Source organism: Carex rostrata, chromosome 31 (genome assembly GCF_964058835.1).
Source record: "Carex rostrata chromosome 31, lpCarRost1.2, whole genome shotgun sequence".
NCBI lineage: Eukaryota > Viridiplantae > Streptophyta > Magnoliopsida > Poales > Cyperaceae > Carex > Carex rostrata.
Genome location: NC_135948.1, coordinates 109,293 through 181,381, shown reverse-complemented (window position 1 = coordinate 181,381; position 72,089 = coordinate 109,293). Strand labels below are relative to the sequence as shown.

At 36.3% G+C, this 72,089-nt stretch overlaps 3 protein-coding genes and 1 long non-coding RNA gene across 7 annotated transcripts in view; 1 reads left to right on the top strand and 3 right to left on the bottom strand.

Annotated features, from left to right (window-relative positions):
- LOC144547490 (digalactosyldiacylglycerol synthase 2, chloroplastic-like) overlaps positions 1 to 600 on the bottom strand; it is a 4,708-nt gene extending 4,108 nt beyond the window's left edge. The window contains exon 1 of the mRNA XM_078296158.1: positions 124 to 600. Coding sequence (XP_078152284.1) covers positions 124 to 411 — 288 coding nt within the window. The 5' untranslated portion in view covers positions 412 to 600. The remainder of the gene's footprint in view (positions 1 to 123) is intronic.
- Positions 601 to 18,447: 17,847 nt separating this feature from the next.
- Positions 18,448 to 21,910, top strand: LOC144547491 (uncharacterized). 2 transcript variants are annotated; one of them, XM_078296159.1, is made up of 9 exons: positions 18,448 to 18,669; positions 18,892 to 19,050; positions 19,275 to 19,398; positions 19,491 to 19,670; positions 19,846 to 19,926; positions 20,022 to 20,185; positions 20,421 to 20,557; positions 20,942 to 21,057; positions 21,496 to 21,910. In XM_078296159.1, exons 2-9 carry the CDS (start codon positions 18,923 to 18,925, stop codon positions 21,733 to 21,735), a joined length of 1,170 nt encoding a protein of 389 aa, XP_078152285.1. In that variant the 5' UTR covers positions 18,448 to 18,669; positions 18,892 to 18,922; the 3' UTR covers positions 21,736 to 21,910. The 2 variants fall into 2 exon arrangements, with proteins under 2 accessions (XP_078152285.1, XP_078152286.1); XM_078296160.1 differs by lacking the exon at positions 19,491 to 19,670 and having other exon boundaries at positions 18,515 to 18,669.
- Positions 21,911 to 24,719: 2,809 nt separating this feature from the next.
- LOC144547492 (uncharacterized) lies at positions 24,720 to 25,289 on the bottom strand. The gene is made up of 2 exons (XR_013509089.1): positions 25,115 to 25,289; positions 24,720 to 24,799 (listed from the first exon to the last, which is right to left on the bottom strand). It is a non-coding gene; the product is annotated as an uncharacterized LOC144547492 (long non-coding RNA).
- Positions 25,290 to 27,467: 2,178 nt separating this feature from the next.
- LOC144547489 (ARM repeat superfamily protein) lies at positions 27,468 to 49,585 on the bottom strand. Of its 3 annotated transcripts, XM_078296157.1 has the most exons (36): positions 49,276 to 49,416; positions 49,054 to 49,151; positions 48,685 to 48,852; positions 47,873 to 47,962; positions 47,648 to 47,781; positions 47,166 to 47,256; positions 46,566 to 46,648; positions 46,368 to 46,474; positions 45,751 to 45,903; positions 45,418 to 45,482; positions 44,684 to 44,771; positions 44,047 to 44,125; positions 43,121 to 43,229; positions 42,811 to 42,870; positions 42,608 to 42,726; positions 41,616 to 41,991; positions 40,830 to 41,014; positions 40,668 to 40,740; positions 39,922 to 40,072; positions 39,139 to 39,308; positions 38,004 to 38,348; positions 37,412 to 37,579; positions 36,621 to 36,914; positions 35,166 to 35,342; positions 34,432 to 34,695; positions 33,801 to 33,899; positions 33,298 to 33,482; positions 32,366 to 32,701; positions 31,914 to 32,067; positions 31,364 to 31,474; positions 30,522 to 30,689; positions 29,918 to 30,044; positions 29,330 to 29,482; positions 28,609 to 28,715; positions 28,415 to 28,474; positions 27,468 to 27,861 (listed from the first exon to the last, which is right to left on the bottom strand). In XM_078296157.1, exons 3-36 carry the CDS (start codon positions 48,847 to 48,849, stop codon positions 27,685 to 27,687), a joined length of 5,223 nt encoding a protein of 1,740 aa, XP_078152283.1. In that variant the 5' UTR covers positions 48,850 to 48,852; positions 49,054 to 49,151; positions 49,276 to 49,416; the 3' UTR covers positions 27,468 to 27,684. The 3 variants fall into 3 exon arrangements, with proteins under 3 accessions (XP_078152283.1, XP_078152282.1, XP_078152281.1); XM_078296156.1 differs by lacking the exon at positions 49,054 to 49,151 and having other exon boundaries at positions 49,276 to 49,585; XM_078296155.1 differs by lacking the exon at positions 49,054 to 49,151 and having other exon boundaries at positions 42,608 to 42,870; positions 49,276 to 49,585.
- Between the last annotated feature and the right edge of the window lie 22,504 nt (positions 49,586 to 72,089).

Genomic DNA, 72,089 nt, shown 5'->3' with positions numbered 1-72,089 from the left:
AACCATGCCACTGCAAGCACCCATAACAATACAAACTGCCAAGGAATTAAACCTTAGGCTTACTAAATTGATCGAAGTTAGTGAATTAAAAGAATCTTGCATGAATAGATAGTAATAATTTACCTTGGCCGGATAGAACTTGATCTGGAATTCAGGTCTGAAATTGACCCGTTCCTCGATCCAACGCCTCACAAAGCTCTCTTGCTCTGACGGCGAGCTGAAGGTAACGCCGTTAGGGTAAACCAGTACCTGGTCGCTCAGCGAGAGCCAAGGAATCACGAGCGTCACCTCTCTCTCTCTGTCACCGTGGCCGTCTCCAGCGAGGTACGCTGCGCGAAACAAAGGGTTGACGGCTGTTCCAGTCATCCATGGCAGGCTGGCGGTGGTGAAGATGGCGACGTGCTGCCTCATTCGTGTTTGGGAATAAGAAGCAAGAGAATAAGGAATGAATTAGGGGAGAAGAGAAGAATTGCGGGGCGTGGCGTGGCGTGGCGTGGTGGAATTAGAATTACAATTAGAATTAGAATTAGAATTAGGGGAGAAAGAATGTCGGATTGAGTCGCCTTGTTTCTTGTTGCTTTGTCTTTGTCTTTGACGGGATGGTATTCCAACTGCAGGTCTATGACAAAACACTACTCAACTGAACAGACGTAACGGTCACAAATTTTTATCTGTAGAAATTAATTAATATAAAATATTTTTTTTTATTATTATTTTTTTTAAAAAGGCAAAAATTGCCCATTTCATTGCTGAAATATAATAATTACAAAGACCAGTTTTTATCTATTTAGCCTAATGAGTTCATTATCACTCTTTACAAAACAAAATGAGTAACATGCAATAAAACCACCAAAGCTTGCTATTAGCAAGGCAACAAAAATATGCTAAATTTGCTAAAAACTAAGTCACAAAATATTTGGGCTAAGGCTAAGTATAACTAGACGACAAAATTGGTGAAGCATCTTTAGTTTCCACTACGGTAACACGTTGGCAGCAGCAAAACCTTGCTGGCTAAAGACCTCTACATCCGAAAGGAAAGGTACTAGCTCTAGTGGCATGTACTGGTTCAAAGGAATGACATCTTCTATGATCGGGATCCACTCTCCAACAACATTCTTGACTTTCTTGCTCATGTTTCCTGCCCAATAAGAACAAAGAGATTTAATTAGTAAAATCAGATGTCTAGCACTTTTAATAGCATAATCATTGAAACAAACCTCATTCCTATGTTTCCACAAACTCCAACTAACTGCACTAAGGATAATTAAGAAACCTGTTCTATCTATGACATCGAGAGAATAAGCAAATGCAAGTATACTATCCCAAGTTGTCCATGATTGCATTATCAATTGAGTTTTTCCTAACCAAAACCAAATTTGTTGAGCTAATGTACAAGTGATAAAGAGATGGTCAATCGATTCATTGTGTAAACAAAACTGACATTTGGGATCTCCAACCCACCTTTTAATGGCTAAATTATCTTTGGTTAAGATGGTATTATGCGAAACTAGCCACATGAATACTCTGATTTTTGGTGGTACCGGCAAGTTCCACCATATCATGGCATTTTTTGGTTGATATCCACCAAAGTTAAGAATTTTATAAATCGAATGAGTTGAAAACTTCCCTGAGACTTCCCATTTCCACTCAATTTTGTCGTGTGAGTAAGTGAAGGAAGTGGAGCTGATTAGATGTAGTAATTCTGTCCATTCCTGAAAATCTATTCCTACTAAAGGATCTAACCTGGTGCACAGCATCACAGCAGACAACACAGTAAACAATACGACAGATCCAATCTGAATCTAGAGTAGAACTAGGGTGCTCTTAAGCTCACTAAAGTTTTGGTGAGCTTAACTCTAAAACTTATCAAATCGATTTCAAATGACGAATCCGAACCGTTGAAACCCGCCTACCTTACGTGTGATGCATCTACATGTGAAATTTTTAAACATTCGAATTAATTTAGTACAAAGTCAAGCGGTCAAAAAATGTTCAAAAATGAATGCACTAAAATTAATTTATTAACCTTCTAATTTTGACCGCTTGACTTTATACTAAATTAATTCGAATGTTTAAAAATTTCATATGTAGATGCATCACACGTAAGGTAAGCGGATTTCAATGGTTCGGATTTGTCATTTGAAATTGATTTTATGAGTTTTAGAGTTAAGCTCACCAAAACTTTGGTGAGCTTAAGAGCACCCTAGTTCTACTCCTAAATCTAATATGCTTTTGAAATGTATTTAAAATCTTTTCTGCAAGAGAGGGAGAGCACAGCGGTGTTAAAAATTCGTAATTCAAATATAATTTAAGAATGATTTGATATAATAAATAAGTATAATTTTTTTTTGGTGTTTTTACCGGGTTCACGTTTTACTTGTGAATAAAACGTATTATACGTTTTTTTGTGTTTTATTCAAAGTTCAGTTCGGAAACGTAAAAAGAAACGAATAAAACGTGAATTATTCGCGTATATTGTTACTATGAAGGAGAGGATTGGAAAGTACAATCTGTGAATCCTCTGCGGTCAACTCAAAGCAATAAGTGTGATGTCCGTTAACAGTCATGGATCTGAAATTTTTTCAACTCCAAAGTTCAAATTCAATATTTTTTAATATGTTTATGCATCTATAACCTCAAGCACTCATTCTAATATTCTATATTGATTTATAATCTTTTCTATAAATAAAAATTTTTCGTACCTGTTTAGTAGTGTCAACGATAAAAAATCTATGTACTGTAAATGGGACTGACTTGACAGAGAATTGTTGTGTGGAAAGTGGCCCCGGAGTTCCTAGTAGGCAACAAGAATGGATTGATTCTCTGCGGCGTAATTAATGCAATGACTTATGCGGCATCCTGAAGGGAATTTGTCACTATATCGCATCAGTGGGCCAATCTCTCAAGAAGAATAGAACAATCGTATGATATACCACCTCATCAAATATGGAATGAAATCACCACTCATACGGATCTCGCGACGTTGCTGGAATTAGGAGAGAGAGGTGTCATCTAGCGATGTACCAACACTTTGGCGAAGTGGTACTAGCAATTCCGTAAGTTTATCAAGAAAAGTATCTAAGGGTAATCGTGGCACACACATTAGTCCGAACAGATACAACACAGAGTTTGATTGTGGATAAGATATACTCAAAACTGGCAGGGTGGAAAATTCCCATGTTATCATTTGTTAGGAGACTGGCTTTGTTAAAATCCATACTAATCTCAATCCTCGTATACTAAATGACTATTGCGACATTACCACCAACTACAGTCAGAGAGATAAATGCGGTATTAAGAAGGTTCTTATGGGAAAAAATAGATAGATAGTGGTACGTACTGCTAATTGCATGGTTAAAGATATGTATGGAGGTGGAGAACGAGGGCCTAGGAGTGCGAGATGTGAGCCTATTCAACCAGGCTCTGTTACTCAAAGTGGTTTGGCAAGTGGCAACAAATGAAAAAAAAATTTGGGTTCAAGTGGTACAAGCAAAGTATTTCCTTAGGAGCGGTTTTCGGGTAATAAAAAACACCAGGGACGCAAGCTCTCTTTGGAGAACTATACAACGCCTTAAACTTTTTTTCAAGGATGACCTGAGATGGCAGATAGGGGATGGTGAAATGATTTAGGCAGTAAACCAACCTTGGCATGAAAATTGGGAGTTGCAGCATATTCTCTCAAATGAACAAGTTAATGTCAGAATAGCGCAACTGTTCGATCAAGCAACAAAAACATGGAGGAGCGAACAGATCAGAGACCTGATGAGCACCCAAGCCATACACTTAATTATCCGATTAGCCAGGCCTCCAAAACCAGATTTGTTGGGAAACAGTTGTCACACCCCGAGACAACCCGCCACGTGTTTCTACGTAAGGCGTGTGCACATCACATACATTATCAATAACAACATAATAAAGCCACATTTTATTCCATAAACAAAAGAGTTAAACAAATGATCATGGCAGACATGACTAGTAACATAGACACTGCCATGCCTGCTCAATGTATCAATATAGAATTATGGAAACAAAAACTAAACAACATGTGGCAATCTATCAAAAATATGTCTTCCCCTTAGTCTCACTCTTGTCATTGCTCGAATCCTTCCTCTTCATTACCTGGAACCCACATAAAAGTGGAACGGGTGAGAGATCGAACCTTCTCTCAGTGCGGGATTTAGTTCCAGCCCAGAGCTTATAAAACCTTTACTTATATTCACAAATATGATAATTAATAAAATGCATATGTGTTTCCTAATGCAATGCATCTATTGCTATTACGTTTACTTTCATAATCTTTTAACTTTCCGCAATTAACCATTTACTTGCCAGACCAATGGGAAGTCCAACCAACATTGGAAAGGCCGCCAACCCGCTGGGAAGTCCAACCAACAGCAGGAGGCTGTCTCACTAACCGCGGAACTCCCGCCAGACGCTAGATCTTGACCCGTGACAGGACCGCTTTCGCCTACAGTCACGTTAACGAGGGGTCCAGTCCAACACTAGACCCAATGTATACATCCCGATATGCAAGCATATCGGCCCCTGTTCACTTTAATTTTCCGTTCATTTCACATATATTCATTCAATCATACAATCCATGCCATGCTTAACACATCCTATCATGCAAGTTCATCGGTTAACATATGAATCCTATCGTTTCATGCAATTCATTTGTGTACTACTCAAGTCATACGAATGGTTCGAAAACAACATGCATAAATCCAACTAATGCGATAATAATAAACAATTGAATGACAATAGGAAAGTAAAATAGTTTTATAAAGTCTAGGAAACCCGCACATGTGGTAGTAGGGAAGTCGTTAGACGTTTCAAGATCTTCTATGATTCCAGAGTTTGGACCTAAACGACATATATACGTTACTCCTAAGTTAATACTTCCCATTAACCATTTCACGGTTCTTTGATTTTTTTTTCCAATTAAGGTATCTAAAATTCTTAGAGTCTAGGTTACGTGATTAAGTTATTAAAAAGAAGGTCATGAATTAAAGTTGAAAAGGTAAATAGATATTCCAACCAAAATAAATACTCATGAAAATCCGTAGCAGCGAATAGAGGAACAAGAAAGAAACTATTAGAATTCAAAAAGTCGAACAAACAAATCAGAGTAATAACAAATAAGCTAGTCACTAAATCTAATCAAAGTATTAACAAATAAGCTAGTCACGAAATCTTCTACCCGATACATGCATGTAAGCAACATTTCATATAAAATAGAAAAGAAAAAGGCTTACTCAATTTAGGAGACTTATTTTATTAATTAAATGAATAAATAACACAAATTAATTTCGGTTGAGATCAGAAACAATTGTAGTTAATATATAATATTTAAATAGTTAAATAATGCTTATTCAGTATATATATATGAGACCTAAATCTTTTTAACGAATTGTTAAATAAAGGAGTTATATTAAATTAAGTTTAGATAGTAAATGAAAGCTATAATATTTAACTAAATATTTAAAGTTCCAATAATTTTATAAGGATTCAATTCGGTTGGGAAGGAATAAAATAAATATCTATTAATATAAGGTAAGTGTCTAAGTAACGGGAATAATTTAACATATAAGGAATCTGAATTCTTATTTGAAAATAAATTATCTAATAATGGAAAGTATGATTTGTAAAGGAACTAAATTAACAGATAAGGAATTCGAATTTTATTTTGAAAACAAATCAACAAACAAGGAAAGTATTATTTGTGATGCATATATTTTCTCATTATTTGTTTATATTTACCTTTCAATATAATAAAGGCATTTCTAACTTCTATTATTGGTCGACATGTCACAGAACATTCAAATTTAATAGTAACGGAATTGAGAAATGGGATTTATAATCTCATCTAGGTGTAAATATAAAACTAATCATTTTTAATTACTAGAAGAAAGAATGGAATTACGAGAATAAGTAAATAAAATAAAATAAAATAAAAGATTAATTGAATCATTGTATGAGATTCAAAATTATTGTCACTTCAACCATGGGAACATCTAAGGTTCCTTTTGGGGTTATCATCGTAACATGACCCGTGTAGGTGTCTTGCACCGATTATAGGTCGAATTAAAAATAAAACAACAAGAAAATAAATAAAAAGATAAAAGAAGAAACAAGAATCAAACCAAGCCGTATAGATGTCATGCATCGTTTATGCTTTGGATTTCTTTTTATTATTATTTTTTTGTGTGTGAAGAAATAACCAGTGAAATAAGATGAATAAAAAGTAAAATAAGTACCACAAACAAGATGAATATACGTGTCCTTAAGCATTTATTCATTTGAGGGATTAATTCACTAAGTTAAGGATAATCATTTAATTAGTTTAAAAGGAAGTGAATGGTACCTGGGAGCCGAGGGGAGAGATGTGAAAGGGGTTCAACTTTGTTTATTCTATGTTTTTTTTCTTGGGAGAGGGTGTCGGCTGCGTGGGGGGGATTATGAGGGGTTTAAATAGTTGTTAATTAGGTTTAATTATTTAATTCGGGTGATGGGTTGGGACTCATGGGCTAGGTTAATTTATTTTTATTTTGGGCCACTTAATTAACTTAATTGTATTATGATTAATCTAATGGATTAAATTATGTTTGGGTTTCTTAACTAATTAAACATTTTAATTAAATGAGTTACCTAAATTCCGTGGTGTTACATCAGTCTAGGCTAGCAGGTACATTTCAAAAATTTCTCTAGCGACCTAAACTAGATTTTACCATAAACTAAGTAATCAATCACATGTAGTTCATGGATCATTCTACACACATGATCTAGCAAAGTGTTATAAGTAATACCCCTCCAAACTAGTGGAGCGTGAATCAGTTGCCTACGCCTTAGTCTCTCTTTATTGAGTTTCCAAAACAGGAAACCTTAAGCTTTGCACACCAAGGTAGTGTAAAGAACAGGAGGAGATTAATACTAGTTGCTCAGATCTTTAGCCATATTACTACAATGTTAAATGTAAAGATTTTAGCTTTGTTCATGTAATGCTTTATTCTAATAATAAAACTCCCACTGCAAATTTGTTCTATTCCCGTTTTGCAGTAGGACCAAGATCCCTATTTTCACTAACAACCAAGGCAGTGTATGCATATCATGGCTATCAGTTATCTTAGGTAAGCAAACTTGCTAATCACATCTCTTTATGATTCTTAGTTTCGTTAAAACATCACGTGTTTTTAACGAAGACTTTGCCCCGAGCCTAAAACTCTTTTAGAAATCATCGGTAAGTAACCTCACTCTATTTTGTTTTGTTATGTCTCACATAACCCTCGACCACCAAAGGTAAAAGGCGATGCCTACTGAGTAGGTTTCAATGATCAACCAATGAACAATGATGTGAGGAGGATAGAGTAGGAAGGACATAATACTTAATTAGTGGGTTGGTGTTTATGCTTAACAGTGCCAGCAATTTCTAAAGGGGTATGTCAGAAAGAACGACTACTGTGATTCTATTCGTATCTTTATAGCGACTTCTTTCATATGCTTCATTAAGCAATTATGGAAAGGAAGTCTTGAATACCGAATGTGATCTCCATTTCTTTTCTTAGCTTATGTCAGAAAGAACGACTAATGTGATTCTATTCGTATCTTTATAGTGACCTCTTTCATATGCTTCATTAAGCAGTCGTGGAAAGGAAGTCTAAAATATCGAATGCGATCCCCATTACTTTCTTTTCTTTAGCATATGTTTAGAACGACTAAATGTGATTCTATTCGTATCTTTATAACGACCTCTTTCATATGCTTCATTAAGCAGTCGTGGAAATGAAGTCTTTGAATACGAAATGTGATCTCCATTAGTTTTTGTTCTTATTAGTACCTCTTTGATACGCTTAGCTTTGTTAAGCAGTCAGTTCTTGTAACTGACTTTGGACATTTTTACGGACACGTGAAAGTCGTCTGCCAGAAAGACAACGGTGAGTTCCTTCACAAATCTTTCTCTGACATCACGTTCTTTCACGGTTCCTTGAAAGCGATAAATCTAATTTATTCATTTCATATCAAAGCAGTAAATCTAATTTACTTATATACAGGACCAAGTCGGGTATATAATTTATCAGTTCCTAATTCTTTATTTTGCAGCTATGCTCAATTCTTTATTCTATACCGTTTAAAGCATATAAACAGTTTACATGTTTTTAAAACAGATATTCTTTTCGGTCCATAAAGCAATTTGGTAACGTGACAAAGTTCCTTTTCGGCCAGCTATTAGGACATGTAAAAGGGGCTCCTAGGAAAGATCAGGGTCACAAGGACCGCTTAGACTCAATCTTTCCTAGACAGAACCATCTCTTTTACGGTGTGGAAATGACAGCTCTTACTAAGGTACTTTATTGCTTCATCACATTCTTCGATGAACTTTACTTATCCGAAGGTTTTCGAAAAAGGCAAAAAGTTACACTAAATTTTGCCATTTCAAAAGTGTTAAAGCAATTTGGTAACGTGACAAAGTCCCCTTTGGGCCAGCTATCAGGACACGTAAAAGAGGGTTAGACGAAAAACCGAAACTTTTCTTGTCATTAACCTTGTCTTTTACGGGTGGAGATTAACAGCTCTTACTCAGGTACTTTATTGCTTCATCACATTCTTAGATGAACTTTAACGCAATCAAAAGTTTTGAAAATGAAAACATAAAGAAAGCATAAAATCCTATTTTATCTTTCTCGGTCGGAAAACCGATCCAAGAAATGTAAACATTTACATTTCATAAGAAAGCATAAAGAAAGCATAAAGAAAGCGTAAATCTAATTTAACTTTCTTAGTCGGTAAAACCGAACCAAGAAAATCTCATTTCTAATCGGTTTTGGACTTGTGCTGCAAATGTAAGAATTTAAACCGATACGCGGTACATGCACCTTATTTGCATAAGTTATAACTTTAGAAAATCAATCAGCGGGAGAGCCTTGTGCTCTGATACCACTGTTGGGTTTTCGATGATTCAAACCCATTGATTTAGCTTAAGGTGCGGAAAGAGTAAAACAATTTTTTTTTACATCTACCTTAAGCTACGGATTAAATAAATCAAGAAGATCCATTTAATCATATTTACAGATCTACTCCATAATTGATTTTCTAAAGCTTTAAATCTATTTACCAATTAAATAGATTAATATAACAATTTATACCTTGTTTCCAAATCACAGTTGGAATGCAGACCGAGCGAGAAGAGCTACACCAGGGAAGGAATCGACTCAGAGTATCACACGTGTGATACCTCTATCGGTTATCCACCAGGACTAACCGGAGAGCGGTTTATTTCTTCTGCCAGAAATACCGTAAACCGCGGAATTCTGCAGAAACACTATTCACCGAAAAAGGGACAGATTAAATATATTTAAGACTCCAAGTTATTCCGTTTCACTTAAAAGGAAAAACAAGAAATACCGTAGAGTTTGCAAAAATATATTTTTCCGAATCTCGTAATAACCGAAACCGGGGAAGAGAGAAATTCCGATTAACGAATTAATCAGATTAACATGTGAATTAGTAAGTTTTCTCTCTACCCTCACCCCTCTATTTATAGTGTTTTGAGGAGGTTCGTAAAAGACCGAAATACCCCTCAAAACAAATCTATTTACCAAAAACCCTTGACACCTCATCCTTTAATATGTGAAAAAACCAAAATACCCCTTCCACACCCTTCCACACTCTTCTCCATGCTTCTACACCCTAAGGTGTCATGCAAGGTGGCATAGGTGTGAAATGACCATTTTGCTCTTGGCCCATTAAGGCATGAATAGTAAAATGCTTTGATTTTGGGCTTTGACTTTGGGCTTTTAATTTTAATTAAGGCTTTGATTATTTTGGACTTTTAAACCCATAATTCAAATCCATAATTAACAAATTAAAATCCAAATCAAATATATATAATTGTCATATACAATTATATTTCTTTTCGGTTGTTGTTCGGTAACTTTTATACAACGTAACGTGTACGTTTATAAATTAACCGTTGTTTCTGTTTGTCATTCTAAATGACATTTATAATTTAATTATATCACGTATAATTAATTATAACCATCTTAATATTAATTATAATCAATTTATAATTAATCAGTAAGATTCTCCGAGTAGCTCCTATATGGTGTGACCCAATAGGATCTGTGTTATGTTGGTAAACAGAGTTAAAACTGTTTTAACTTCTATAATCATGGGTGGCGTCTGGCAACACATCATGACCATCCAATTACACAGATGATGCTGTACTGTACATATCACGATCCAGTAAACTATTTACTTGTGTCTGTTCTTCTGTCTCATAGCTATCAGATCAGTTTCAAGGTAGATGTGTGTCATCCTTGTTAACTGTATCTTTTCTTGATCTTGAGTAGATTATCAAATATAATTACTCTTGTAATTATACCGCATGCAGATAATCTAACTCTATCAAGGGGCCCAGTGATGCTATAGCTCGTATAGAGATACGAGGGACAAATAGTACTGTTGGTAGACTATCACTTCCTCAGCTAAGCTATACATATGTGAATGCTACCGTTATGACTGCTTTTTACGGACAGCGGTAGATAGCAATCACACATACATATTTCTCAGTTGGAACGATAAATACCTCATATTTTAGAACGTGACACTGAATGAAAACATAAATGACACGAACACAATTCTATTTAATGTCTCATTCGGGGTCTGTCAAATACCATGTTCCTAGAACATGTATCTATGTGATTAAAATGACATCTCGTGTCAGGTGGTTTGTAAAACATAACCATCTTTTAATCCACATACTAACCTTATAGCGGTAATTAGTGTTCCTGCTAATTATCTTGGTCAGTGACCTTTTAAGAGTATATATCATCTATATTATGGAGTTTCACAATTTCAGTCATGAACTCGAAATGATCCATAAATGCAATAATACTCAAGGTAACAAAATGATATATAAATAAACATTCAATTCATGAACAAAGCTTTATGATAAATTTGTTGGGGTTTCGGGCTGCTAATCCAAAACCCCTTTTAGGCTTAAGGTGCGGAATGACCGTAGAACAAAAATTTCTACAGCCAACTTAAGCTCAGGATTAAACGGGGTATGTCAGGAAACTTTCCAAGGCGGTCCACCTTCAGTATTCCTTTGGCATCAAAACCCAATTTAATCCTTTTACAGATCTACTCCATGATTGATTTCTAAAACTTTAATCTACTTACCAATTAAATAGATTAATATAACATATTTATACCTTGTTTCCAAATCACAGTTGGAATGTAGACCGAGCGAGTAGAGCCTCACCAGGGAAGGAATCGACTCGGAGTATCACACGTGTGATACCTCTATCGGTTATCCACCAGGACTAACTAGAGAGCGGTTTGTTTCTTCTTCCAGAAATACCGTAAACCGCGAAATTCTGCAAAAACACTATTCACGGGGAAAAGACGAAAACCCGTAAACACGAATTTTCGGTTGCTCAGTTTCATCAATATGCAAAACTGACATACCGCTAAATTCGGTAAAACACTATTCATCGATCCCGTAAATATACTCCACAACAACCTGCAAGATTATACGTCAACTACGTATAACTTTCTTTTCTCAACTGAAACACTATTTGGGAGAGAAACCGAGAAAGAGAGAAAATACCGATCCGTTTCGACACGAAACCGGTATGAGTGAATTAGTGAATTTCTCTCTACCCCTCCACCCCTATTTATAGGGTTTAGGGTCGGTTGCAAAAGACCAAAATGCCCTCCAAGTTCGGCCTATTTACAAGGTATGCCATTGACACCTCATCCTTTTATATGTGAAATGACCAAAATACCCCTTCCACACCCTTCCACACTCTTCTCCATGTTTCTACAAATGCAAGGTGGCATAGGTGTGAAATGACCATTTTGCCCTTGTGGATAGGATTGATGACATGTCATCTGGATATGATCAATGACATGTCATGCGGATAAGGACGAATCTGAAAAGACCCGAATGCCCTCGGCCCGAACACAAATAATATTCGTATAATTATTCTGAACAATTATATATATATTTTTCTTGCGATTTGTTGTTTCGGTAATTTATACAACGTGTCCTGCATATTTATAAATTAACCGGTTAACTTTTATACAACGTGTCACACACATTTATAAATTAACCAATGTTTTTGCTTGTTATTTTTACATAACATTTATAATTTAATTATAACACGTATAATTAATTATAACCATCTTACTATTGATCATAACCAATTTATAATCAATCACAATAAGATTATCCGATTAACTCCTATATGGTGTGACCCAATATGATCTGTGTTATGTTGGTAAATAGAGTTAAAACTGTTTTAACTTCTATAATCATGGGTGGCATCTGGCAACACATCATGACCATCCAATTACACAGATGATGCTGTACTGTACAATATCACGATCCAGTAAACAATTTACTTGTGTCTGTTCTTCTGTCTCATAGCTATCAGATCAGTTTTAAGGTAGATGTGTGTCATCCTTGCTAACTAAATCTTTTCTTGATCTTGAGCAGATTATCAAATATAATTACTCTTGTAATTATACCGCTAGCAGATAATCTTACTCTATCAAGGGGCCCAGTGATGCTATAGCTCGTATAGAGATACGAGGGACAAATAGTATTCTTGGTAAACTATCACTTCCTCAGCTAAGCTATACATATGGAAAAGCTACCGTTATGACTGCTTTTTACGGACAGCGGTGGATAACAATCACACATACATATTTCTCAGTGGGAACGATAAATACCTCATACTGTAGAACGTGACACTGAATGAAAACATAAATGACACGAACACAATTCTATTTAATGTTTCATTCGGGGTCTGTCAAATACCATGTTTCTAAAACATGTATCTATGTGATTAAAATGACATCTCGTGTCAGGTGGTTTGTAAAACTTAACCATCTTTTAATCCACATACTAACCTTATCGCGGTAATTAGTGTTCCTGCTTATTACCTTGGTCAGTGACCTTTTAAGAGTATATATCATCTATATTATGGAGTTTCACAATTTCAGTCATGAACTCGAAATGATCTATAAATTCAATAATACTCGAGGCAACAAAATGCTATATAAATAAACATTCAATTCATGAACAAAGCTTTATGATAAATTATCGTATTATTGACTTCTAGATTATTACACTAACAAAATTATCGTATTATTGACTTCTAGATTATTACAAACTAACAATCTCCCACTTAAGCTAGGAGCCAATCATCGTAGGCCCTACTTATATACAAAACTCTATATTCTCTAATATCTCGCAGATCCTGAGAAAATCTCACAGCCAATATTCTATGTGTTCCAGACTCATAGAAGCATTAAGCATCTCGTGCCTGGCTTGAGGAAGAGATTTTGTGAGTGGATCAGCTGTGTTGCTGACTGTGTCAACTCTACATATCTTTACATCACCTTTATATTAATTATATCTTTTATAATTAAATTATAAACATCTTATTATGTTTACGATCTTAGGTGATAACGTCGTAAACAAGAAACATATCCTTAGTTCTCCTCAAGAACTGAAGGATATTATTTACAGTATTCCAGTGCTTTATGCCTGGATTAGTCTGATATCTACTCGTCACACTCAAAGCGTACGAGACATCAGGGCGAGTGCACAACATGGCGTTTATGATAGAGCCAATAGCCGAAGAGTATGGTACTCTACTCATATTGCTTCGCTCATCAGTTGTCGAAGGACACTGAGTCTTGCTTAGCTGAACACCATGAGACATTGGCAGGAATCCTCTTTTAGAATCCTGCATGTTGAACTGATTCAGCACTTTGTCAATGTAACCACTAATCACAAGCTCAGAATCACCACCATAGACGAGAAACATATCCTTAGTTCTTCTCAAGTACTTAAGGATATTCACATGTTAATCTGATTAATTCATTAATCGAAATTTCTCTCTTCCCCGGTTTCAGTTATTACGAGATTCGGAAAAATATATTTTTGCAAACTCTGCGGTATTTCTTGTTTTGCTTTTAAGTGAAACGGAATAACTTGGAGTCTTAAATATATTTAATCTGTCCCTATTTCGGTGAATAGTGTTTCTGCAGAATTCCGCGGTTTATAGTATTTATGGCAGAAGAAATAAACCGCTCTCCGGTTAGTTCTGGTGGATAACTGATAGAGGTATCACATGTGTGATACTCCGAGTCGATTCCTTCCCTGGTGTAGCTCTTCTCGCTCGGTCTGCATTCCAACTGTGATTTGGAAATAAGGTATAAACATGTTATATTAATCTATTTAATTGATAAATAGATTTAAAGCTTTAGAAAATCAATTCTGGAGTAGATCTGTAAATAGGATTAAATGGATCTTCCTGATTCATTTAATCCGTAGCTTAAGGTAGATGTAAAATTTTTTTTTTTTACTCTTTCCGCACCTTAAGCTAAATCAATGGGTTTGAACCGTCAAAACCCCAACAATTACTTCAAAGCACTTTGAATAGATCTCGCGTAGCACATCAACACGATCTCACACGCTTCTCAACAAATTCGAATCTCAACTCGAATCGAGGAGGTAAGGAGAGATCAAGATCTAGATCAATCTCGAAGAGAAGGAGAAAGAAAGATGCTCAAGTCCCTATACAATGAGAGGCCAGGGAGGCGGCGGTAGGCGGGTGCCCAACTGGGGGTGGGAGAGGAGGTTGAGCGATTTGGCTTGGTGTGGCGCGGTGGAGCAGCATCCTTGGCTCAGCGACGCAAGGTGCGAGTTCGGGTGGCGGACTTAGCAGCTCGACTCCAAGGCCGATCCGGTAGCGGAAAAGGGAGGCGACCGATGGTCTCGTGGTAGCGAGGGTCAAGAGGGAGGTGGCAGCTCGGTGGTGTGACCCTTGCTTGCTCAATGGAATAGAGAGAGAATAATGGAGAGAACTAGAAGTTTTTAGAACTAGTGAAATGATTTGTGTTGGAATGACATGACTAGATGGAGGGATCTCCCATTTAAATAGACTTTACATATTACTAAAATGCCCTCATAAATATCTTACTCAAAGTAGAATAGATGAGGCTCATTTAGTAATTACATATTTAATTGGTCCAATGGACCAATAGTCTATTCAAGAAAAAATAATTATATGAATCCCCCCACTTTCATCCCCCCATCTCTTAAACAGATTTCAGAGGTGAATTTTTTTTTTCTTTTTTCAACGTCGTCTATATTTCTCACGATCTATAAGGAATTTTGAGAATCTAAAACCACGAACGTATTCTACGCAATTTTATCTTTCAAATGAGATCCATGATGACATATTTTCGGGCTCATCGTCATACAAGTATTTATATCTCACCGTGTAAGTATTTATACCTATACTTGTAAGTATTTATCCTCAATCGTGGATCCCGCATCTCTGCATCTCCCCATTATCCCCCCATCTCTTAAACATATTTTAACTTCCATAAACTAACTCAACTAACTAGTTTAATTAAATTTATTCAAAACACTGTGGTCTTCCAAGTTTAATTAAATTCATAGGTATAAATACTTGGAAGATAATAAATTAATACTTGCAAACTAAGATATTAATACTTGCATGTCTAACTTGATATGACTAAATGGGGGGTCACTCAAACTACATGGGAAGAAGAATCATACACGTTTTTAGAGGTGGATTTTTTTTTTCAATGTCGTCCACATTTCTCACGATCTATGAGGAATTTTGCGAATCTAAAACTACGAACGTATTCTACGCAATTTTATCTTTCAAATGAGATCGATGATGACATACCTTCGGGCTGATCGTCACACAAGTATTTATACCTCATCGTACAAGTATTTATCCCCAATCGTAGACCCTGCATCTCTGCATCAACCTTCCCCAATCGTCCCTGTGTCAACATTTCTTTAACAAAAATAGTTGACCACATAGGTATAAATACTTCAGTGCATAGGTATAAATACTTGTAATACTTGATATTAATATTTTTAAATGTCAGCAATGTTATATGTGGAAAATACTAGGTATAAATACTTCAGTGCATAGGTATAAATACTTGTAATACTTGATATTAATATTTTTAAATGTCAGCAATGTTATATGTGGAAAATACTAGGTATAAATACTTAGATGATGAGATATAAATACTGGTGTGACGACGAGCTCGAAAGTATGTCATCATGGATCTCATTTGAAAGATAAAATTGCGTAAAAGACGTTCGTGGTTTTAGATTCGCAAAATTCCTTGTAGATCGTGAGAAATGTGAACGAGATTGAACAAATAAAATTGAGGGATAATGGGGGAATGAGAGTGGGGGGACAATTATCAGGGCCCTTCAAGAAATTAGCCAAACTTTGCTTAACCTTCAAGCAAGCTCCCTCCCTCACATTTAGTTGACCAAGTCAACATAAATGCCATCTCATCTGGTCAACCACGTTTGATCAGATTTGACCCGAGTTTGACTCGGTCAACATTCTCATCTCTTCACTAAAATGTGCATATCTTTTGAACCGTAAGTCCAAATCACGCATATCACATATCCACGCGCTCGTGTGATAATCCTTTATAACATGGTATCAACAAATCAATGAAAATAGCAGGATTAAAACATCTCACATAATCAAAACACCATTTGTACAACCAGTTACAAATTGCTTTGATTATGTCCTCATATCTCTCATAGTATTGAACTGTATAATAACTCGTATTATTTGATTCGCTGTGCATGTTGTTTCTAACATATCTATACAGTGTCATAGACTCGTATGACATCTCAACTAAGGGACCATGTAGGCGTGACCGGCTTGGATCTGTATTATGTTGGCAATCTGGAACATTCGGTTTCTAGTTGATCAAGGTTAGCGTCTAGCAACACGTCTTAACTATTCAATTATACATACGATATGTAACCTTACAGTATCATAGATCCAATATAGACAATGCATAATACTGCTTGTGTTGTTTCCAGTATCTTATGATGATTCAAAGATGAACGCGAGACATGATGTTTGTCAGTCCCGATGTATCATCGATTATGTTTCTTGACATGTGAGCATCATATTATAATACATGATTGCAATTGGTCAATCATGTTGTGCACATTTAATATAATCTCTATCAAGAGGCTCATGGATATTATAACTTACTCAGCATACACCAGGATGTGAATAAGAGATATTAGTCTTATGCATGAAACAAAGGCGGGCTGAGGCATTAGCAGTAGCACTACTGCTACTACTGGGCACGATACAAATTAAGATGTCAAGTAGGAAGCAACACGCGCACCAATTAAACAAAATCCACATGCATCTTCGATCACGGATTGTAAAATTAAATCTGATTAATTAAGATTGTGAATATATATATAACAAATTAAAAAAGCTAGCACAGGAATCTCCATCATGAAATTAACTTTGCTATGATACATCAATTAATTTGATATGATATGATATAGTGCAGTTCTTTTAACTTTGCCATGTAAGCACTAAGCAGGGACCGATTTAAAGAATGTCCGGCTCTATATTAATTAAAAAGATTGTAAATTTCATGTATAATTTTTATTATTTAATTAATAAAATTCTATAGTTTATCCTTCTCTTCACTCACGCTTGAAAGTCAACTAATTATAAAATGATTTATGTTCATTTCTTACCAACTTCGTTTGTTTTCTAACTTAATAATATTCTAACTCTAACTTAATGAAACGATACTCACCTTTTTAAAGCGACTTGAAGATTAAAAAAAAAATAATAATAATTTTGACTTTCAAATTGAAAACTGAAAATTAAAACCAGCTTGAAATTTATGTGGTCAATGTTATTATGTTAAAACAACCGCACATTTGGGGAAGCTACACAGCCACAGGCAACGTCTCGTCTTGAGATCACAGCCGTCGGTGTCGGATGTTGACCAATAATTCCAAGCACCGGATGGATGATGGATCCCCCAAGAAAACGGGGTGCGTGACCGACGTGTCCGGTGCCTATTCGGGGTGATGTAGGGGTCAGTATTATGTGTGCTTTGAGATTCGTGCATATAGTATTTAAACGGTTGGGATTTTCCAAAAAGTCACGCAAAATTTGAGATATCTCAGATGATACGAATTCTAGAAAACGTGTACCATAAAAAATTAAACAAAATGAATAGTATAATAAATGAAGAAAAATGTTGTGTGGTCGCCTACCTAACTGAAAACCACCAACTACCCTCTCCCCCCCTCTCCCTCTGGACACCACTAAAAAGATTTCCTTGAATTGGTCTAACTAGAACAACATAATAAAAGCAATTGGATTTCGTTCAAAGGGCTCTAGACCAAATTTTATTCAAATCATGATCTAAACTGTCCGATATGAATTAAGATTCGTGTCATACATTTAAAACTCATAAATTTGAAATCTAAATCGTCAGGAGAATGTTGAAGCCGATCGGACGGTTTATAATTGGCTTGGATGAACTTTGTCCAACGTCACTTGGACAGAAATCCTGATTTGAATAAAATAAACAAGGGAAGAGAAATCAAAGAGAGACGTTGCTAGCGGAGCTACCTTCCAGAGAGGAGAGAGGAGAGAGAAGAGACGCGTCTCTCTCTCACCTTCTCTTCTCCGACCTACCTGCTCTTAAATAACACCAAACTTTCTCTTTACTTTTAAGCAATACAAAAACCTTTATTAGAGGATCGCAATTTTCGCTTTAGCGTTGAATTCTCTCCGTCGCTTTTGGCCGAAGGTTAGGAATTCAGAAATTCTCCTTTCTTCTCCATGTGCGATGAATAATATTCATTTGGGGTTTCTTTTCTTTCTATGGGGGATCCTATTCCTAGGCATAATTTAATTGAATTGTAATTGGAACACAGTGGAATTTTGGCTATTATGCGTAATTGGATTGAATTGCAATTGGAAGACTGAGGATTGAAGTTTGATTTTTGACAGATTTTTTTTTTTTTTTCAGCTGACCTCTTTTTTTTTCGGTGAATTACAAAATGTCGAGCTTGGAAGAACCGCTTGGTCTGCAAAACCTACCGAAATTAAGTATTAACAATTTTAACTCAAATAGCTATATGCCAGTTCTAAGCCGAATGGAAATGGGTAGTTGCTACCTTGAAAGCAAGTGAGTATTTATGCTACTTCATTTGCAACCTCTATTGTGTAATTGTTTCAAATAGTCACGAACTGTATGAGAAAGGAGGATGAACTTTGAAAAAAGAGAAAATAATAATAACATGCGAGGAATGATAGTATGATACAACATTTTTAGTTTGAGTTCATAAAAAAAAATCATGAAAAATTGTTATTGTTGTCTTAAATTTTATGATTTTTATATGGTTCTTTCAGTGAGGAAAGTGCACTGAGGAGGAACCAAAGTGATGCATATAACAATTCATGCAATGGTAACACTAAGTCTCTTAACTCTTCGACACCTCGCAAGGAAGATGAATTTAGAAATCTTCCTTACAAGGTAACTTTATAAGTTTGGAAATAGTCTAATTTTCTTAATTTCACCTTTATTTTCTCAATTTTTTACTTGGTTTGATCTGCTTGCCTTTGCAGATTATAACTTGTTGGCCTAGGTTTGTAAAAGTAATTGAAGTGGGGGCTCGGGATGGGTTACAAAATGAGAAGGCAATAATACCAACATCTGTAAAGATTGAATTAATAAAGAAGCTTGTTTACTCTGGATTATTCTTTGTTGAAGCCACAAGTTTTGTCTCCCCAAAATGGATCCCACAGGTACAAACTGGTATATATAACTAATAAGTTTAACTGGACAATTTTTTTTAGGTATTAGTACGACTAGAAAATTAGAATTTTACCTTCGGTTATTGTCAGTACAAAACCTAACATTAGAAAATGACACTACATTGTACATATAATGACTTGTATTTATTCTTTTATTTTTTTGCAGTTGGCAGATGCAAAGGATGTTATGGAAGGGATTAAACACATCAACGACGCAAGGTTTCCTGTTTTAACTCCAAATATTAGGGTAGACTCTTCTCCATGAACATAAATTATCAATTTTGGATTTGACTCTTCTCCTCACCAAAAGATTCATAACCATGCAATAACAATATACTTCAGGGATTTAAGGATGCTATTGCAGCTGGAGCAAGAGAAATTGGGATTTTTGCCTCCGCTTCCGAATCATTTTCGAAGTTGAATATAAATTGCACTATTGAAGATAGTCTTTTCCGTTATCGTGAGGTTGCTCTTGCTGCAAAGAAGAATGGGACAACCATACGTGGGTAAGTTGGATTCTTCTTCATTTACACCAAAATTTACAATGAGGTAAACAGTGATAACTCAACCTAAATGAGAACGCAAGCTCAAAACACACAAAAATTGCATTGATTGTCAGGATATCAACTTGTCCCAGTTGACAGTAAAGTTAAAGCAACAGCCATTTGTTAAGAAATAACTTTATAGGTATTTGGACGTAAAGAAAGGGGCAATCGAATAATTAACAAAAAGTTGTTATAGGTACGTCTCATGTGTGGTTGGCTGTCCAGTTGAAGGAGCCATTTCACCATCAAAGGTGGCTTATGTGGCAAAAGCACTTTATGACATGGGTTGTTATGAGATCTCCCTTGGTGATACAATTGGAGTCGGTACTCCAGGTAAATATTTTCCTTCCAATTCTCTTTTGCTTTGCTGTTTTAGTATTTTGTCATTGGATGATTGACTGCTAAGTTTGGTTCATTCCTTGCATTGAAATAAAATAAGAAAGCTTAATTCATTATAAACAATGCTCCTGATAAGAATTCTGAAAAAGAACCCTAAAAAGGAAGTTATATTTTATAGTGGAAAAAAAGTTCATAGGGAACAAAGGGGGGGCACTCATTAAATGATCTGCTCTTCTTTCCAATACTACTGCTATCACCTTTTAAACTGCTACCACTAAAAATACAACTATTTGGAAAAGCATTATGATCTTTGCATTTAACTACTAATACAATTTTTGATTATCTGATAAAATTTCCACGTGGTCTTTATTACTACAGGAACGATCATTCCCATGCTTGTCGAGGTCATGTCGGTCGTTCCCCGTGAAAAAATAGCTGTCCACTTTCATGACACCTATGGCCAGGCTCTCTCCAATATCCTTGCTTCTCTTCAAGTAAGCAAAGTTACCGTGTAATAACCAAAAGTGTACCGCTGCTCTGGTTAATCTTAGGAAAATCACTATTAAATTTAGTTTATCAACTTTGATATGTTTTCTTTTTTTAATGAAATTTAATAGTACGTACTTGCCTACTTCAAAATAATAATAAAAAAAAGATTAGCATATCAACTTATCTCTTTAGATAATTTTTAACAAGATTTTTCTGAGTGGGTGCATAATTATCCCTTCAACAGCACCAAAAGACATTCTTCATTTCCTGAGATCTGTTGGGTTACCAGTTTGTTTTTCCAAAGATTTTTTTTCTTCTATTTTTATTTAAAAGTATCCTGAGACGAATGCATCTTAATCTGGAATTATAAAAATTGAAAGTTCAACCTAACTCACAGGAGATGCACAAGAGAGTTTGTATCTTATGTATTAAATTTTCAACAGATGGGTATCGCTGCAGTAGATTCGTCAGTGGCTGGGTTGGGAGGGTGCCCATATGCAAAGGGTGCATCAGGAAATGTTGCCACAGAGGATGTGCTTTACATGCTTAATGGTTTAGGCATAAAGACTAATGTTGACATTGACAAAGTCATGGATGCCGGCGATTACATATGCAAGCAATTGGGGCGGCCTTCTGGGTCAAAAGCAGCAGTTGCTCTTGCAAAAGTTAATGAAAAGATGTGATATAGATGCATACAGCATTTTTAATTGATAGGGTGAAATATTATTAATTAAAAGATGTTGAGTTACTCGGTCTCTCTTTCTGTAAAAGAAAAGCCAAGTGAACTTAGGAAGAGATGAGATTTGTAGCCTTATATGTAAGACCAATCGATCAATGTCCATGTGTAACCTTTTGTTCTTTCTTGTTTCTATTGCCATGTGTTTTTAAAGATTTTAGTCAAAAGTTACTTTATTGATTAATGATTTGAGCTTATATAGAGCTTTACAAAGCATTCTTACAAATAATTTCCTAAACTATTTCATAATGGCCTATTTACCGATAGGCCCCCAAAACTATTCTAATACAATAAACGATAAAGATATAAATATCTCAACACTCACTCTCAAGATGGGCAAAAGATATCTATCAAGCTCATCTTGTCACAAAACCTATCTAGATCTATTGAGCTAAGTCATTTGATGAGACAGTCAGTTACTTGATCTTCAGTAGCTACATGACTCAGCTCCAATAGTTCACTTTCTATCTTTTCCTTTATGAAGAACCTATCGATCTCCACATACTTGGTTTTGTCATGCTCAACAGGATTGTTGGCAATGCTGATCGCTGACTTGCTATCGCACCACAATTTCATTTGAGCTCCATGATTCACCTTGAGCTCTTCTAACAACCTCTTCAGCCACACCATCTCAGCAACTCCCAATGCCATAGCCCTGTACTCGGTTTCTGCTGTCGATCTTGAAACAACTGGCTGCTTTTTGCTCTTCCAAGAGACCAAGTTGCCCCCTACGAACATGCAGTAGCCAGATGTGGACCTCCTGTCATCTTGGCAACTGGCCCAGTCAGAGTCACAATAGTCCTCAATGTTCATGTGTCCATTCTGCCTGAAAACCAAGCCCTTCCCCGGTGCACTCTTCAGGTACCTCAGAATGTGATACACTGCGTCCATATGGTCCTTCCTAGGGTCATGCATGTAGCGGCTTACCACGCTCACTGCAAATGAGATATCGGGACAAGTATGTGTCAAATAGATCAATCTGCCTACCAGTCTCTGGTACCTCTCATGATCAACCTGTTCTCCTGCCTCTGCACTCATTTTGGCCTTCACATCAATTGGAGAAACTGCAGGCCTGCACCCCAACATGCCTGTCTCAGTGAGCAGGTCTAGCACATATTTCCTTTGGGACAGAACAATCCCATCGGGGGCACGGGCCACCTCAATGCCGAGAAAGTATCTAAGTCGCCCTAAGTCCTTTACCTCAAACTCTTTGCCCAATCTCACCTTCAGCTGAGCGATCTCACTCTCATCATCCCTAGTGATAATCATGTCATCTACATATACGGCAAGCATAGTGGTGTGAGCTCCTTGTTGCCTAAAAAACACTGTATGGTATGCATTGGTCTGCCGATACCCTATGCCTACCATAGCCTTCCTGAACCTGTCAAACCAAGCTCGAGGGGATTGCTTCAGTCCATAAAGATACTTCTTGAGCCTGCACACCTTACCCACTGTCCTTTTCGTGCCAAAACCTGGTGGTATCTCCATGTACACCTCCTCCAACAAGTCACCATGAAGAAAAACATTCTTCACGTCGAGTTGGTGTAACTTCCACCCCCCATTTGCGGCTAAAGAAACCAGTGTTCGTACTATGCTCATCTTCGCCAAGGGTGCAAAGGTCTCATCATAGTTTATACCATAGGTCTGACTGTACCCATTTGCCACCAATCGGGCCTTGTACCGCTCAACCTTCCCTTCCGGGCTTTGCTTCACTGTGAAGACCCATTTGCATCCAATGACCTTCTTGTTAGGTGGTAATGATACGAGCTCCCAGGTTTTGTTCTTGGCGAGGGCCTCAAGTTCCTCTAGCATGGCGGCTTCCCATTTTGGATCCTCCTTAGCACCTGCCAACACTTAGGAATAGAGACAATGTCCAAAGATGCAATGAATGCTCCATGTACATGTGATATGTGTGAGTAAGAGACAAATTTGGCAATGTCGTGTGGGAAACCATATCGGTCAGGAGGAATGCTTGCATTCTCGCGAGGAGTCCTCCTTACCGATAGGGGAGTGGGAGGAGTAGAGAGAGGAATCATATCACCTGTGTACTCTGAGTCTGCGATGGATGTGGAAGGTGTCTCAGGAGTCGAGGTAGGCAGGAACAAGGGACTTGGCACAAGCGGCACTGTAGGTACTGTTTTCTCATTCTCCTTTCGTCTCCTCGTGTACACTCTCAGCTCCCCTTGAGCCTGAGGTCCACCACCCTCGGGATCAGTCTCCCCCTGATTCGGCACAACGACCGGCTCTATAATCGGCACAACAGCCGACTCCACCACAACTGGACAAGGGATAGCCCCTACACTCACCATCTGCTGCATCTCACCACTACTACTACTCTCTCCCTCTCGCCTCGTACCTCCAGTATCGAGCGAGTCCTTAAAGGGTGAGGTAACCTCAGAAGTGTAGTATGGCTCAAGCTCTCGAAACGTGACATCCAAACTCACAAACAACCTCTTCTCAATGGGGCTCCAACACATATATCCATTTTGGGTGACCGAATATCCCACAAAGACACATTTGACCGCCATTGGGTCCAGTTTTCCCACATTGAGTCTTCTGTCCTGCACAAAACAGATACATCCAAAGGTCCTCAAAGGAAGGATATCCCCATTCTTACCTTGCCACACCTCAAACGGAGACTTTCATTCCAATACTCGTGAGGGCATCCTATTTATCAGTTGGGCAGCGATCTTAACTGCTTGCCCCCACAAGTACTTCGGTACATTCATGGCAAACATTATACTTCTAGCTACTTCCAGGAGATGCCTATTCTTTCGTTCTGCTACCCCATTCTGCTCAGGTGTGTATGGACAAGTGGTCTGATGCTTTATTCCCTGGGATGACAGTTACTCCCCAAAGGCCCTGTTGGTGTACTCCCCAAAGGCCCTGTTGGTGTACTCCCCAAAGGCCCTGTTGGTGTACTCCGTCCCATCTTGATCCATGTACCACAGTCCACTATGCCATGTACCAGTCCCGAGCCTCCTGCCCATCCTCTTCTCCTGGAAGATCACCTTAGGAATATCAAAAGTAACAACACAATTTAGTTGGAGGATAATTGCACTTATAGATAAGAGATTTATGGGAAAAGAATGAGCATGCATAAACATTGGACAAAGTCAAAGAGTTGGTACATTTTACTGCACCCTTACCAACCACAGGCCGGGATGTACCATCAGTTGTCTGGATGCTTTCTGGAGCTGCTAGGCGAGTATAGGAAGAAAACTCTCCAGCAGCACCCGTCACATGCCTAGACGCACCAGAATCAACTATCCACTCGGCTGATCTAGTGGTAGGATTAGAGGCAAGAGCGAGTGAATCATAAGTACCTGTGGTTGACTGAGCAAACAGAGCAAAGTTACCCTTTGATGAAGATGAGGTGGATGCACTATCTCCCACACTCACTGCCTTCTGCTTCCTCAGCATCTGAGAGAACCCATCCAAGAGTGCTTGATCCTCCTCGGTGAGATCCCAACCAGCTTTTTCTTCCTCCTCTGCAACCATCAGTTATACCCGGTTGCCTCCTCTTCCACCTCTTCGACCTCCACGGCCGCGACCACGACTCCTAAATTGCCCCCTCCCACCTGTGTCTTTCTTCTTGGGTGGCTTAGGGCAAGCTTGCTTCAGGTGACCTACCTCACCACAATTGTAGCACTGTCGAGTCTCGCCTCTGTACCCTGTGTTACCTGAGTTGGAGACTGCTTGAGCTGACTTCACCTGTGGAAGTCCTCCTGCCCCAGCCTGTAGTCCAATCCAGCTCTCCTCCTGTATCATAGCTGAGATTGCCTCATCAAGTGAGGGAATCTTCGGCTGAGCTAGTAGCATCGCACACCTTGGCTCAAATGCCGGGTTCAACCCCCTCATAAAGTGCATAGTCCTCCTCTGGACTCTATCATCTCCTTTCTTGCACTCGGGGTCCTTGCAGCACGCGGGTGGTGAGAAATGATCATAGTCTGCCCACAGTCGCTCCAGATCTGCGGCATACTCCTGGATCGATCTCTCTCTCTGTGTCACTGCCTCTATCTCCCGCTTGATCTGGAACACCCTCAAGTTGTTGTCGGCTCCTGCATAAATCCTCTGCAACTTCCCCCAGACATACTCACAGCCTCTATGCCATCCACCGTGACAGCGATAGACGCGACCATCGAATTCAGAAGCCATGTATGTAGCAGGTTATGAGTAGTCTTCCACTCACTGTGCTCAACCGAGTCCTTCACTGGTTCCCTATTCTCACCTGTCAGATACCCCTCCAGGTTCCTTCCTGATAGAGCCTTCTTAATCCGACGTAACCAGCTCAAATACGTGGCTGATCTATCAAGTTTCAGCTCCACATTCTGAAGATCTAGCTTGACCTGCACCGGAGCAGGTGCTGAGACCGCAGTCTTGGTCGAGGCACTAGCTCCCTGTATGAGCCCAACCAAGACCTTTAGAACCTCAGGATCGATCTTGCCCAGACACTCCAATCCCGTACCTCCCGTGCCATCTCTTGACATCCTCAAACACCTTCCTCCTCTTCCAAACCCGATTTTGCACCCTCAAGATCTAGATCTTACTTATCTCCCCCTCGCTTCCTTTTCTTGACCCGATCTTGATTTATCCACTCATCAAAGATCGAGATCCAAACCTGATCAACCCTCCTGCGGGTATCGTGGGGGTATAGGCCCCCCACCCCGGCCGACCTCAATCAAACAAACAAGCCTAGGTGGTGGCTGGCCTAAAGAAGAGAAGGAAGCAGCTAGAGAGAAGAGAAGGGAAACTAGTTGGAGAGAGAGAGGTGGCTGCTACAGTAGGGCGGTGCTATGGTAACACGGGTGCTACAGTGACAGCTAGGGTTTAGGCTCTGATACCATAAAGATTTCAGCTAAAAGTTACTTTATTGATTAATGATTTGGGCTTATATAGAGCCTTACAAAGCACTCTTACAAATAACCCCTAGACTATTTCATAATGGCTTATTTACCGATAGGCCCCCCAAAACTATTCTATTACAATAAACGATAAAGATACAAATGTCTCAATAATTTTTAGTCTATGTTGTGTGTTCATATATAGAGAAGCTAGAATGATATGGCGGATAATTTGGCAAAACAAGTGTTAATGGATGGGATTGTGTAGGTCACACCATCCCTTGCTCAATGTAATATGGTAAATTTTCAAGGGTTCTGGTAAAATTTCAGGGATTATGATAAATTTTCATGGGTTCTGGTAAAATTTCATGGGTTCTCGTATAATTTCAGGGCTTCTGGTAAATTAGCTTAATGCTTAGATATGTAACCCTGCTGTGTGTAAGACTACGGGCATTTGATAACAAAAAAAAGAAAACGAATTCAAATAGAATTATCCAAATTGAAATCGTATTACACGTTGAAGCAAGAAATATATTGCAACTCGTTTCTTAATATTAAAATCATTAACCTTCCTACTGAGATTGTAATGATCGATGATATAATCAGGCTAAATAAGAACATGATCACAAGAAACTAGACGACACCATCATTCGACCAACTTGCATATCTTAGTTTTCTAACAACACCCTGCTTGGTTCATATGAGGTGAAAGGCATGGTGAAGAGTAAGAGGCGAGAGAAGAAAATGAAAAAGGAGATTAACACAATTTTCATGTTCTTGTATGCGTCTAGTTTCTCTCCCATAAACTTCAATTTGTGGAGTGTAAAAGTATAAATTTTACGAGGCTAAAAGATTTAAAATAGTTTTAGACCAGATACGCTTTTACAACTATACTACTGTTGGGCAAGTGATATCCTACAATCATCTATACATTTATAAACATAGCTTGCTAGTGAAAAGTGTTACCAGCTGTAAATGAACTAATATATAAAAACAAATTATCCTAAGAATAAGAAATTGGGTAGAACCATCTACGTCACTCTAGGTTGAATTTACAAGATGAGGATTGAAATGCATTCACCAAGTAATGTCTTGGCTTGCTCGTTCTTCTCTGACTCGCATAGAAAAGTGAGATCATCCTTGAAAGAGACATCCATTTTGTGTTCCAAAGGAACATTTCTGTATAATTTACTCATCTCTAGTAGGCATTCAGAAGCAGCAATGTGTACCTGAAACAGGAAGGCATACAAACTCAGATACTAAAACTAACATAACAAGTAAATTAAAATTTGGACTTGGGTTATTGTGACCAAAATTTTCGGGAGTACTAGTAAACTAAAAAAACAGCTTTTTTACTCCCACCTGTGTCAGATTTCAACAAAATTTTGGGTCATTTGCAAATAAGACCTGACCCCACAAAAAACAAGGCTGAGTTAATTATGAAATGGTTACATCAACTCTACTGCTCAATTCAGATAACATACATCAACGCAAACGACAATATCAATTTTGACATTTACTTCAGTTTGATATTATTTAAATCTCAGCGGAAAAAAAGTGATGCTCATCATCTGAGGGTCTAATTTTATACATTTAATGGAGTTACTCTTACCATCACACAAATCTAATTGGATGGGCTTATTTGCAGAACTAAAATAATAATATCAGTATTATATCCGAATTTCAGAATTGTTGGTGTTTTCAGCAAACAAGGGTAAACAAGGATAAGTTCTAAAAAAATTTCAAGTTAAAGCTCCAAATCCATAAAACAGTAAGCCATACCTGAGCAATCTTCACAGAGCGTATGCAATCAAGGACCAGAGGTCCCACTGAATGAACAACCTGCACATAAAACAGTAATTTAATAGGAACAGACAAACTGACAAAAATTATGTAGATGACTTCTCAGCAGTTCCTTCCTTTCAGAGTCATGTAATATGAATGAATGAAAATAAAGTCATATTTTAGTATTATACCTTACAAACAAAGGTCAATTCATCATGAGAATAAGCACAGGAATCATCAGGTAGTGTAGAAAACTTTAAAGATAGTTCCTTAATTGATGAAAACGCCGACATTTTAACTGTACATGGATATATCAAATTAACATCAAATGATGAGTAATATTCAATCTTTTCAAACAAGCCTACTCTTTATCTTATTTGCAAAAAAGAGAACCCCCACTTCATGTATATGCAACCAACAATAGACATTCTTGAGACTTTTGCTACCAACAATCATCAACTTAGATTGATTGTTATAGGTATCTCAATTAAAAATACAATCTTACCCCACCTAAGCTCTTTCTCCCAGCAAAGCCCAACTTAAAACTTAACAACAAGCCGAGAAAATTTAAAAAATGGTCTCTAGTTGCATTAGGACCTTGTGACTCCTGTTGGGCTTCATTTCTAGACTACCCCAACTTGTTTGGGACTAAAGGCTTGGTTGTTGTTCTCTAGTTGCATTAGATCATGATAATAGGTTTATGTGAGCTAATATGATAGTGCAGGGTGATTTGGTTTTTTTTCTATTCTCACCTCAATTTTAGATGGCGAGGTGTTACTCAAAAAGTAAAATAATGGTGTTGCTACATGCAAAATTGGGAAAATATAGGGTGCAAACAAACAAATCTGTGCAAAAAGCCCTGTATCAATTACATAAAACATGAGGGGAAGTTTCGAGGAAAAGCTATCATACCTGGCCAATTATAGCTTGATGATAGAGCAATTGAAATAACTTCCAAGATCTGTTCCTTTTTATTAAGTAAATCACTGATTGACGAGACATGGATGCATGATGAAACACAATCAAGCACTTTATCCATAGGAGCAGAAGTGTCTTCAGCCTCATCTAGTTTTTACATTAACAAACCAATTTTGTATATTTAAAAAATTGCAACTCAAATAAATAGAACCAGGTCACTAGATCTTACAACTAATTTGGAAACAAGAGTACAAGGCCATTGTTTCAATGTTGTTGCGGATACAGTAAAATTGTACCATATATGGTATTGATAAACAAGATATATCAAGTGTTCCCTGAAAGTAAGAGGGAATATAACACAAGTCCCCAAAAGCATTAAAAATGTCCTTGGTTACCCTTGAAGCCCTATTAATTCAAATTATGCCCAAATTACCCTCTCATTCCTACCTGTTTTATCTCTAGAGAACAAAGATAATATGAGATATTTTGTACTTCAAATTCGGTATATTCAATATTTTTTTTCCTTTTTGGTATACTAAACTATTTAGAAGGATAAAAAAGAGCAGCAAAGTGATAACTCACCTGTCCCAGCATTAGAAGATATTACAGGTGAAGGAGAGAAATTTTTTGCACTGTCCTTCTTACAAATCTCATATAGCATTGGAAACACTGAATTAAGGAACTCTGGATTTTTAAATGCTGAAATCACCTGAAAAAATGCAAGCAAATATTTTGATCGAAATGATCTCACTACTAAAGTTGCTGTTTTAAGTGAAAAAAAAAATCAGATGATAACAGTTTTTTACATCAACCATCTCTCCACAATTAGCTTGTAGAAACTTGGATCCCGGTATCATATTCTCTATTCTTGATTTAGTTTGAAATAAATAAGGATCACCACCAGAAGCAGAATTGTTAATATTTCACATATCACCAATCATACTACCTTTAGAATTCTCCTTCTGTGTTTATATTTTTAAAAGATGTATGGTATCTATAGCTAAAACGACAAAACTATTGATGGTTGCTTGTAAGAAACATATAAGTTTTTTGGGCGTTTCTCAAAAGTCCATTTATGAGGGGCTCATATCCTCTCTTTAACTTCCTATCAGCTTTAATCAACTGAACACAAAAAGAACCTGAAGCTAGTTATGTCAAATCAAAGAATCAGAAATACAAATATTACTTGTTGTAAACAAGAGAAAGCTGCTTCCCGATAGGATTTCGCCTTTTTAGTGCATGCATTGGAAACAGCAGCCAGAACATTAGTTGGTGTGGTGGGGTCTGCTTCTGTTAAAGCATCATGACATGACGAACATACTGACGCTACTGCATGTAAGATAAGATCTTTTCCCTAAAAAAAGAAAAAACAAAAATGAATTAAAAAAAGGTTATGGCATAGACAGGGCCAAGAATGAATTTAAAAAGGAAAAACAAAAATATGACTGCTGTTTGGATATGGCATAGACTGTCTTTTGTAATTGAATTAATTCCTATTAAAATATTTGTTTTTCTTATTTTCTTTTTGCTTTCACTTTTATTCGTACTTTCTTACCATGTGAAGCAAAAAGCAATTATGCAAGTTCTTGAGACTTGTGAACTTGAAACGGAAGTTTTGATTTATTGACAAAGGGTGCAAATTTCAAGTGTACAACTGCAAAATTCCATTTGTATAGGTGATTTAATTAAATATATGCCATTGACACACGCATCTTTATTGGGCACACTATATTTTTGATATTCCAAGTGAAAATATGCCTGCTCAAACTATGAGTAATGCAATTTATAAAGGGATGTAAATAAAGACAAACAGATATTCCAGAAATGTGATTGAATTTGAGAAGTTTAACACCTAGAACTTCTAGCGATGCACTTGTTATAGCAGTCTAACATGTGACATCTTGCACATGTTATAGGAACTTATGAGATCATACTCTTGATTCACATGTCTGTACATTATGTTCTGATTTTCTGTTTGGTGTATGTGGAATTATATCTTGAAAAATAACATGTGTGCCGTTTAGATACCTCCCAGAGACGACCAGGGAGTTCCTTCAGAAGTGATGAAAGTAGCTTGTTTTGATGCGGCACAAGCATTTCTTTGAGAACTTCACTTAACTTCCTCATTGCCTTCGCTGACTGGAACAACAAAAGAACATCTCAATACCAGTGAGAAGAAAAAAGTAGATGTTCGCAACTAATACATTGATTGGGACTAACAATTTCATATAGCATCAGTTAATACTTCAATTTTTTTGGATTATTTGCATACAAACTTAGCTACTAATAAGTAAAACTGCCACAGATCATGCATGCCTCAAGAAAACCAAAACAGCCATACGTGGAAATAACTACCCCCTCATTATTTACCTTTAAACAAATGACAACAAGGGAGGGGTTAACAAGAGCAATTCATTGAAAGTTGAGAGGACAAATTTATTTCAGATTATGAATGTTTTTGAGAGGCATATGTGGTGTATCTCAACTTTGCAAGGATCTGGTGAATTTTGAAGGAGCAGTTCTGGCAGGCAAACATGAAATATATATAATTTAAGCAGTAACTAATACAGGAATGCACCTTTCTCTTAGCACCCCAAGAAGACGATGCCATACAATCACATAGAAGAGATACCACTTCTTCCAAGTATAATTGAAGTGTAATTCTTTCACCACTGGGGATTTCTTCCCACAATTCTTCAAATAAGGTGCTAATATCCTTGTCATCTTCAAATCTAAGAATAAAAACATAGTATGGATATTTTGTTTCATTCCAAGGCAGAAAAAGATCAATTAATTCAAACTATACCCCAAAATATCATTACTTAAACAAAAGAAATGAAAATATTAAAATTGATGAATTTGCCATACAAAACCTAACCAACAATCCTTGATGCATATTACCTTCTCTTCACTGATTTCTAAGATGTTGAAACTTAATAATATCGCCATTGCTGTGAACAATTTTTATATTAAAAAAAATAGCTTTATGCTATATGGATGAACATGTGGTTCATAACTCCTTCCACATACCTTGAAACAAAGGTGACAGGAATAATCACAGAATTATAGCCACTCAAAACCTCAGCCGCATTGTTGTAGTAAGCTCGCAAAAGAACTGCTCCAGAAACCTGAGCATTCTTTTCTCCCAAATGTAGAGCTGTGGTGTCTTCAATCAGCTTCTGAGCTTGCGCTTGGCTTGCGTACTTCAAAATTACCGCACAAGATGATGCAAATGCCCTTTTCACAGAGCTGCTTTTTTCATCCAACACGGCATGAAAAAGGGTCTTTAACAGGGTGTTAGTGAATGGCTTTATGTCAGCATTCACCTTTTGCGCTAACATGGTGATGAAGCTAGCCACCCCAACTCTGAAATTAGAAAACACAAGCTATTAATGGGAGTATATTATAAATCAATTAAATACACACTTGACTTATTTTTTTAAATATGTATGAGATAATATTGAAAGATGTATGACCCCATCAATAGAATGCATATTCTTTTGCCGCTAACACTTTGTTCGGTAGTTAGATGCACAGTCGAGGATTAATTGGGTCTAACTGAAACTTAAATTTGCATTGTCTTGCAGTCAATAACCCAATCTGACCGGACCCACTTAAGGCCAATACAATATATTTATTAGCCAAATTATTATCACACCTGTTAAGTGCTTCATTTTTAATCTTTTATAATGCAGAAGCCAATAGTTGCATAATTTACAAATCGATTCTTCAGTACCATGTAGGAAAAGATCTAAACCAAATATGCATCAGAAACAATCATGTTTAAATTTGTCAAGGTCGACCTATGGGGTCAAGCCTAGTAAGTCAACCTGGTAGTAATGGGTTAATTCTGGCAAGTCTCACCATGCTGGTACCAACTACGTAAGGATCCAATACCAGTATGTACCAGCACCAAAGAGTATAGTCATAACAATATAAAAGCCAATAAAATGAAAAGACACCTGGTGTTAAGGCCAACTCCAGACTTAACCATTTGTGCTAGCCGAGGAACTAACAGAGTCAAAGACTCAGTATCAACAACTTTTAGACAAACATCCAGAGTTTCCCACATTGGGCTGTCTTTGGCAACAGCAATTCGCAATCCTTCCAGTTTCTCAGCTTGGATTCCAACATTAGCAGCATGCAACTTTATGTAGTGATAAATGCCAAGAGAAAGAATTAATTTGCAGAACAATACAGCACGAAAGTTAAATCGCAGTGCAATCATTTGTTTCTACAAGAACTATATTTGCAACTATTTAACCTCGTCAGAAACTTCATTTGATTTTCTAATTATGGACATTTTTGCAATCATTGGGAATGAAGGGGATTCTGCAATTTCTTTATAACAAGGGATATTTTTTGCAAAGTCCCCGAAAAGTTCAAAAAGGGCACACAAGGTAAGAAAAACCAACTAAAGTTGAAAACAGAACGGCAAGGTATAGTTTTTTTTTTTATGATTTACCTCAACATAGTTTAACCTCTGGTCCTCAAGACTTGATAAGCACTCAAGCATACAACATACGAGATCAGGTAAGTGCGGTCTAAGTGTAATCCCCGCGCCCTGTAATCAACAAAAGCATGAATATACTAAAATTCTCAGATTTTGATATGTTTGACTATTCAGATTTTTGAATTTTTCAGCTTCCAATTTATGCTTCAATTTTCCAGATACATGTTACGAAATTTTTTATTTCAAATAATTTTCACTTTTTGAAAATATGTTTTTGACCTGGATACATGGATAATATCTGAGGTCACTGAACTTTATCCCATGTCACGATTTGTCAACCAGAGCCATTGAATTGTTTTGACCTAATCAGGCATTTCCCTGCCCTTCCATCACAAAACTGGACACTATGAACATTCTTCTGTATCTGGTCTCCCTCATAATTTCTTCATATTAGTTGGATTACTCAACAATATCCAAACAGTTGACAATAAAAATGTTAACAAAATAAGAAAGCAATGCACCTAATGGATTATGGATCCCATGCCCCTCCAAGAAAAGAACTTGAAGTATTACTTGACTATAAAAGCCAATATAAATGAATGCTGAAAGCCTGATACACCAAGATTACGGAACAAAAACACACCTTTGCGAGCTTCATGACTATACCAATGGAGGCCTTCTGCACACTAGAAACTTTACTGACGATGCCTTCAACAAGCAAGTACGGCAACACCATATCCATCGTATGGCGTGCATCAGAGGCCTCAGTCAAAGAGATGTCACACAGCCTGACAGTTAACGAGCTGACAGCACGGCACAAGCTGTCCCCTGTTTTTCGGACTGTTTCCTTAATGTCATCCATAGCTCGAAAGGCTGCAGTCCAAATTCTTTTCAAATGCTTACCAACCTTCAAAAAAAAGAAAACGACGAAACATTAAAGAAAATGTGACACAGTGGAAAATAAAAAAAAAAGATACTGATAAATTAGACCAATTAGTTTTTTTTAGAAAAGCCACTGTCTCATTTTGGCTCGCAAAAAATGACACCCACAAGCAGCACAACTAAGTTGTACATTTAAAGTAAAATGCTTTAATTCAGTTCATAATTGAAGCTAGAACCACAGTCTAGATCCAGTATGTGTAAGTAGTTAAATGTGGCACAAGTAGTTGAATGTGGGGTATTGTCAACAGTAAACAAGATGCATCTTTCTATTAATTTAATTAAACAGTACGACATTATTTACAATATCTCACAAAATAAAGCCGCATATTTTAAATATTAGAAACACTGGGTGTTTTCACAACTAAAGAAATAGCAATCATAATGTACAACAAACAACAGGTGGTTACTAAACATGAAATATAAGAACCAAATAACCTGACTAAATCTTCGGCCTTGAATTAGGTCAGCAATAGCAAGGCAAGAAGCTTCTCTTGAGCGCCAAAGTCTAGAACCACATTGCATTAATAAGTCGTCCATAATAATATCATAATATTCATCAATGGTCTTCTTAGAATCTGCCACGATAGATTTCCATATGTGTGCCATTGCATCCTAAACACAAGCATAAGACAGTTAGTACAATGTAGGTCTTTTGATCAATGGCTGAATGATCAGTAGAATCACAAAGTCCTTTTACCCTATTAAGTTGAGTGTGTGTGACTGTGTGGGAGTGGTCCACAAAGGTTCAAGTAAGAAAGGACAATTTGCTCCTAAATTAGAGAAGAAAATAGTTTAAACACTCATATGTATGCTCCCTCCCTTACCCTCTCTCCCATATGGAAAAGCAAGTATGTCATTCAATAGCAAAAGTTCTTCAATTTTTCACATATTAAACCCATTTCGAACATATCAGTCTGTCACGTGCATACAGAAGAATCATTGGTAAAATAGTGATATTAACAATAAGAAAAAAGAAACCAACTAAAAGATTCTGCAATACAACTATTGCAATCAGCTATGTTGCACGGATACAGATACGGTTATCATATTGGATCCGTATCCGATACGTATCGGATACGGTGATACGTCAATTTTCAAAAATCCTGGATACGATACGGCTACTATATATATTTTATTTTAATTATTTTATTAATATAACACTTGTATATAATTAAATATCAAAAATCAACTCGACTATAATTTAAATATTAAATCTAGTAGGTTAAAACAACAAAAGTCAGTAGTTCAGTGGGAAAGTCACATGTTACTTAATCAGTGGATCTCGGGTTCGATTCTTGGATGCTGCTAAAAAATATTTTTGCCTTGCGCGGTGCACAGGACCGTGTCCATGTGTGGTGCACTATGGTGTATCGGTCATTTCAGTCCGTATCGGAGCCGTATCAGCTCATTTCAATTCGTATCGTAGCTGTATCAGATGGTTAGGGATACGCCAGCTGGCGTATCCAGTATGTATCGGGTCTGTATCATACCAGTATCTGATACGCACCCAATATGGATACAGTGCCCAGTTTGAAGTATCCGAGTAACATAGGCAATCAGGATCATTCAAAAATCATAACAAAAAGAAGCATTAACAAAGAATAACAGAGTACCATATAAAGAACCCACTACCAAAGTACTAAATTAAACAATTAAACACAACTAAATTTTGGCCAATCCATCAGTTCAACACATCAGCTATAGTTTGGATTTCTAAAAATAATGCAGCTCTGTCAGTGCAGGTTGGGTTATATTTATTTTCTTTATTAATAAAAATAATCAAAGGATCCAAAGAGAAGTCATTGCAGACATACTACCTATGTAGATATGGCGGTTTAATAATACCTTAGAAAGGCAAAATCTACTCAAAGACAATATAAACATGCATACCTGAACATTTTTATCAGGGTCGTACTGATATCGAACGAGCCTGGGAATCAAAGACTTCAAATGTGGCTGCAGCGCCTCTCCAGCCTGCTTTGCAATCTTGGAGAATCCAAAGGCGGCACCCCTCTTGGAGTTCAGAGAGGCTTGGTAATTGGCAAGGTCCATGAACTTGTATATCAAGTCAGGCTGGCCCATCTCATTGGCAAGGCTGCACAGTTCTTTGTAAGTACTTAATTTTCCTCCGCCTAGATCTTTGCCAATACTACCTTCTTGGAACACTTCTGAATCTTCTGTAAGCTGAAAGTTAAAAGAATGATGATGGTGGTCATGATGGTACTGTAGATAAAGGGCTACATTCACGCATGTAGCTGCGACATTTTCACTTATTATGCATTATTCCAACAAATGCAGGATAACCATACTTGTGATAAAAACCTAAAGTATGCACTGTCTACCTCTACCAAATTTAGAAAGAGATATACTTTATATCTTTTGAAGGAACTATACACACCGGCGGTAGTTCTATGTTCTAGAGGACACATGTAATATTTTTCAATTTCAGTAGTTAAATAATATTGTGAATTGAGAAGAATTGGGTACTTTTGACGAAGGGTATGCAGGGTAGATGTTATATATATTGTGAAATTAAGAGTATTATTGTTATGCAGCAAAACAAAGGATATCTTTTTAGTTTCATAATGGTTAAGTAGGAAAAGGTTCCTCATTAAATCACAAAGAAACAAAAATTATAGCAAATAAATTCAGCTTGTTTGGATCAATGTAAAAAAACTTACCTTGATAGCTCTTTTCCTTTTCCCAGTACCAGTCAAAGTGCCAACAAGAGCATGGACCAGCTCTTGCTTCATGGATGCATCACCAAGCTCATAAACAATGCTCATTCCTTGAGAAGCCAAATCTTGAGTCAGATCATTCTGATCTCCAATAAGGTGTGAAAAGGCTTCCTGCAGAAGAAAAAGAATGTAAGATTAACGCCTTAAAATTCAAAATAAGAACCTAAACGACCGAACATTTTCATATGTACCCTTGCAGAACAACATGATATCATATGCATGTCCATTCTTCAAGCAAATTCTCAGAAGATATGGTATAAATCATATTTCTCTCCACAAAACCAAATAATGTGTTCTACTCACTCTTTGCTTAAAATAAAAATTTGCTGATACTACCCCCATTGTTTTCTTTCCAAGTAAACAGAGAAAAGAGAAGGATGGCTCAGGGCATTTTTGAAGATAATATGAAATATTCTTGTAGTTTGCAATTGGTGTACATTGCAAATTTCATTTCAGTTAATGGAATGTAATATCCAGATTAGTGGGGCCCAAATGAAATTTAACCTCAAGAAGAAAATTGATCTGAACAACAAACCTGGATTTCTGGAAGAAGCTCTTGGATTCTCTTGTGATGGCCACAATACATTGTAAGAGAAACCAGCCAGACAGTCCCTGCACACCTCTCTTCTTTCCTACTACTATAAAGGAGCGTTTCAAATAATTTCTTGATGATTACTTCCCTTGCCATAATATGGGACTCATCATCATTGACACTCCTGTCAGAGGTAGTTAGAGAGGAAATCTGCATTTCACTAGTCAGGTAGTTTGTTCTTTCAGAAAGAGAGCCGTAGTTGGTTTTCAGTACCATATCAGCTGTTACTGGCACATCACTCCATATGAAAGATAAAGCCTCACCAGCAGAAAACAGCACATCTTCGACCTGATGTTAGAATTTTTTAAGCTTGGCAGTCACAAAGAAACGCAGACCCAAGAATCCATATCAGACTATGGTGTTGCATTGATACCATGGCAGTTGCATACAGTTAGGGGTGGCAATAGATTGGATTGGCAGGGCCATAGGGCGCTTCTATTTTTATTAATAAGTGTAACCCCCACCACCACACTCCAATATATCATGACCTGGCCCATCAACCTATTGTCTCAGACAGATCATGTTCAACATGATAGGTGGGTATTGCCGTATTCTAAATTATATTCTTTTTGGATAAGATATCAAGTAATTTTTTTTCTTTTTTTTGTATGCTATTGATGAGGATCATTGAGCTATTAGGATTTCTGCCTTCTATTTTAACTAAATGTTATAATTGCAGAAACATCGGGATGGGCCCAAGACAGAACAAGCTGCAGGTCAAGAAACTCTGATCAAATACGACCCATTAACCTGACAGTTTCACCTAACCCAGATCAGGAATCAGGTTGAGCTGGATATATGGGTTAGATTTGGTTTAACATGTATTGTTAGGTCAACAGTAGCCAGCTTTATATAAGATACTAGCCTTTGTTTCATTAACTAGTTTTGTCTGAACTTGGTACCCGGAATCTTGCATGTAACACATATGGCTTTTGCAGAAAAAGCATGATAAATGAGGCAATTCTTATATTTACTACTACTCAATCCCAGGTTGATGTACCACACAAGCAGTACGCAGCATATTTTATAAAAGAAGTGTATAATTAGAAGGTGATAACCAAATTAAACTCTGACCAACCTTTGACCGTGATATGCCGAAAATCAAATCTAGCGCACTTTGGAGGTGGGGGAATGAAGTTTCATTAAAAGATATGTGCCCAAGAGAAACAAGAATCTTCTGCATGCATTTAATTTCATTTCCAGAGAGTAACTTGGCCAACCTTTCTTGAAGTATAATCAGAACACCAGCTACAGTAGAAACAATAGTTGAAATACTAAAAATGACACAAGAGAAAAAAAAAAAACTTAAGGCAAAGTCCATTACATAAATTATTTTTTCATTGGTCAAATCTATTTCTGAAATACAGAGTTCAGACACTTCTGTGGTAACTATATCCTAGATAGAGGAATAGCACAAAATCACAAAATCCAAGAAAGCACTGCTATCCGTTCCAAGCATTAACAGGCCAAGATAGTCAAATGAACTAATTCCACATATTAAGGACTACTTGGGGCAATTTGCAAAATTATTAGCATTAAATTGCAAAAGACATCCTTTAAGATGTTTGAAAAAGTCCCCTTGTTATCAGAGATACAAGTAGTAAGTCCCTCCTGTTAGTTGGATCCATAACATGCTTCCCTTTTCATTTCATGTGATTAAGAATAAAACAAGAGGCATCATGCAATAATTCTAACTCTTCCAATTCAGCTGTGGTAAAGTCGTTTTATTTGACTAAGGTCTTTCCACTGGATTAACTTCTTGCAGTATGTAGTTTAGTGTCAAAGGTCAACTCATCAACTCCTATACAACTAATGAAAGAAAGAGGATTCTCAGCAAAAGAAAAACATAAGAGTTTGCTACCTGTGATGGAATCGCGAGTTATCACAGGCAACATCGTCCGAAGGCCAATGTGGCCAAGGGCCTCCATTGCAGCAGAGGCCAGAGGTGCTGTTTCTGACTCAACAACCTTAACAAGAGCTTCTATGATGCTTCTGTACAGCTCTTCTGATATCTACAAAAAAGCACAACATGTGTAAGCAAAGCTTAATATTTTTTATCAGTCACAGTACTGGTATGACAGCCTAGATGGCTACCTCTTTTGGCCTTCTATTATTCTTCATTCTTTAACTCATGTCGAATTTAATATTTTGATTACAGAATTGCAGGGAAATTGGTGGATAACCAGAAAAATATTTCACAGAAAATCAATATTAATGCATCAAGCTAATATCAGTCAAGTTTGACAAATTGATCCACATGAACCTGATCCTGTGCTGGCATGAATAAAATTGGTGTTAGCCTTTTCTGTTAGTTTTCAATTCTCTCGCTTGCTTTGTTTGACATTTAATATATAGATTACATAAGTCAGAAGTTAATGCTGAATTGAACACTCTGGGATTAAGGTAAAAGTAGGTTAGCAAGACCCAATTGCACTGACCTCTAATTTCAGATAGAGTGCTATTTGAATAAAATTTCCGCACAACATCATAATACATAAAAAGGCCAATACTCCAGCACACCAAAAGAAGAAAAAGGCCAAAACTCCCAAGTTTTCTTGGAATTGAAATTAAATAACAAAGAAAGAAAGAAGAAAAAGAGAAACTTACAAAAGATGACTCCTTCATGCACTCTGCAGTCACAAATCCAATGGCACATATGGAACCATGAAAAGTTTCAAATCTGCAACATTTCCAGAAACAAAGCTGAGCAAAAATATAACCTACATTTACAAATAAACATAAAGATGATGTTAATATTCCCAAACAAACCTTATTTTCTGGTTCCTGCTGATCAATGAAAGAAACTCAGAAATAAGATCAGATGCAGCAACACTTGAAAGAAAAGCACAAGACAAGCCAATAACACGGGATGCAGCTTCTCTAGTATCAGAGTCAATATGACTAAGCAAAGACTTTAACCAGGACAAACGGAGTGAATAGCGCGATGCCACCAACTGAAAGGGGAAGGGAAAAATAAATAAATAAAATAAGGGTGTTTTTAGTAGAACTAGCACATCACTAAATATACTTTATGAGTGTTATACCAACAAGTCAATTGCCACATATTGCATACACCCATACAAGCTAATATGTGGATAAAACAGCCAATATGCACTAACAATTTCCTGACAATATTTGCCAATCTTGGTTTCTCTATAGAAAATGTGTTCTTAATTTTATTTTTTATTTTCAAAATAACACCAGACATCTTTCATTAAAGTTGCAAATACACCAAAAAGTTATCATATTTGCAGATAATCCAGAATTGTTGAGCTGCGTAACTTCGACACTGCCTCAAACAACCACCGTCTTGTCAAGTCCAACATACACTAAAATTAAGACATCTGGATGTAGATGTTGGCACTAGTCTTTGTAAGTTGGAAACAATGCAAGGTGTAAATCCTGGAGGTTTGTTGGCTTTAAATAGTCGGTTGCTAGTTGAAAAATATAAAATGTTAATGCTGGTAGTCTCTTCCATCTGCTATTTGCAACCCCTACTTGTGCTTAAACAGAAACCCCCACAAAAAAAAAAAAAACTAGTATATGCTGAAACACCTTGGGAAAATGAGAGCTAATGTCAACTAGTGCCCTTAAAGCAGTGGCATGCAATTCATTTGACCCTTCAACTCCCGTTGCTTTTTCAATCAGTATACCCATTTTCTCAATCAACGATACTTCTGACTCTTTTTCAAGAAGCTGCTTTCTCTGGCTTGCCTCAAAGCATTTCATCAAGAATTTAACCATTGCAAGGTAGGATTTTGATGGGAGGAGGAGCCTTCCCTCTCTCTGCGCTGTTGAATCTAACATCTCTGGTTGTTGAGTAGCAATAAAATCTAGCATCAATTTTAAATCAGGATAGTTTGCCCCAGTATTGGTCATAGATAGCTGTCTTTCGTCTTTTAAAAGGTTAAGGCCTTCAAGAGCCATTTCCCTGAGAACACAATAAGAACAATATACCAACATGTAAATAGAAAATAATGTTACAATGGCCAGAGAAGGTCAAGGATTTTTATTAAATGCAATAAAATATGCATTTTCAAAACATCTTCATCTACTTGCAAATCAAATTCTCCATGCTTCTGAATTTCGGAAATTTCATACACCCCAGTGAAAATTGTCGAAAGAAATCTTATGCAATGCCCACCCAATACATTGGCAATACATAGGAAAATCTTAAAAACAAAAAATTCCTCCAAACTCTCAGTACACAATCTACTCCAGAAGATGATCAAATTACCTACTCTCCTTATGTTTGCCTCAACATATGTGAGAAAAAAAAAAAAAAAAAGCCAGGTGTATAATTCAACAAACTAGAAGGGCAAAACGAATTTTTCAAAGGCACATATATGGAATCTGTAGGGCAAACATGCTATTTTTTAATCTCTGCAGGGGAACACATGAAATTACTTTTTAGATTTACTTAGGTTGTAACTGTACAATTTAGATTTCCAGCAAAGATGTCAGACAGTCATAAGTTATCAGCAACCAATTCTATAGTAGTTCAACAATGAGAGGACAAACATAAATAGTAAAATACGAATACAAACCTTATATCGAGCCTTGTATCAGAAGCGCCAAGCATGCAAATGTACCGACTGGGACAGTGATGTAAATCAAACAATGAAGTTGCCCAGCGAAGAGCACAAAACCGAACTTCAGTTTGTTCCTGCTTAAGCATACCGAGGGGAAAAAGGATTTTAGATTCTGCAAATATAAAGAATATTCCATAGTTAGTTGAGTAGGAGCTTACCGCTTGACAATTTTGCAACAGCAGTGCTTCAAGCTCCTTGAGTACTTCTTCGGGAGCACCCTATTATCATTATTGTTAAGTTAAAATAATTAAGAGATTGCAAGAGAAAAGGCCAAAAAACATCCTCAATTGAATTCAGTTCAGGAGGGCACAAGGGCTTCTGATAGCCTTATTGATACTTTGAAGGATGGACAAATTCAGACTACTTCGTGTAACGGAAACCATTTTTAGTTCATTCAACTATTTCGTTCAAAGGCTTTATTTGAGTGGAAGTCATCAGGAAAAATCAAATTTCCCAAAACTTTGATACCTTGTAAGCTGTTGCGAGTGAACTAGCTACTTCCTGAATAGCTAAGCGAAGAGATTGATCTTCCAATCTCAAGGCCATAAAAAGTCGAACTGCCATGTCAGATTTCTCTCTGTAACATAACAGAAGCATGTATAATTATAATAAGAAATACAGTATGATCTTGGTACCGAAAACGTAAGTCTCTTTAACAAGGCATACCAGGTGGGAAAAGCAGCTGTCACACTTATGAGAAGAAGTTGAAAGGCAATTCTACTCCTAAATTGATAAATGGGGGCACTACTTGCAAGTAAATCCTTTTGTGACAAGAACCTACCACCAAACTCTTAAGTATCTGTTGGAACAAAGATTGACACGCCCTTTGCAGTACAATGACTTGACTAAATTGGTTGGTCTTTGACTAAAAAATTGAATACAAGGGCTAACAAAACGGGTATTGCAAGAACACGCAGCTAGAGGTTGAACAAATCTGCATCTGCTTAGAAGTGAGGGCACAAAGTACCACAGTTTTTGTGCACTGTGTGATCAAATCAAAAGGCCCCATTACACCTTGATTTTTAGGGTAAGATATTCTTAATCTGGTCTACCAGGTATTGTACAATTCTTGATCAGACAAGCCCATGTGCAAATTGTTACACAATTGTGCCATCGCTTCCATAGCAACAGGTGTGAAGTCTACCGGGTATTGTACAATTCTGAATGATTTTCATTTAATCATTCCATGCCAATTTCATACTCACTTTTTGGCTGCTCTTTTTCATTCCGGGACACAATGATGCAATGAATATTACAAATTCTGGTGCAAAAGATTTGACAAATCTATGAAAGTAAAGCCCGCCTAAGGCATACTGGCATTTACTAAGTACAGTCTGGGACATTAATTGGACAAACAACCAATATAAGATTGGAAACATTAATGAAAAAGATACCTAAATAAATTGGGCACACGAGAAGCAAGCAGGCCTATGGCCTGGTAGGCAAACACTTTCAGATCTCTACCAGCAGTATCTATCAGAATTAAAATTTTCTGTCAGGCAAAAACAGCAAACATTTTAAAGTAAAAGCTCTCTTCTGCAATCTACACCCCCCCCCCCCCCCCCCCCCCCACCCCCCCACACCCAACCCCCCTTCCCGCCACAAACATCACTTCCTGCTTGCAATTTTTTGTGATCACTCCAAACACAATCTTCCACTTAGTACCACATTGAAACCCTTGTTTTTTTGTGGGATATGACTAAATTATAGCCAGCCTTTAGCTTATTCCAATTTTCAGTGTACTTTAATTAATTGGTGTATTTTCTTTCACTTTCTGAAAGCAACAAAAAGAGAATGTATAATTAGGATGAGATTTAATACAATCGTCATTTCCAAAAATAAAACCGTGAAATAACAACACTAAGAAATTGCAAATTCGTTGAATAACAACAACACCTAATTAAGTCACTTCCCACAAAGAAAGGTGTGCTATTTGCAAATTTGAGCTGAAGACAGTTTAGCTACTAATTGCATCTTTCCTAGAGACAAATGTTAAAATATTACAGAGAAACAGAAACCAAAATGCACAACCTGCTTGTAAGCCAGAGGAACCATCAAGAGATCTTAATACTCCACTCAAAATAACAGGCCCCATTAACTTCAGTTGATCAAGGGCTGCCTGAATGTAGTTGAAATCATAGAACTTAGAACTCAAGATTGCAAGAGAAAATAAATCTAAGTAACATCCTTCAGTGGAAAGGTAAAGAGAAATAAAATAGACGAGGTTCTGCAAGATAATAGGGAAAATTGCTAGACATCACAGGAATGTCTTCACAAAACATGCATCTAACATCTAAATTCTAAACATTTAATGTGTCTTCTTCCATTAAAGTGGTATTAAGATATGCAAGAATAATATATCCTGAGGCCTATGGTAATTACACAAACAAAATGTCAAATCATCATGTGTACACCCCAAATTGTCAATATAAAGCCTAAAACCTGCGAAACAAAAATATCATGAATACACATACAAAACACAGAAAGTAGTAAACAACCAGATGCCTACTACAAAATGTAAATTACATCCTATGCACCAATAGTTCCCATTTACTTCAAATAAACAGATTGTCGTAGACAAATGGAGAAGAAGGTCATTTAAACCTTCTACAGATAGTTTGGAAAGATTGATGTTTAAGATACTTTTCCATGTATAGAATAGCAACTAATAGATTTCACTTTTTACATATTAGTGATACATTTGCTTGGTCTTTTCCGCAGCACTTGTAAAATTATGCCTAGTGCTAAATACATCACAAACTTACATGCTTAAAAACCCAGACAGTGAATTCCATTCCTAATTGCTTCAATCGAGAAGTGGTCCCATCTCCTACAAAATTGAAATGAAATTAGCAAACATCAACAAGAAATAAGAAAGAGAGAAAATAACTTTACTGGGCCAATGTACTTTTTTGCTCCAGTACACCTTTTGTTCCTCTAATGTAAGTTTTCAATTTAAAATTTGAATACTTTTTCATGAAGTAACAACTTGAACTTGTGATATGCTGTTCAAACTTGTATAGATATGTCCTGCAGAGAACACAACCAGAATAAATGAAGAAATTGATCACATAGTACCGCTCGATAGGACTGTTTACCGTAAATACAGCCAAAAATGCATTGAAGTGAAAATGGGAAAGCATTGGCAGCTGCAATTGACTTGGTGAAAACAGACATGAGTCTGGCTCTCAGTGAAGTACTTGCTGGCGCGACCTTTGACTCATTAGCTACTTTTTCATCCTTTGGTGTACCTTCAGTTAAAAATTACATCCAATAATGTGATGCTATTAGAAATATGCTTATCCCTATTGAACTTTTGCACAAAACCAAAAGATATCAGCAAAAGATACCGGCAGAGTTCCATTATTAGCTCTTTAGAATCACACTTGCACATAAAATAGGAGGATCAGTTAATTTAGTTAAAAAAACTAATCACACTTGCACATAAATGCCATCAGTTCAAAGAACCTTACGATAACTCAAATGACACAATCAGCCATGAATTGGGTATCTTTATCATTTTCTCATAGCAACTCCATTGTTAAAATGAGCAATGATGATGTTTACTAACGTTTAGCTAAGAACAGAGATTTTATGTTCAATAAGTTAAATGATGGACTGCACAAAAAGCTTGACAAGGCCTTTCTGTAATTTCTTAATTAGAAACCTGCATCTTTGCAAATTTCACTCAAAAGTTTTTAAGTTTAGGACATACCATTAAATAGCATGAATAATCGTCTGATGAGATCAGAATCTTCTAAATTGACACCTGGAGCTCCACGCTTAAGCAAATCCTCTCCTCTCTTAACAACTGGCTCAAGACTTGAAAGAAAGAATAAAAAATGAATCAGAAAGAAATGAAGTGTGCTGTCTTCAGAAAATGCCTCCTAAAGAGAGATTGGGTTAAAACTACCTGTCAGAAGCAGCAGCCAAATAAATGGGATAAACTGCCTCTGGTCTTAACTTCATAACTTCAATAACATTTAAAATTCCAAGCTGCATACAGGAGGTAAGGAAATTACTAAATAGTTTTTATCTTTCAGAAAGTAAACAGCACCCCACATTAAAAAAAAAGCTCAGACTTATGCCTGTATATACATTTTAACTAATCATGTCATTGCATGACCACAATGACCAGTTCATTCAAAATTAGTAGATCAACTTTGTAGTTTGTTTAGCTCAGACTTCTTCGAATTTGCACAGCACAAACAATTAATCTTGTTAGGGTAAATTTGGCAACATTCTGTACTGTTTTGGTAGTACTCTGATCCAGTGCTGTTATCAGTGGCAAACAAGAAGGCATTTGGTACTATTTTCAATTTTACAAAACTATTAAGTCAGTTTGATATTATTCTGAAGGATCTCAAATATATATTCTGGTATGTCAGTACCAGATAAGTAGGCTAAAACCAGCAAAAAGCATTATTTAAGTGCCAAAATTCTGGAGTTTGGCGCAACAAAAAAAAACTACTAAAACTTGCAAATAATGATACCACAATCATCAGAGAGTCACCTTACTCATGGCAAGAGTCTCACTCTTAACTGGTTGCTTTCCACTCACCCGTTCAGCCTGAGAAATTGAAAGTCCTGGTGGGCTTCCCATGCTACATACACAACAAACAATGAAGTATGATTCTTCACAGCAAAATTCATGAAAAAGGCTAGTAGAAAAAAGCACGAGAAATTGATAACTGTATGCCCTACAAACATCAGTTATCATATATAGTTCATGTACAGTATTCCTCTCTAAATTCCTTAACATGTTAAACTTAACCCCTGCCTTTTGCTTTGGATAGAAAGTAAAAACAGGGAACTTGGGTAGACTTTCGAGTAAACAGATATGAAAGGTCACCTAAGATATGTTTCATTTTTCATATACTGCCCATGGCTTTTCATAATAAACAATTTTTTAAATCAACAAGTGATGCTATTAATCTGCAAAGGTATAGATGAAAATGCAATTGCCCCTTGGCAAATTAAGAAAGGTTAACTTACCCAGGAGATGGAGACTGATACAAAATTACATGAAGGCAGAACTCTACGAAAACATCTCCATCTCTAGAACCACTTGCGGCTTTATATTTTGAAGCAATGAATTCATCAATTTTACTCGAATGAAAACCAATTGCCTGAAAAGTAGATAATTAAAGCAGTTCATAAAAAGTCAACCATCACAAATATATTAAAGGAGAAAAAAAGAACAAGATCTCTTAAACAAACCTTAGAGATCATTCTCAGGATTATGCCTTGATGCTGTGAGGGAATAGTTGAAACATTGACTAAAAGTTCCGGTGAAATATGCATCTTTTTCTGCAATAAAGTGGCACCATTAGCTTGTCAACACACAAGGAAACAAACGAACAGAAATGGTTTCTTTTATAAAGCAATACAAAATACTTGATCTAATTGGCAAGGTACACTCAACAATTTTGCAAGACAAATTCTTATATATATATCTATAGATAAAACCAAACTATTAGGTTAATGCCATGGAAACATTTCATGAAATCATGGAGAAGACAGTCATTAGATGTTATTATGTTAACAATCCTGCTCAAACCTCAGACTAGTCTTTCTTTCCTCAAGCCCAAATTGAACTCAAAACTTAGATTGGTGTGAAGTGATGTAGTTGAGATTATAGGAAAAAACAATAATACAGTTTATCAATCATTGCTTTCGCTAGGCTATCAGTTGAAGAAAAAAGAAAATGATATAGCCACAAAAACTATAAGAAGCTAGTGAAGCTTGAGATTATATTATTTTATTTCGTGATAGCCTTGGCGAGCCATCGGTAAAAAATACAGTCTCTTTATGGAAATGAAACCCTCACGAATTGGGCAGGAGTAGTACTAGGATGGGTGACCTCCTGGGAAGTCCCTGATTCCGGTTGGGTTTCATTTCTAGCCTACCCCAACTTGTTTGGGAATAAAGGCTTTGAAGAAGAACAATAGGTAACCCAATACAATACAGCTGAATGTTCGGTTTAATTTGTAAAGGCAAAGAACGGAATGGAAAAGAGACATGTGAAGAACCTCATCAGGCAGCCGTTCAAAAGCCATCTCAAGATACACAGTGCAAAAATTTCTAACCATAGGAGAGGTGTTAGCTTCACAGTACAATTTCCACAATTCAAGCATTGGTAGGCCTATCTCCAGTCGGTGCTTGACCCGTCTGTTAACATGTGTGAGGATCTTCATAACCTGATAGTGACGCAAAAAAGGGAATAATCACTGTAAGTTTAATCTGACCTGTTTTGAGCTTATTTTCGAGTGCTTACATTGGTACACCATTGCATTTTTTGATAGAACATTTTAACAAGTCAAAATATTTCAACAAGTGGAAGTGTAATATGAAACAGAAAGAAAATATTTCTGAAGCATCTAGATTCCAGATAGGCATACCTGAGATTACAACCAGTACCTAGATGCACATTTGATACTAGACCACGGGATCATCAGAGCACAAGAGTGATTTTATATTGTAAACAGAAGCCAGATAACTGCAGATAATGTAATCCTAGGATCAACTATTCTTAAATATTTGCGAAATCGAAGTTCTGTTAACGAACTAAAAAACTAATTTTCACTTAAATCCAGCCCAATCAAGTAAGGAGAGAGTTATACCAGATCACGAACAGAAGGGGAGGAAGAGGAGAGAGAAGAGATGGTGTAAGGGAGGATGGAAGAGAGTAGAGGCTCCAGCCTGTCGTCGGCGGCCAAGGCCAAGCGCGTCAACATTCGATCCAGCGATTCTTCCTTCTCTGCATCCGATTGCGGCGGAGGTGGTGGCGGCGCCGCTGTAGGTGTGGCCTCCGACATTTCTACTCGGTTTCAGTTCGGTTTTGTTAGAGCTGCCTTGGGTCGCAAGAGAGCTGGAGTTACAAGGTGAGACTGGCGATTGCAGGGCTCGGTTATGGCTTTGTCTTTTGTCTTGGTGAAGACTGGACTACAGAGCGAAAGAGGAAAATGTGTGCTTTTTCCTCATTTTGGGCTTCAGCCCACTAACCCGAAGCTAGCTACCTTCAAAACTTATTTTATTGATTTCAAACCGTATTCCAACTGTTAACAACTTAACATCAATTTAGTATACTTCACTGATAATATATTTACATATTTACATGTTAAATTTATCAAATTTTATTTTAATTTAGTACATCAAAAAATAAATTAAATTAAATTAATTTATAAATTGTTTTTACATTTTAACTTTATACTAAATTTATTTCAAAAATTATAAATTTTGTATGTAAACACATCATTCCTTAATTAAGTTGATTTCAACGATTTCAATTTGTTATTTAATACGAATTTAATAGATTTTAAAATTAAACTCACAAAGTCTTTAGTAAGCTTAAGAACACCCTAAGTCTTTGATAAACTTAAGAACACCCTAGTTCTGCTCTGTATATGATATTAACAAGCTACAATAATGTGTGTAAATAACTCATCTTTATAAAAAAATTACTCACTTGATTTTGTTTGGTTAGATTCTTAAGTAAGATCAGTTCCTTCAGTCCCATTCAATTTGGGTTTTGGTCAAGGTCTAGTATAAAATTACAACAATTTGCCTATCTCATTTTAAAAAAAAAAATGCCTATTTGACGCAATCTCGGTCTCGAATCTCGACTCCGCTAGTGACGAATCTCAAACTCGGTTTAGTAGAACTAGAAACAAAAGTGCTAAATAGCAAAAACAAAAACAAGTCTCCCTCAGAAAATATATTGATATGCCAAAAGTTGTTTTTTCTCTTACATGAGCTCTCCTTTTATACGCCATAAGGAGGGATTAATTTGCAACATAGAAACAAACAAACATAAATGACTACTTAGGAAATGTAAACATAGAAAGAAACAAACAGTAAGAGCTATCTAGAAAATGTAAACAACCATTAATTTTTTTAGAAAATGTAAATGGTCAATCCTCAAAATATGGTCCATCTTTAATAGCAACTGCATACTTCTCAAGGCGAGTTTGATCCTAAATCCGAGTCCGACTCGGGTTGGTTCTCGTCATGCTCCCCGGGTTGAGGAAAGCTTGACCTCAAGCTTGAATTCTCATTTTGATACTTATAAAGATGTCACACGTTGAACACATTCGAGATATGTATGCCATAAGGCAGCTCGACATGGTATGCATTCTCGCCAAACTTCTATAGTATTATGTAGGGTCCAAACTTGCAATGTGTGAGCTTTTTGTAGTCACCTTTCGGGTAACGGTCCCTATTCAAATAGACCTATACTAGTTCTCTTATCTCGAAATTTATGTGGCGCTTTTTCTTATCCACATAGGTCTTCTATCTCTCATACGATTTCTCCAAATTTTGGTGAACTTGTTTGTGGATTTCCTGCAAATCGCCCGTACGAGTCTCGGCAGTTTTGGATTTCATTCCCGGACAATCCATTGGAAGTTGAGGGGACCACAAGGAAGATACCCATACACTGTTGGGTAATGCTTATACCCTTGTTTATGTTGGGTTTCGGGGTAACCGAAACCCGTTTACGCTTAAGCTGCGGAATGACCGTAGAACAAAAATTTCTACGGCCAACTTAAGCTCAGGATTAAACGGGGTATGTCAGGAAACTTTCCAAGGCGGTCCACCTTCAGTATTCCTTTGGCATCAAAACCCAATTTAATCATTTTACAGATCTACTCCATGATTGATTTCTAAAACTTTAATCTACTTACCAATTAAATAGATTAATATAACATATTTATACCTTGTTTCCAAATCACAGTTGGAATGCAGACCGAGCGAGTAGAGCTACATCACGGGAATGATTCTCCTCGGAGCACCAAACGTATGGTGCCTCTATCGGTTATCCACCAGGACTAACCGGAGAGCGGTTTATTTCTTTTGCCAGAAATACTATAAACCGCAGAATTCTGCAAAAACACTATTCACAGAGAAAAAGACGAAAACCAGTAAACACGAATATTCGGTTACTCAGTTTCATCAATAAGCAAAACTGACATACCGCAAAATTTGGGAAAACACTATTCACTGTGTTGTTCGTACAATAATCATTTTCGTCTATTTGACTAATTTGTAAAAACATACAATTATTGAATTTTACGATTTCTTCTATTTTAAGATTATGTAGGTCCAAGAAGAGTTGGAATTACAGAATGATACGCTTGGACTGAAGAAATCATGAAGACTTTTATCAAGAAGACAAATTGTAAAATCAAAGGTGGTAAAATAAGTTTGAGGATGTTTTTGCAGAAGTAAAACGTTGGTAACGTTTATAAAACGTTGTAACGTTTTAATTCTGCCAAAAACACTTAAGTAAAAAATTGATTAAAAACACAGAAATAACTTAAAACGTTATAACGTTTTTACAAAACGTTGCAACGTTTTAGGATTACTAAAAACGGCAGAAGCACTGGTGTACAAAACAAATAAAACGTTGTAACGTTTTGTAAAAACGTTATAACGTTTTAGGATTGTCAGTATTTCAAATATAAAACGTTGTAACGTTTTCATAAAACGTTACAACGTTTTAATTAAATCTAAGCTTCAAACTGTTCCTGTTTTTGATCAAGATTTTACAGCACAAAACGTTATGTAACGTTTATAAAACGTTGTAACGTTTTTGAACCTTTTTGCTGAGCTGTCATAAATCTAAACCCTAAATCGCAATTTGAACTAAAACGTTGTAACGTTTTATAAAACGTTGTAACGTTTTGGTTCAAACAGCTCATTTTTGAGCTGACACTATAAATAGATGAGTGAGGTTTTCTTCTCACTTATCTCAGCCGACCCTAATTAATTCAAAAGTGATTTTCTGAGAGCTTAGCATACTCCATTGTTGTGAGAGCCTAAAACTTCAAAATCCCTCAAGCAACCTCAAACCTACTTCACCAATCTTGATATAGATTAGGTTAGAGTGATCTATTGAGTGTTTCTCTTGTGTTCCTAGACAATCGAGACCTTGTTCTCATCTCTTTGAGTTGGCCGTTTGATTTCCCGCTTGGTGTGTAAGGGCTCAACGGTTCACAAGTTGTAATCCTTTCATATTGGGTAATAGGAAGGCGCACCTCACAAGGTTGCGAAGCCCCGGAGACGTAGGCCTTTGTTTTGCCGAACTCCGTTATCACCCCGCGTGTCAAATTTCTCTAAACTCATCTCTTTACTTTCAATTGCAATTTAATTTCAGTTTTTGAGCAATTAAAGGTGCCCCTAAGTGTAACAAAGTGGTATCAGAGCAAGTTACTCGAATTAAGACACACTTAATTGGAGATTAGATCAACTTGACAAATGACACCCTATAGATCCGTGAAAGAACCCCTAGTTTTTGGTACTACCACCAAAAATTTCATGCATTGGAAGAAAACCATGATTAATTACTTGAATATCCTTGAGGTGTGGTATGTGGTTGAAAAAGGGTATACACCAACATACACAAGTGTAGCTACCGAGGGTTCAACCGATGCCAAAATTGAGACCGTTGATTCCAAACAAACCAAGAAAGACAATGACCTAGCAACCAATGCCATATTCAATTTGGTTAGTGAATTGGTAGCCTCACTCTTTGGTAGTGCATCAAGTGCGAAAGAAATGTGGAATGCTCTTGTAAACCGGTATGAAGGCAATACCCAAATCAAACGAACCAAAATAACCGGTTTAGAAGCAAAATTTGAAACCTTTAAGGTTGAGGATGGTGAAAGCATTGAGGATATGTATAATAGACTTATGCATATCCAAAATGAGTTTACCGAATTGGGAGAACTACTTTCTAACAATAAACTTGTAGGAAAGCTATTGAGGGTGATGCTCATGAGGGATAAATGGTCCGGGTTGGTGAGTGCTCTAGAGGCAATCCAAGGCACGCACGACACATTCACACCGGATGACCTCTATGCTCATTTTAGGAGTTTTGAAGAAAAACTTCGACAATCCGGTGATTTGAAGCAAAGCTCAAAGTCCAAAACCGTAGCTTTTCCGGCACAAAACCGAAACTTTCCAAGCTCCTCAAACACCCGTCTTTCAAATGATCAATTTATCAACAAAATTGATCATGAAACATCCAAGGATGCCCTTCTCTTATCCAAAATGTTTCAAGGAATGCTTGACTTTGAAAGAAAATACAACAAGGAACGAGAAGAGAAGAACAAAAGGCTAATGTGTTTCGCTTGCCATAGAGAGGGGCATTCCATTCAAACATGCTTCAAGCTATTTCCACAATTGAAGAACACGGATGGGGAAGCACAACAAGATCGAAAACCAAGACAAAAGTATGATGGGTACAAGAAGAAGAAAGCCAAAGCTATGCAAGCTTTGTTCTCGGATAGTGAGACGGAACAATCCGATACGGAATCGGAGAATGAAGAGGAGATCAACCTTGCATTGATGGCAAGTGTAGATGAAGGTCCCTCGAAAATTGACATAGACTCAATTATAGCTAGCAAGAACATCACCGATGAAACAACCATCAACTTTCTCATGGAGCTTGTTAAATCAAGGAATGCCAAGGAGGGAGATGATGAAGTCAACACCTCAACAAACTTCGCTAGTGAGGTACATTCAACACTTAGTCTTGATGGTTATGAGACCGAACTTGAATGTATAAATGAAGGTGGTGAAGAGTATAGTGGTGAAATTGATATTGAAAATTGCATAATCACAAATGAGACCAACAATGACTTGTGTACCAATAGGTTAGACACCAATGATGCAAGTACTTTCAAAAATGAAATTCTAATGCACGATAATCATGAATCTAGGTTGAAATCACTCCTTGATGAGTCCAATAGAATCTTGGTTGAGAAGGAAGGTATTATTCAAAAATTAATTGCTAAAAATGACATGTTAGAACTTGAAAATAAAAAGTTAAAAGCATCACACTTAGGTGAAATAGGCATTTTTAAAGTTAAAGTTCAAACCTTAGAAACCGAAATTCGGGCATTGAGATCTCCTAGTGAATTATCAAAAGTCACTAGTCTAGATCCCTATTATGTGAGCAAGTTGATACATGATCAATCCTATTATAAAAATGATAGAGTTGGTCTTGGATTTGAGAAGGGTAAATCCTCACTTAAATCTAATCACATGCTAAGCCCTAAAGGAAAAGGGGAACATTCTCAAACTTCAAGTATTCCAAATGCCAAATTAAAGTTTAATTGTGAACAATATTCAACTTATCAATTTTTTACTAAAAAGGGTTTAACTCCTTTGAGCAAGGAATCATCAAAATTGAAGTCCTCTCATGTCTCAAATGCTAAACAAGATCAAAAGTCAACAAATTATGCATTTAGGTACAAATACAATAAAAGAATTTCTAAGAACAAAAATGCTTATAAAGATAGTGATGGGAACACTCTTAATCCAAAAGGGTCAAACAAAACCTATTTTAAAGGACCCGATGGTTGGTTTTATGAATTCAAAAATAAAATTGCTTTACAAAACCAAACTCAAAGAAATGGTTTAGCTAGAGATGTTCCCCAACATCACAATAAATTTGATTCTAACAAAACCAAGAGCATTGCATCTAAAGTTGCAAATAGGTCACATGGTAGTCATAAGAGTAGTTTGCATGAAGTGAAGTACCAATCCATTCTCAAACAAGGCTCTACTACTCAAAAGCAATCAACTACAATATGCAACTATTGTTGCAAACTTGGCCACACTTCCTTAGAATGTAGCTTTAGGAATGTAAACAACAAACATAATGTTGTTTGGGTTCCTAAAGCTATACTAGCTTAGGTTCACACTTAATCTCCCCTAAAGTATTATAATTGCCAAACATAAAGGGGGAGATTAAAGACAAGGTATATGTTAGTTACTAACTCAATAATAACTAATATATACTTTGTAGGTGTGTTTGATTTCATCTCAAAAGGAAAGTGCTTGGATCATTGATAGTGGATGCTCACACCATATGACCGGTGACAAATCTAATTTTAAATTCTTAGAACCATATGATGGAGGTACGGTTACCTTTGGCAATAATCAAAGAAAGAGCTCTATTATTGGTATAGGCTCAATTGGTAACCAACACTTGACCATATCTAATGTATATCTTGTTGATGGATTAGATTACAACTTACTTAGTGTAAGTAAGCTATGTGATTCGGGATATTATACCAAATTTGATGCTAATGCTTGTCACATAATTAGGTCCTCGGACGATGCTCTAATTTATTCGGGAAAACGAAAGAAAAATGTTTATTACTTGTATTTTACTCACTTTGATTCCGGTGAAACATGTCTAAGTGTCATATCCAATGGATCATGGTTATGGCATCGTAGATTAGGTCATGTTTCAATTGATACCATTAGGAAATTAGTGAAATTAGATCTTGTGCGTGGTCTACCAACACATAAACTAGAACTTGAAGGATTATGTGAGGCATGTGTTCAAGGTAAACAAACCAAAAGTAGTTTTAAATCCAAGGATATGGTTTCAACCGATCAACCTTTGCAATTATTACATATGGACTTATTTGGACCAATAAGTGTACCAAGTTTAGCAAAGAAGAAATATGCATATGTAATTGTAGATGATTATAGTCGCTTTACTTGGATTTTGTTCTTACAACACAAGGATGAAGCAATTAGCAACTTCATTGAATTTTGCAAACGTGTTGAAAATGAAAAGGGGTAAAAAATCATTAGAATTAGAAGCGACCATGGGGGGGAATTTGAAAATGCAAAATTTGATCAACTTTGCTCTAAAAGGGGATATAAACATGAGTATTCGGCTCCTCGCACACCTCAACAAAATGGGGTAGTTGAGAGGAAGAACCGAACCTTAGTTGAGCTTGCCCGAACCATGCTAAATGAATACTCCTTACCCAAACACTTGTGGGCCGAGGCGGTAAATACGGCATGCTACGTGGTAAATCGCGTAAGCATAAGGACCATGTTGAATAAAACACCATATGAGCTATGGAAAGGGTACAAGCCTAAGTTATCTCATTTTAGAGTATTTGGTTCAAAATGCTTTGTTCTTGATGAATCTCCCAAAGTAACCAAATTTGATTCTAAATCAATTGAGGGAATGTTTGTAGGATACTCAAATTCAAGTAAAGCCTATAGAATTTACATTCCATCTCAAAGAATCGTAATTGAATCCGTGCATATTAAATTTGATGAAAATGCTAATCAAAAGGTCGAGAAAGGTATTGAGATTGTAGGTGTTGAAGTGCCAATTGTTGATCAAGATGAAGTTGAAACAAGAACCGACACAATTGAGAATCAACCCGAACAAACTCAACCCGAAATAGATACAACCAACAATATTGAGACGGATCAAATAATTGAAGATGCAACCAATAATGAGATGGATCCAATAGTTGAAGGAATGCAAACCGAAGAAATACAACCTCCACGAATTGAGTACCAAATCCCCCAAGACCTAAGGGAAGTACCATCTCATCCTCTTTCTAATGTAATTGGTGATCCTAGGGAAAGAGTTAAAACAAGATCCAAATTAAATCAAATGATTGGTCATTGTGCATTTGTATCTCATATTGAACCTAAAAATTTCAAAGATGCAAATGTAGACCCTAATTGGATTTGTGCCATGCAAGATGAACTTGCTCAATTTGAAAGGAACAAAGTTTGGGAACTTGTACCTAAGGCAAATGATAGAATGATTATTGGAACCAAATGGGTTTTTAGAAATAAAAAGGATGAAGATGGAAATGTAATTCGCAACAAAGCTAGGTTGGTAGCTCAAGGGTACAAACAACAAGAGGGTATTGACTTTGAAGAAACCTTTGCACCCGTAGCTCGTCTTGAATCCATTAGAATGCTTTTAGCATACGCCTCAAACAAAAATTTCAAATTATTTCAAATGGATGTTAAAAGTGCATTTTTGAATGGATTCATAGATGAGGAAGTGTATGTTAATCAACCTCAAGGCTTTGTTGATTCAACATTTCCTAATCATGTGTATAGACTCACCAAAGCACTCTATGGACTCAAACAAGCCCCTAGGGCATGGTATGGTAGATTAAGTTCCTTTCTAATTGACAATGAATTAATTAGAGGCAAAAATGATACAACTCTTTTCACCAAGAAAAGGAATGGAGCACTATTGGTGGTGCAAATTTATGTAGATGACATAATCTTTGGTTCACCTAATGCGGCACTTGCCGAGGAATTTTCTTCTCTTATGAGTAGTGAATTCGAGATGAGTATGATGGGTGAATTGAATTTCTTCTTGGGACTCCAAATCAAGCAACTCATGGATGGCACCTTTGTGAGTCAAACCAAGTATGCGAAGGAGTTGATCAAGAAGTTTGGGATGACCGAAAGCAATACGAGCAAGACTCCAATGGCTACGAATGCAAACCTTGACTCGGATCCAAATGGCACATCGGTGGACATCACTCAATACCGAGCTATGATAGGTAGCCTACTCTATTTAACCGCTAGTAGACCCGATATAATGTTTGCGGTATGTCTATGTGCTAGGTATCAAGCAAATCCCAAAGAATTGCACTTGAAAGCCGTTAAAAGAATTCTCAAATATATCAAGGGTAGTTTAAATTTGGGATTATGGTATGGCAAACAATCGGATTTAGACTTGATAGGATATGCCGATGCCGATTTTGCCGGGGATCGTATGGATAGAAAAAGCACAAGTGGCACATGCCAATTTCTTGGTGGTTCACTTGTATCTTGGTCGAGTCGCAAACAAACCTCGGTTGATCTTTCCACAACGGAAGCCGAGTATGTAGCGGCCGGTAGTTGTTGCACGCAAATTCTTTGGATGATCCAATCCCTAACTGATTATGAAATTCGCTTCCGCAACGTACCAATTATGTGTGACAATACTAGTGCCATTATGATATCCAAAAATCCGGTCCTTCATTCTAGAACCAAGCACATAGAAATAAGGCATCATTTTATTAGGGATCACATTGAAAAAGGTGAAATAGAACTTATACATATTGACACCAAAGAACAAATTGCCGATATATTCACAAAACCCTTGAATACTCAACAACACAATGAATTAAGGTTTAAATTAGGCATGCTTGAACTGAGAGATTAATGCATATCAAAACTTTGTTTTAAAATAATTCATATAAGTCAAAACAGTTCAATTTGTGTTAAACTTGACAGTACAAAACGTTATGTAACGGTTTATAAACGTTGTCACGTTTCTCATCTGCTACTTAGCCAATTTTCAAGGAAATTTCCCTACCTAAAACGTTATAACGTTTTTAGAAAACGTTATAACATTTTTTAGAAAACGTTGTGCCGTTTTACTTCCGATACTTGACCAATTTTCAGGGCAATTCACTACCTAAAACGTTGTAACGTTTTTAGAAAACATTGCAACGATTTATTTCTGATACTTAGCCATTTGAAGAACAGTTTTCCTGTTTAAAACGTTACAACGTTTTCACAAAACGTTGTAACGATTTAAATAAAAGTTTCAAATTCAAAAGTTGCAAAATTGATCATTCTGAGACAGCACAAAACGTTACATAACGTTTTTGAATCGTTGTAACGTTTTAGACAATAACGCAGTACATTCACAAAACGTTGTAACGTTTTAGAAACCGTTGTAACGATTTAGGCCGAAAAGGCGTTTTAAGTGCAGATCCGACCCGATTTCTTTCATCCCCTTCTTCTCCAAGCCGCCTCCTCTCCTTCTCTTCCTCTCTCCGCCGTTTTCTCTCTCTTCACCTATTCTTGCCAACAAAATCTACGAAATCAAGAAACTTGTCTCGATTTCTCCTCTCCTCTCTTCTCTCTATCCAATTCTTCAATCATAATCTCCATTCTCTCTCTCTATCACCCGGTCTCCAAAACCCTAGACGAAACCCTACTTTCAAATCCGGCGATCCGACCGTTGGATTGACGATCCGAGTTCATCTCTGCACTTCTCTTACTTCACTCTTCTCAATTTGCTACTTGCTTCTTCAATCGGTAATATCTCAAACCTTTCTAAAATTAATGAGTCCAAGAAAGCAAACGGGTGAAAGGGGCAAGAAGAGAGCCCGTATTGGGGATGGTTCTGGAGGAAGTAACGCAGAACCAAATTTTGAAATAGACCAAGAGAACCGGTATCTCTTTCGGGATATAGAGGCATATGACAACTATATCGGTCATTTTCAAACCCGAAAACTGTGCAAATCCTACTATTTTAACAAAGCAACTGTTACTTTTAGCCTACCAGAGGATAACAAAATACTTGAATATCTGAACCATTGGAGTTGGGAACCCCTAGTGAAACTTGATGAACCATTTGCGGAACTTACTACCCGTACCTTTTATGCAAATTTGATCTATACCGAGAGCCCATTTGTAATGACCTCATGGATAGGCGGAAGAGAAATCCGCATGGACCTTACCAATGTTGCCCAATGGTTGGATCTCCAAAATGAAGGAGAAGAGAGCTATCTGTTGAGAAATTGGCCAAGGGGTGCCACTGAAACCGCTGACTCTTACAAGAAATGGTTCGACAGGAACAATGTGGCCGGTGCATCCATTTATGCAACCCCTCTTCCATCCTTACACCGATTGTTATTTCTCTTTGTCAACAATATCCTAACCCCTAAGTCTCAAATCAAAACCAACATTGAATACGGTGCCATGTATTATCTTCGCCATCTCATTCAATTGGATGAAGTGTCAATCAACATTCCTTACATCATTCTCTGTCATATGCAAAGTGCACATAGAAGCACCGTGGCAAATTTGCCATATGCCCATGTCATCCACAAAATTATCAGGTTGAGTGGCATTATTCTACCAACGGACCTACCCTATCGTTCCCCTAAGAACCTGACCACTCTTCTGACAAAAATTGGGTGGATGAAGATGTACTCTCCTTCAGGACAGCTGATGTACTCTCCCGATACGCGGGATATCAACTCATGGATATTCTATCAAAATGCCCTGCCAAACCAGTATTGGGATCCGGATGAGATGATTCAAGAACCACCGGTTGAAAACCCTCAGGAAAACCAACCCCAATTTGGCCCTCAACAATTGCCTCAAATGGATCAACCGTTACCATTTCCTCAAATTCCTCGAAACCCAAATGATCAAATGATGTGGTTATGCCAAAGAATGCAAGAACAACACATGTCCTTGGTGACAATGCAAGCAGGGATGGTTAGAATGGAAGGGACATTGAAGAATCATACCAAAGCCCTTAAGAATCTTGATGAACGCCAACAAAACCTCTCAAAGAAATTCATCAATCAATTTGGCGTGTCGTGTGGCTCAGTTGCTTCTCGTGGAGAAGAACCTGAAGAAGAACCAAACCTTGATGGTATTGATGAAGAAGATGAGGAAATGGATGAAGAAGCAGATGAATCCACTCAAGACCCACCCGCACAGTAGATCTACCTTTAAAATTATCTTAATTGCATTTTCGAAATTGACAATTTGATCTCTTTGCATGAACTATTAATGTTATTGTTGCATGTTTTAGTTATGAACTATAATGAGGTTTAATTCGTGTTTTAAATTTGTTGAACTGCTACAATTATTAGCTAGCTATGATTTAGATTGCTCAAATCTAGGGTTCAAATTGCAAAAATTGTGATTTTTAGGCATTTTTCTTCAAATCTCATGTTATACTATGCTTGCAATGTTTAATTTTGTTGAATTGCATGAATTGATTGAATTGACATATTGGATATTTGCTATTTGGTGTTAATGTGTATGAGATGTAGATATTTTAAATGTGGTATATGAATTGATAACTTGTTAGGGGCTATATTGCACAAAGTGCAAAATTGGATATCTTGAAGCCTTAATAAATTGTATTGAATTGTTTTGGATTGCATGAATTGAAATGGTTTATATACATGGTTTATGCATAATTGATGTGCATAATTTGATGTGATAAATTGAAATTGAAATTTCTTGCATGATTAGAGTTATACCCTCAATCATAGTTTATTTGTGAATTATCGTTGTTACATTGCTAAATTGAGGGGGAGTGCATATTTTGAGGGGGAGCACTTAAAATTAGTGCTAATTTCTATTCCCTTTCGTCGATTTCCAAAAGGGGGAGAAATTGGTAACAATTGCTAGATACACAAAATCAAAATTGAGTGAACCAAACTGGACAATTTTCGATTTATGCACTTACTCGCATTGTATGTTTTTGCAAATCGTCAAAAGGGGGAGATTGTTGTTCGTACAATAATCATTTTCGTCTATTTGACTAATTTGTAAAAACATACAATTATTGAATTTTACGATTTCTTCTATTTTAAGATTATGTAGGTCCAAGAAGAGTTGGAATTACAGAATGATACGCTTGGACTGAAGAAATCATGAAGACTTTTATCAAGAAGACAAATTGTAAAATCAAAGGTGGTAAAATAAGTTTGAGGATGTTTTTGCAGAAGTAAAACGTTGGTAACGTTTATAAAACGTTGTAACGTTTTAATTCTGCCAAAAACACTTAAGTAAAAGATTGATTAAAAACACAGAAATAACTTAAAACGTTATAGCGTTTTTACAAAACGTTGCAACGTTTTAGGATTACTAAAAACGGCAGAAGCACTGGTGTACAAAACAAATAAAACGTTGTAACGTTTTGTAAAAACGTTATAACGTTTTAGGATTGTCAGTATTTCAAATATAAAACGTTGTAACGTTTTCATAAAACGTTACAACGTTTTAATTAAATCTAAGCTTCAAACTATTCCTGTTTTTGATCAAGATTTTACAGCACAAAACGTTATGTAACGTTTATAAAATGTTGTAACGTTTTTGAACCTTTTTGCTGAGCTGTCATAAATCTAAACCCTAAATCGCAATTTGAACTAAAACGTTGTAACGTTTTATAAAACGTTGTAACGTTTTGGTTCAAACAGCTCATTTTTGAGCTGACACTATAAATAGATGAGTGAGGTTTTCTTCTCACTTATCTCAGCCGACCCTAATTAATTCAAAAGTGATTTTCTGAGAGCTTAGCATACTCCATTGTTGTGAGAGCCTAAAACTTCAAAATCCCTCAAGCAACCTCAAACCTACTTCACCAATCTTGATATAGATTAGGTTAGAGTGATCTATTGAGTGTTTCTCTTGTGTTCCTAGACAATCGAGACCTTGTTCTCATCTCTTTGAGTTGGCCGTTTGATTTCCCGCTTGGTGTGTAAGGGCTCAACGGTTCACAAGTTGTAATCCTTTCGTATTGGGTAATAGGAAGGCGCACCTCACAAGGTTGCGAAGCCCCGGAGACGTAGGCCTTTGTTTTGCCGAACTCCGTTATCACCCCGCGTGTCAAATTTCTCTAAACTCATCTCTTTACTTTCAATTGCAATTTAATTTCAGTTTTTGAGCAATTAAAGGTGCCCCTAAGTGCAACACACTGATCCCGTAAATATACTTCACAACAACCCGCAAGATTATACGTCAACTACGTATAACTTTCTTTTCTCAACCGAAACACTATTTGGGAGAGAAACCGAGAAAGAGAGAAAATACCGATTCGTTTCGAAACAAAACGATACGAGTGAATTAGTATTTTATTCTCTCCATGCACCCCTCTATTTATAGCCTCTAAAATGATGTGAAAAGACCAAAATACCCCTATGACAAGGCATGCCACCTAGGGGGTGAGGTGTCATGTGGATAGGATTGATGATGTGTCATCTCGATAGGATCGATGACATGTCATGCGGATAAGGACGAATCTGAAAAGACCCGAATGCCCTCGGCCCGAATATAAATAATATTCGTATAATTATTCTAAACAATTATATTTCTTGCGGTTGTTGTTTCGGTAATTTATACAACGTGTCCTGCACATTTATAAATTAACCGGTTAACTTTTATACAACGTGTCACACACGTTTATAAATTAACCAATGTTTTTGCTTGTTATTTTTACATAACATTTATAATTTAATTATAACACGTATAATTAATTATAACCATCTTACTATTGATCATAACCAATTTATAATCAATCACAATAAGATTCTCCGATTAACTCCTATATGGTGTGACCCAATAGGATCTGTGTTATGTTGGTAAATAGAGTTAATACTGTTTTAACTTCTATAATCATGAGCGGTATTTGGCAGTATACATCATGACCATCCAATTACACAGATGATGCTGTACAGTACAATATCACAATCCAGTAAACAATTTACTTATGTCTGTTCTTCTGTCTCATAGCTATCAGATTAGTTTCAAGGTAGATGTGTGTCATCCTTGCTAACTGAATATTTTCTTGATCTTGAGCAGATTATCAAATATAATTACTCTTGTAATTATACCGCTAGCAGATAATCTTACTCTATCAAGGGGCCCAGTGATGCTATAGCTCGTATAAAATACGAGGGACAAATAGTATTCTTGGTAAACTATCACTTCCTCAGCTAAGCTATACATATGGAAAAGCTACCGTTATGACTGCTTTTTACGGACAGCGTTAGATAACAATCACATATACATATTTCTCAGTGGGAACGATAAATACCTCATACTGTAGAACCTGACACTGAATGAAAACATTAATGACACGAACACAATTCTATTTAATGTTTCATTCGGGGTCTGTCAAATACCATGTTCCTAGAACATGTATCTATGTGATTAAAATGACATCTCGTGTCAGGTGGTTTGTAAAACTTAACCATCTTTTAATCCACATACTAACCTTATCGCGGTAATTAGTGTTCCTGCTAATTACCTTGGTTAGTGACTTTTTAAGAGTATATATCATCTATATTATGGAGTTTCACAATTTCAGTCATGAACTCGAAATGATTCATAAATTCAATAATACTCAAGGCAACAAAATTATATATAAATAAACATTCAATTCATGAACAAAGCTTTATGATAAATTATCGTATAATTGACTTCTAGATTATTACAAACTAACAGTTTAGGCTTAAGGTGCGGAAAGACCGTAAAATAAAAATTTTACTTCTATCTTAAGCCGAGGATCTACTCCTTGATTAATTTATAAAACTAAATTTATTTAACATTTAAATAAACTAAAACAACATTAGTACCTTATTCCAAATTTGAATTGGAATTGAAGTCTGACTCGTCTCAGAGCAACCAGACGTCTGATGCCTCTATAGATTATCTACCAGGAACAACCAGAGAGCGGATATTTCTGTTGCCAGAAATATGAATCCGCGATATTCGCAAAAACACTATTCATGGAAGGTGTAAAAACATTATTCACGAATCTCGGAAAAATTAATTCACAACAATGCGCAAAAACAGAAAAATTGTGACTTTTGCAAAAACACTATTCACAACCCCCGCAAAAACACTATTCACAACTCATAATAATATGCGTGGATTACGTATATCTTTCTTTTATAATCAAAACACTATTTGGGAGAAACAACACGAAAGAGAGAAAACGATATTCAAATCGATCAGACTCGAACAATCGGAAGTGAATTAGTAATTTTCTCTCTCACCCTTCATGCTTATTTATAGCATTATATGATGGTTTGCAAATTACCAAAATGCCCCTCTATAGGTCGATTCTAGGGTATTTACAAAAATGCCCTTGAGCCCTAATTCATTTGATTAGTTTGGGTTTTGATTTTGGGCTTTGACTTTGGGCTTTTGAATTAAATTCTAAATATAATTAAGGCCCAAATTCAAATGGGTTTTAAGTCCAAAATATCAATTCATAATTGATATTTATAATCCATCTAATATCTATATAATTGTTCTGAACAATTATATTTCTTGCTACTGTTGTTGCGGTAACTTTTATACAACATGTCGTACACGCTTATAAATTTAATATATTTAAGCTTGTCATCTTTATGACATTTATATTAATTATATCATTTATAATTAATTATAAACTTCTTATTATTAAATATAACAATTTATAATTAACCATAAGATTCTCTGGTGATGTAGATTATTACAACACAAGTAATAAATCCTAATTTACGCTCAATTCGGTTGCAGGTGTACAACCTTGTCGAGTAGTACTTAGGGATCGTCTCCACAGGGACAAGTTGGAATATCAAATCTAACCTATCAATTTAATTTAGTAAAAGAAAAATAAAAAGGTTTTTGTTTGTTCAAAGGTTTGTTTGATTGTAATTAAACTGAATTAAACTAAAGTCTTTAAAGCAAAATCTAATTTTTAACAAGTATGAGAAATTAGGGTATCCTAGGGTTCCTATCCACTAATGTCACGACTAATTGGTTTATAAATTCTGTTCTTATATTTATGAAGGCACAGTTTGGTGTTGTAGGTAAAAAGTGATATTTCTATATTAATACCATCTTTAAATTAGAATAAACGTCACCTCTCAGTACTTGGCTACTCTAATATAAAGTCATTAAGTTCTTACTGTCCCAATTGATCTAGAAAATTATCTTTCACCTCTCGGTACTTGGCACAATTTGTCTAAACTATTGGGTAAAGCTCGTATAAGACAAGCATCACCTCTCAGTACTTAGCCTATCAAATACCCTATTCCTTATGGTCTGGACCTAATATTCAATTTCTCAATTGCAAATACCAAATCCTAAGATTTCATGTGATTTCGATTAAGTCTTCACAATCAATTAAAATAAAGAATAGATCATAACAAAGAACAAGAACATATAAAATAAAACCAACTAAATCATAACAAAAGTTTCAAGTACAGCCCTAATCAACCCTAGAAAAGCCCTTAGCCAACCATGGCTAAGACACAAATCAAATCAAAAGAATAAAAGAGTTCCAAAGGAAAGAAAGAAAATAATAAAACCGATTGATCAATGATCTCTTCTTCCTTCTTCTCTCTTCTTGCTATTCCTTGCTTTTCCTTGTTAAAAACTAGAAAATTCTGCCTAAAAAACGTCCTCAATCTGTTCTACAGGTTCCTATTTATACCCCCCTCAAAAACCTAGAAATAACCAGCCAAAAATAGCAAATTCGGGCTCTGAACCGACCTAATTGCGGGCCGCAATACATTCATTGCGGGCCGCAGTGCATGGAGGCAGTTAATAGACTGCGCAGAAAAAATCTAAAGAGTCATTGCGGGCCGCAATGGATTTGGTTGCGGGCCGCAATGGGTGTGCTGGAATGAAGATGCTGTGCTGGAGAAGTCATTGCGGGCCGCAATGAGTTTGGTTGCGGGCTGCAATGGATGTGCTGAAATGCTCCGGCTTGCTTGGTTGCGGGCCGCAATGGATCCATTACGGGCCGCAATGCATGGTGACAGAAGCTCCATTCTTCGTGCTAACTCACCCGTTTTGCTTCGTTAAGCTCCAAACACTTGATTACCTATAGAACAAACATAACTAGGGCAGTAACTTGAACTTTTGGACATTTCTAACCTAATTAAACCTAATTTAATCAAAACTTGGCTTAATTTACATACCTAACCCTAGGTTTTAATAGATACAATTTTGGCTTATCATATGGTTACTTTCCTTTCCTTTCGGTGTGACCCGATAGGATCTGTGTTATATTGGTAAATAGAATTAAAATTGTTTTAATCATAAGTGGCACCTAGTAAAATGTATTATGATCATCCAATTACACAAATGATCTTGTACAATACAATATCATGATCCAGTAAACTATTTACTCGTGTTAATTCTTTTGTTTCATAGTATCAGATCAGTTTCAAGGTATGTGTGTGTCATCCTTGTAAACTTAATATTTTCTCGATCTTAAGCAGATTATCAAATATGATTAACTCATGTAATCATACCGCATACAGATAACCTTACTTCATCAAGAGGCCTAGTGATACTATCACTCGTATAGTCATACGAGGGACAATAGTAGTCTTGGTGAACATCTCCCCTCTACACAAGTGATGTATACTGAAATGTCACCGTTATAACTGCTTTTTACGGATAACATTAAACAATATTTACAAATATACACTTCTCATGTAGGAAAGACAAATACCTCATACTTTAGAACTTAACATTGAATGAAAACATTAATGACACGAACACAATTCCATTTAACGTTTCATTTAGGGTTTGTCAAATACCATGTTCTGTAATATATATCTATGTGATTAAAATGACATCTCTTTGTCTATAGTCTGTAAAACTTAACCATCATTTAATCCACATACTAACCTGTTAATGGTCAATTAGTGTTCCTGCTAATTACTATGGTTAGAGACTATTAAGAGTATTTATCATCTATATTATGGAGTTATACAATTTCAAGTCCTTAACTCGAAATGATTCATAAATGCGATAATACTCAAGGAACAAAATGACATCTTTATTAATTATCCAATTCATTAACAAAATATATATGATACAATTATCCTATGATTGACTTCTAGATTATTACGCTAACAATCTCCCACTTAAGCTAGAGTCAATCATCGTAGGTGATAGGGGTCAAATAAATTATTATTTTCCTTATCACTTAGTCTAGATTATTGCCATTTATCGAGTTACAATTGCTTATTTTTTAGAGATTCAGATTACTTTCTGTTATTTCACTTGATTTTGGAGAATTGCAGATTTTCGATGATATTGGAGCAAAAACAGTTATAAAACAAGCAATTCTGACATCTCAGCCTCATCCGCATTCTACCCAAAAGAGCTATAACAGACAGTTATAACCGCCCGTGCGGATCTTAGCCAAACCGCATGCTATTCAGGCATCCGTACGCAGAAACTGTCAGAACAGCAGTTACATATCTAACTTCCCAATCAAGGCCTATATAAGCATATGGACGCCTGGGAAAGAGGTCTCTCTCGAACCACAGAAGATTATACATATCAGAGAGTACTTAGAACTAGGGTTTCACTCTAGTGGAGGCTATGAAAAGGAGAAATCAATAAGGAATAACAAGGTCTCTACTAGAAGAGGAGGAAAGAACAAGGCGTAAATACGGCGTGCATGAGATAAGGGGCAGTATAGGTGTTCTCCCTACATCTCTCTCTACTCTCTTTCTTTATGTACTTTGTTTCTTTTATTGTTGAACCCGCCATAAGCGGCTAAGCAACCCTATTATAGGATGAAGACATGTAATCTTGAATTCTTATGAGTTTTAATCTAGTTGTTTACTTATATTATCTTTGCACTATGATCTGAATTCTTACTGAGATCTCTATGCCTTATGTTCTTGCTTATTGTGTGCTTAAAGTGACCTCGTATGCGTGGAGTGTACAATCCATTCATACTAATTGGGAGGTTAACCAATATTCAGAGAATATAAGTATCCTAGATACAAGTAGAATAGACCAAGATGGTGCCCGCTTGTATTCGAACTACAGTTAAGGAACCTATTAGGATATGGTTTAGCAGACAAACGTCGAATTCTATGACTAATAGTGGAGTAATCATGATTATTAGTATTGTGAAATATTGATAATTAGGACTTATTATAAATCTTCATGCAATTGAACTAAATATCGATAGGGCTTACTCAGTTAGGGTGTTGGTTAGACCGACGGGAGGTCAACACTAGAATAGGATTAGCAGCTCTCAGATTGCATTGATACCAGTGCAGGGCGTGTGCGGTTAAGGCCAAACCGTGTGCGATTCCGACTGGAGTAGAAAACCATACTTTGTACGGTTTACCCAGGCGTGTGCGGATGGTGACAGAGCCGCATGCTACTGAGTAACTTTACAATTGACAGGTATTAGCAGTAGCATGCAGTTGGTGACAGACCGTGCGCAATTGTTATGACAACCAGAACCTAGATTGAACAAGTTTGAATGATAGAATGTCTGATTCCTTAGAAGCCCATCTTCTAAACACTTAACCTACTACTACTTCTCTGTTGTAATCCAACATTACAACCAAGCAATCAACAAACAATCAACCAAAACACAACCAATCAACCTAAAGGAACCGATAACCTAGACCTTAGTTTACACCTTAGATTTCTTAATATACCATCTCTGCGGATTGACACCCCAATCTATGCTATACGATAGATTCATACACTTGTGAATCGACAATAGAGTAAATATTAGGATTATAAATATTATTAGCATTGATTTCCACCCTATCAGTAGGCCCTACATTTATACAAGTCTCTATATTCTCAAAATCTCGTAGATCCCAAGAAAATCTGATAGCCAATCCCCTATGTGTCTCAAACACATAGAAGCAATATGCATCTGATGCTTGGCTTGAGGAAGAGGTTTTGTCATTGGATTAACTATGTTGCTAACTATATCAACCTTGAAAATCTTTACATCACCTCTATTTACGATCTCTCGTATCAGGTGATAACGTCGTAGAACATGCTTGGATCTCGAGTGTGATCTCGGTTCCTTGGCCTGAGCTATAGCTCCATTGTTGTCACAGTAGAGGTCCACAGGGCTTTGGACACTCGGAACCACTCCTAGTTCGCTAAGGAACTTCTTGATCCATAAACTCTCTTTAGCTGATAGTTGATTTTTCAAATTTAATCTTTGATAAGAGAGAGATATATATATTTTGATTCTAGCTAATCATTCATATTATATAGGAAATGACTAATTAAACCTGCTGTTTACATGGAGCTAATTAACCGTGGTTTCAACTCTAACAGTATCAACCATGCATGTTAATTAACAAACTTTCCTAACTAATTAACATCTATAACAAATTAACTGCTAATTAATTAATCATGGTTCTTTCTTGCTGTCTAAATTATAACTGTGTTTGCTTGAGTAGTTGAGTACCTTTGTATATTAATTGTGTTTTTATGAAAATTACTTCTGTTTCTTTTCCGACATTAAATAAAAAATAATACAAATGTTCAAGTATTCTAAATAATTTTAGAAATGTCCAGACCATCAAAAATTTCGACGGCTAATTTTTTTACGGGACCACTGAAATTGTCGGCGCCCGAAAAACATATATTTTTTTATTTGTTAGGTTTCTGTGAGAAACTGTTTTTCTTATTTATAGTTTTTTTTATTAAATTAGAAAATGTTATTAATTTTTTTTATTGAAATATTATATATATTTTTTAAAATAGATGGAATACTATATAATTTAATTTATTAGAAAGACTGTAACAAATAATCCGGTCAACATTTTCAGTCGAGATTTTTTGCAGTTGTAAGAAAAATTAAAATATTTCTTTGTATGTTACTGGAAAAAAAAATAAAACCATTTTAAGTCTATATATCTGGTACCAAGTAATGTTTGAGGATGCTTGCTTAGTTAAAACTTAAAATCAATCAAGAGCTAAGAAAAGGAAAATACTCTTTGTAAAATGAACTTATTTCTTATTTAATACTAATGGATACTTTTTTAAACCCTAAACTCTAAATCCTAAACCTTAATATATGGTACTGCAAAAATATTTTTATTTTTAGATTATTTCTAAGAACTTCATTTGTGTTATTATTTATTGGATTTATGTTTTATCTATATTAATTTTCCAATTATCAATTATAGTTAGTTTTCCTTTTAAATGTAATATTTTTTTTGTGGATGAGCATCTTAATTAATTAAATAAGGATAGAATTAATTAAGTTGAACAAATTTGAAGTTATGACATGCAATTACTTGTGAATTAAAAGTACCATATGTAACCTCACTAGCTAGTACGAATTGAACTGCAAAGATGGATAAAAGATGGAGATATTTAATTATTTAAATAGGAGCTCCTTTATAAATTGAAAATATTAATTACGCAGATTATTTAGAATGGTCCGCATAAGATCCGAGATCCATCATTCATTCCATTCCATTCCATTCCAATGGATTCATGATCTCAATGCTTGAAATTACACTTTTACCCCTTCCCGCTCCCTCCCTCCCTCCCTCCGCTAAAACCCTAGATAGATAGATAGATAGATAGATAGAATAGAACATTTCTAAATAGGAAAATTCCTAAACCCTGCGCTAGCTGAAAGTGAGCTCCTATATATATCAACTTCAATCTTTCATTTCGAAGCATTTATCATCTTTAATTTCTCCTCTTTCTCAAGAAATTAAGTGAGCTTCTTGATTTTAAGACTGATAGCTGAATTTTCAAATTTAATCTCTGAAGAGAGAGAGAGAGAGAGAGAGAGAATGCATAAGATTATTGGGCATCGCCTTGTCATGATTTAATTTGTTGCTTCCTGTCATGATAGGGTTTCTGTTTCTGGTAACATATGCTGATATGCTCACCGATTTTGACATTCATACAAAATAAAAATAAGGGAGCATCTAGCTATCCCCCCGTAACAATCCCCCATTTCATCCCCCGGTCATTAACTACTTCAATAACTACTAACTACCTAGGGGGACCACTTACTATTTGGGGACCACATAATATTTGAAAGATTTTACAACTGGCGTGCGCAAGTATTAACCTATAATGTATCAAGTATTCATCTATAACACATCAAGTATTCATACCTAATATATCAAGTATTTAAAAAAAAAAAACTGGACACGTTTTTAGAGGTGGGATTTTTTTTTCTTCGTTCAATCTAATCAATATTTCTGATGATCGGTGAGGAATTTTGCAAATCTAAAATCACGAATGTTTTTGACATAATTTTATTTTTAAAATGAGATCCATGATGATATACTTTCGAGTTGTC

What these genes read in the sequence shown, in the direction of transcription:
- LOC144547491 (XM_078296159.1), top strand. Translation starts at nt 18,923, where the DNA reads ATGTCGAGCTTGGAAGAACCGCTTGGTCTGCAAAACCTACCGAAATTA. An exon ending in AGTTGCTACCTTGAAAGCAA is followed by an intron (nt 19,051 to 19,274) that starts GTGAGTATTTAT and finishes TGGTTCTTTCAG; the next exon opens with TGAGGAAAGTGCACTGAGGA. An exon ending in AATGGGACAACCATACGTGG is followed by an intron (nt 20,186 to 20,420) that starts GTAAGTTGGATT and finishes AAGTTGTTATAG; the next exon opens with GTACGTCTCATGTGTGGTTG.
- LOC144547489 (XM_078296155.1), bottom strand. Translation starts at nt 49,470, where the DNA reads ATGTCGGAGGCCACACCTACAGCGGCGCCGCCACCACCTCCGCCGCAA. An exon ending in TCCTGAGAATGATCTCTAAG is followed by an intron (nt 47,782 to 47,872) that starts GTTTGTTTAAGA and finishes TCTACTTTTCAG; the next exon opens with GCAATTGGTTTTCATTCGAG. An exon ending in TTGGCTGCTGCTTCTGACAG is followed by an intron (nt 46,475 to 46,565) that starts GTAGTTTTAACC and finishes CTTTCTTTCAAG; the next exon opens with TCTTGAGCCAGTTGTTAAGA.